Here is a 72,089-nt window from a genome sequence, read left to right as displayed (position 1 = left end):
TCTTCTATATCAGTCAACCATATTGTCCTGTATATCATGGTCCTGACACTCTTTCTCTCTATTCCCGACTTCTCAATACCTCTCAACCTCCTGTGAGCCTTTCTTACACTTCCCAGCTTGGAGAATATGCCCACCTCTCTCTTAGCTCTTGAAGTTTCCTCTACTGGTTTGCCCTGCCTCCTTAATGGAGATGCACACTCCATTCCTGCTTTGAGTCTTCATTACAGGCCTTGTACCTTTCTCCTCAATTAGACCTACTGACCCCCACTGCAGTAAGTCAGCCTCCCTCCCATAGTTTACCTTTTGCCTACCCATATGTCCATTAATATCCCTCTTCTCTATCATTTAGAATTCAGGTTGACTACAAGTATCAGAAAACTCAAAATAACACAAAAGAAAAGTTGTCCTTATATTGGTAGTCCAATACTGAAACAGTGGCTGCACCCATCATCAGCAAACCTGACTCCTAACTTCCTACTCCACCACCTTAAGATGTGGCTTTTGCTTCTATGGTCCTTTATAAATTGCTGGAGGTCCAATCATCATTCCAAAATACCATCAAAGAGGTCAGAAATAAGGAGTTAGTTTCTGTACCTTCCTTTAAAAACTGCTTCCCAGAATTTAGTGCCCTGGCCACATGTAATTGCAAGAAAGATTGAAAATGCAGCTTTTTACATAAATAGTTATAAGTCCAGCTAATATTTGAGGATCTCTTAATTTGAAAGAAAAAAAATGAATAGTAGCTAGATAATAAGTAGTCTCTGCCATATCTCCTCCAAAAAAAAAAACATAATAAGCTTGTTAAAGGAGGGACATTAGTTAATTCATCTTTACATCTCATTACATTTGATTCAATATTTATACAACCAATCTAGGTCTATTACCTGCCAATTTCTATGCTAAATACTAAGGATACAGAGAACAGGTGTTGCAACGAAGCACATCTATGAGCAGGTCGTGACCATGAGAATGGAGGGGCACCAGTGCTCAGCGGAGGACCCCACCCACTTTGGTTGGCACAGAGAGAAGATGACACATGAGATGATCCTGTTCCATGTTCAGAAAAAGCAAATTTAACTGAATAATCAAGGAAAAATGGATCAAACTGTGCCATGGTGAATGGAATTGAGAATAATCGATGCTTTTAGGTACAACCTGGACACAGGAGATTGTAGACATGATCCAAAATGATGGAGATGTGCAAAAGTGCCAGAGGGCCAACACCTTTGACCGGCACCCTTTCCTAGAGTGGTCTTTACCTCCACCTCTCAAGTCAGGTAAGTGTGCCCAGCTGGGACCTGAGAGGTGGTCACCAACAGACAGGGTCAGTCTTCACCTAAGGAAAGCATTTTCCCATAGGCCTCTTGGAAAGTATTTCCACATGAAACTGAGAAGGAATCTGAAGATAATCTAAGTCAGACAACTAGGGAAAAAGACTTTCAAATTCCTTTTCTAAGATGTACAATTTGGCAGCATCAGGTCCACATTCCTTCCTTAGGCTGGAGCGTCTTAGTGTAGAGGAGGCAGATGGATCTTAGATAGTTTGGATCCTAAATGTCTCCCCAGTTCCACACAGTGAAGGCTTAACCCCCATGTGGAGCTGACAGAGGTACAGTCCCTTGGGTAGGCAGGACATGAGCGGGAGGGGTCTAGAGCACTGGGTGTGCCCTGGAAAGAGAGGGGCCTGGGCCCTTGCTCTCTGTCTTGCCCTTCCTGTCCATGAGGTGAGTTGTTTTGTTGTACCCAACACTGTCACCATGAGGTGCTGCCCCACCATAGGCCCAAAGCAAAAGGGCCGAATGGTCCTGGACTGGAACCTCTAGAACTGTGAATGGAAACAGATCTTTCCTCTTTATAAGTTGATTATCTGAAGTCTCTGTTTTTGTGATGGAAAGCTAACGTAGCAGGATTGAGGAGCCATAGCACCCTTAGAGCCGTATTTTTTTGGTATATAGATTCTGAAATATTATTCAGCCATAAAGGAGTGAAATTCTGTCATTTGTCCCAGTGTGAATGTGACTAAAGAACATTATGTTCAGAGAGATAAGCCAGACACAGAAAGAAAAATACTGCATGTTCTTGCTCATCTGTGGGACTTAACAGTTAATTTTATAGAAATTGTAGACTACAAGTCACTAGAGGTTAGGAAGGGGGACCAGACAGAAATTGAATAATGAGCATCAAAATACAGTTAAAAGGGAGGAAAGAGTTCCAGCCTTCCATACAGCACAGTAGGTCATCTATAGTTCACAATAATTTCATTATGTATCTCATAATGAACTAGAAGAGTCCAAAGTTTCCTAGCACAAAGAAATGATAAACGTTCAAAAAGATGAAGATGCTAATTACTTTGACTTGATGATTACACGTTGTATACATGTTACATTGTCACAGTGCCCCGTAAGAATATATAATTTTGTGTTGATCATGTGTCAGTTGTTTTTAACATGTTTTGAAAACCCATGTTCCTGTGTCATTCTGCTGCCAGCTCATGAAGGGAATGTCTTCAAATGTATTTTATCTAAAACCTGTCTACCAAAGAATTAAGTCAAATTTATATAGTAACAATATCAAAAAAGATCATGCATCAGACCAAATATAGTAAGAAATGTAAGACACAACACTCTTGAAGAGTCTGTAATCAAGTTGAGAATAAAGAACATGTTTTTATAAAGTATATAGTAATAAATGGGAGCTTTGGCAACAGAAGATAACCCAATAGTGAGAAGGCATAGACTTGGGAATCCAACAATTCTGCTAGAAATAATGGTTGGGATTCTTGAACATGAACAAGTTATTTGGCATCTCAAAGTCTAATGTTTTTTATTTGTAAAATAATAATACCTATAATAAATACATATTATTATTTATATATTATTACTTATATAAATATAAATAATAATACCTAATAATACCAGATATTTGTTATAACATTTTCGTAATTTAATAGGTTCTTTAGCACTATAAAGCTCCTCCTTCTTCATTTCATATGAGAATTGAATCCTGCTTTATCTAATAGCATCACAATCCCTTTTTATTTTTAATTTGCATGTTTTATCTCTTTTCATTCCTTTATTTTGGCCTTTATTAGTGTGTTTGTAAAAGGTCTATTCTGCATATAGTTAGATTTCCTTTTATGAGTCAATTTGAAAAACCTCAAAACTTCTAAATTTAAGAGCACTGACTGTTATTGATATGACTAATAGGTTTGGTTCTAATTGTGTCAGATTCAAAAATTTCAAAATTTTGGTTCTAATTCAAAAATTCAAAATTCAAAAATTTTGGTTCTAATTATGTCAGATTTAAAAATTTCATTTGAAATTACTGTGTATAATAATGTTTACTATGTTTATATGATTTTTTTCTTTTCTTTTATTAAAGTGTATGCAGGACTTTTTGTTTGGGTTTTTATTGTTTTGTTTGTTGTAGTATTTTTTTATGATTAGGAAAATTTCTACCTTTTCGCCAGTGTTTATCTATCTATAAACTACTACCTCTAAAAATGTTGATTTTTTTTTTCTCTTACCTAATCTTTTACGATCTGATATGCTGGTTTCAAAAGAATCTTCTGACTCCCTCATTACTTATACAAGAGCTGGTAAATTACTCAAATTTTGAGTTGCATTATTTCTACTTCATTGTATTCTGTGAGATTTACACATTATTTTACCCAGGACTTCACTTGCATTATTTTAGATCTAGTACTACATAATGTGAAATATTGCTCTTAAGTACTTTTAACAAAGTGTTCTGGGTCGTTTCTTGGTTCAATGAAACTTATTCTCGTAGATAGTGAAGGAAGGGCTCCTGTGTGCTGCATTTAGTGACTTCTTGCAAACTTAATCATTCATTCTACAACTCTTTGGTATTTAAAGCGCAGCTGCACTGTAACCAGTTAATAAAAGATGCTGGTTACAGTTCTTTCCTAAAGCCTATTTAAAATGCTACTCCACCTTTTCCTTGTTTGTTTGTTTTTTTATGCTATTTCTAAGAAGTCCAACGCTAGTTGTATTTTCTCAACTTCATGAATCATTTCATCTGTTTTCTAGAGGTCCTTATCTTCAGATGTGATAACTTCAGTATGTTTCAGAATTGATCATTATAAATCCACTTCCCATGGCTCAGATGTGAATTGAAGGCCTTGTTCCAGAAAGTTTGTTAAACTTATGGACTTAAAAATTAGTTCCATCCCACTATTTTTTTTTTTTTTTACTTCTCAGGAACTTTGATGCATGCCAGGTTTGGAACTTCCTCACCTGTCTTCTGCTTTGGACACTTTCTTTTCACTTCTTTCATTTTGTCACTGTCATTTTCTTGCTTTCCTTCACTGTCTCCTATTAAGTTTGCATTTGAAGCTTTTCTCCATTGTCTACATCATAATTTAATCTGTTTCTTGTATTCTTTTGGTTTTTTCATATATCTTTCTTGTCTTTCTTGATTTCTACAGATCTTTTTGTACTTGTCTATCTTTTTTTTATTTCTACTCTTATTTTTTGTAGTTCTGATTATATATATAATATATATAATTCCCAAATTTCTGTTTCAGAATATTGAATTTAGTCTGACAGGTTGTGGCACCATGTTTTCAGGTTTGTAGTTAATTTGGGAAAGTGTTTGGTTTTCTTTTTCTGACTTTTACAGTAATTTGGTATTAATACACTCGGTCCTTTTCCACTCATGTTCATTTTATAGACAGGCCTTAGTTTGAAAGCACCCTCTTGCATCTGTAGTGCCTCTTCTGTGTGCTTTTCTTTGTGGATAGTGGCGGAGATGGGAAGAGGAAGAAGAAGAGTCAAGTTTTGCTTTTCTTTTAATTTTCACGAGGTCTTTACTTTTTCTTCCTTCCCTCCCTTCTTTCCTTTCTCCACCATATTTCCATCTAATACCTCCCTTTCTCCATAGATCTGCTTTTTTGTCAGAAGGTTTGTTCTCCAGGGCTGGCACTTTTGCTTTACTTGCAAGCCTTCTCCTGAAGTTTACGTCGTGTTTCACCAATCCCAGCTGCACTCAGTGTCTTAGCACTTAGCATTGGACTTTCTCTTTCTAGGAATGATTTCGTCCAGGTCTTACTCAGTCTTGCTGGCCTTGCTCATCTCCTGTTTCTCACAGAGCTCCACCTCTGTGCCCTCGACACCACCGACTGATGACTTCCCATCATGGCTCCCACATTTAACGATATGGAAAAATGACTTGATCACTAGAAAGCTCCACATTTCAGTTAAAAATATCTTGCTGCACAGTGCTCAGTGCTGGCCCATGACAGGAACTTGCTTATAGAAGTAAAAGCTGAAAGAAAGGCTGAAACTCTAGACAGAGCTTCTAGGGCCATCGAGGTACCCCAGTAACCTCCCTCCCCTCAGAGGAATCGGCAGCTTTTTCCATGCAATAACAGAGACGCACAAAGAACCAAATACCCTGAGTCTTATTCTCCCTAAACTTAAACCTCCAAAGCCTCTTTGTCTGCCCACCCAGGCGCACATAAGTGCTCAACAGGAGAGGGAAGCGCTGTTGCCTCCGTGTTTTGCTGTGCCTCATTAGTGTTGTGCTCTACCAGAATGGACAGGTAGACTGTGTGGTCAAGGGCAGCAACACGGTCTACGACATCATTCTCTAAGGCACAGAGCCAGTCATGGGGTCAATATGGTTCCCAACATTTGACAAAACACTATTGGATCCATGTAGCTGATGAGAAATGTCAACTTATTTCCCAGGTCTGGACCTGGCCAATAAGATGCCTTCTCCTAGAACCCTGAAGACTCATCTACCTGTTCAGATGCTACCACCGTCCTTCTGGAGAGAGAATTCAAAAGTAAGGTTTGCTACTCTAAGTAGAAACAAGCAAAGACAGCCAAAGGAAACTGATCAGAGAACTACCTAAAACATGGTGGCTGTAGGCCATGATACCATACCCTCCACTCTGGATCCACCTGTCTTTTGTAATACTATTTCTAGAAATATACTGGAAAATTGTTCTGATTGACAACTAAGCCACCTTCCAAGGCAGTGGTCAATGAAACAAAGCAGGCGTTTCCTGAGGAAGGTTGGTATCTTAGTTTGGGTCCTCCAACAAGCACAGGGTACAGGGGGAGCTAGATATGCAAATATCTATTTGGGGGAAAACCTGCGGGGAGAAAGTGGAGACAAAGGAGCATGCAGAGCCATCAGATCACGATGCAGGCCTGATCCGGTGGGGCAAGTAAGGAGATCTGGGGACATTCGCAATGAAGCCCTGAGCAAAATGCAGCCACAGCAATGCAGATTCCCCAACCAAAGCCAACCATCAGAGAGCCCTGATCGCCTAGATAGCCCTGTCATGCTCTCTCTTTAGCTAAGAGCAGCCTTTTAGAAATGTGGCCTTTCAAGGAATATGGTGGCAAATTCAGAGTGATGCAGCTGAGTCTGTCAATTATATTCTCCACTGTCAAAATCTGAAGTCCATACTCATGTTCATTATCTGGCGGTTCCAATTAGATAATGTCCACTTTGGTGTTCAAAAACTATTTCTCTTCCTTTCAGGATGAGAAATCTGATTTTGTTAGCATCTAAAAACTTGGCCCACACTTAAAAAGAACATATCTCATGAAGCAAGCTTCCAGATGGTATTATGCCGCTATGTCTTCCTTTACAAATATTTTTGACACTTCCTAATTCAAATTCTACAAATGCAGTGTACATTGACTACATTAGTGTTTTCTTTTGATATGTGCTCCACCAGTGAAACTTGAAATCAATGTAATATGGAATATAAAACAAATACCAAATTAAAATTTCCAATAGAAAGTACAATCACGTGGCAGAATCAGATGCTCATATTAACTGGACTAGAATATCTCCTTATGGGCAAGATCCTAGGGAAACCCAATTACCTAAGAGTTGCAAACAAAGTGAGTTGATGTTAGGTTTCTCACTGCCAAGATAACCACAAGCTTTTGCACTTTCTATATGAACTCAATTAGAAACCCTAAGAGTTATGTCTGTTTAGCTATAGCACTGTCCTTGGTGCCATGTCCATATACAACATGCAATTTTGTTTTCTGGGTTTCTAGGACTCACCAATTTTTTATCTTGACCATCTCCTCTCTCCCTAAAGTACAATACTACTGAACAGCTGTTCATATTCAGAAATGCTCTCCCATTCCTGTGAGGGGGAAAGGGGGGGGCAAGACAAAATAGTATAGACAGCCATAAGACTATGCTCAGGAATTCTATCCCATTCCTGAGATTACACCCAAGATACTTTGACTTGTGAAAATTTTTTGTTTTGTTGCCACAGATACTTCCATTCATGACATGCTAATTTTGCTGCTCAAAAACCAGAATAATTACCAGATATTGTAGGCTTAGTGTCAGAAGATACACTAGTCCTTGGTTAGTCACCATACTAATACCTTCTTTTTGTAAACTCAGGGCTTATAAATAATATAGAAATATCAATGGCATTATCTCTTTTTTATCCACTAAGATTTGTGGATTAGTTGAGTAGGAAATGACTTTAGAGAACTTAGTACAAGGTTTTCATTTTAGGATGATATAATAGGGTGAAGACTGATTGCACAAAGATATCTGCATCTATTAAACAGTACCTGGGAATGTTATTATTGCAAAATGGACCTTGTAGGTGTGATAAAATTAAGGATCTTAAGACGGTATAATTATCCTGGATTATCTAGGCTCTAGATATCACCATGAAGAACTTTATAATACAGGAGAAAGCTGATCAAAGGAGGAAATAGGAAATGTGACAAATAAAGAAGTTAAGAGTGACCCAGGAGGGCTTCAGGAGGCAAAAAATGCAGTCACACTCCAGAAGTCAAACATAAGGAAATGAATTTTTCCCTAGAGCTAACAAAAGGAACCAGCTTTGCTTACACCTTGACTTTATCCCAGTGAAATCTTACCTCCATATCTATAAAAGAATAAATCTGCATTGTTTTAAGGCACTGAATTTGTGGTGAGTTGTTTCAGCAGCAATTCAAAACTAATACAGGTCAACAAACTCTTGGAAATTGATTTAACATTGGACTACACATCCGTATCTAGCCCAAGACTCATACTGTTAGTTACTCAGGCCTTGAAAGCAAGAGCCAACATAAAAATTAAGAAATAGCTAAGAAAATATATTGATACATGGCTTTGTAGTTACCTCAATTTTTTTGGTTTCTTAATTATGTTCATAAATATTGGATGGAAATCCAACAGCAAAAAATGGGCCAGAAAAATATTTATGACAGGACTAAGAGAATAATACGTGAAATGCAGTTGGGAATGTAAGAGAGAGAGAGAGAGAGAGAGAGAGAGAGAGAGAGAGAGAGAGAGAGAGAGAGAGAGAGAGAGAGAAAGAGAAATTCACCAAGAGGAAACTATAACTGAGTATTAGTTGTGTTGGACACAAATTCTGTTGATAAAGTGATATGCTGGGCAAAAGTGCTTAAGAAAATACTGAGCTTGTATCAGTTAGCTTTGAAGTACTGTAATGAAATACCTGACACAGTTACTTGTGAAGTAAAAGGAGGACTATTTTGGCTTGAAGGTCAAATACAAGACCAGGCAGCCCACTTAGTTAGACCTCCAGTGAGGGCAATTTATGGCAAAAGTGCATATCAGAGTGAGTTTTCACATCAGAGAGAGAGAGAGAGAGAGAGAGAGAGAGAGAGAGAGAGAGAGAGAGAGAGAGAGAGAGAGAAGACACAGGGTCCTACAATCCCCTGTGAGAATACACCTCCAATGACCTAAGACCTTCCTCTCACAAGGCTCAGTCTCTTGAAAGTCCATAGCACTTCCAGTAATTCTGCCCTAAATCCTGACTCTTTACATATGGACCTTTGTGGGGACACTGCCCAACCTCACAGTGCTCTTCCTCCCCAACCCCACTGACAGCAGCAGAGGCTGGAACAGGAGCCAAGGTGGCTAGGGCAGGAGGGGGACAGCAAGACAAGAAGCCAAGAGGTCACTTTTTCCTTTCCAGGACATACCATTGCCTTTTCTTTGAGAATCAGCATCACAGACATCACTAAAGGAAGAGTTGGCACTGTCCTTAGAGGGCCTCAATCTTATCCAGGAATAAAAACATAGCAATGATAATTTATCTATAAGCCTGGGATTCGTCTTGTAGGAATGGGATGATAAGCTCATTGCTTTAGCTCCTTCCACTTTATAATTTAGATTTCTTGTTTATCAAGATCCAAGGAGAACCTCTCCTTCACATGTTATGACCCTCAAGTTCAAATACTGAAATTCCAACCCTCAAAGTAATGGTTTTAAGAATGGGGGTGCTTTCGTAGATGATTAGGTCCTTAGGTCCTAAGATTAGGACTCTTATAAAACATGGTCATCTGTGAGGAAGCAAGACCTGACCAGGCAATCTAACCTCTAGAATTGTGAGAAATAACTTTCTAGTTGTTATATGACACCCAGTCTGTGGTATTTCGTTAGAGCATCCTGAATGGATGAATCCAAGTTAAGTTTGGATGAGTGCAGTATTTATGTGCAAACCAGGATAATTCTAGAACTTTTTTTTTTTAAAAAAGAGGTACTCAGTAGTAATATAAAGACTACCAGCCACAAATCAGAACGATTTCGAGGCAGACTGGAAGAGATGATCACTTTGTAGAAAACATATGTACGTTCTATTTCTCCAATAGGATAATCCAAGATTCTCAAAACAGCTTTCTAAAAACAACAACCTCAGCACTAAATGGTGATGATTTTCTATCTTGCTTACTCTCTGCCTCTCTCTCCCTTTTCTGGATGATTCCAGATTATCTATGTAGCCAGAAATGCCAAGGACTGTCTGGTGTCCTACTATCATTTCTCAAGAATGAATTCAATGGTGCCTGACCCTGGTACATGGGAGGAATACATCGAAACATTCAAAGATGGGAAAGGTAAGTGGAAGGAAACTGTGGGATCCTATTTTCTCACTCACTCAGCTTTTGACATCAGAAAAGAAGAGTCTTCGCTGAATTGATTCTGTCAAGGTCCTGCAAGGAAGTAGATGTCAAGAATGAGGTCTCCCAGGAGATGTCAGCAAATAGACTATTCACAGTGCTGTGGGCAGAGTTGGGGAAATCAGCAAGAACCAGTGAAGAATTCCTGAAGCAGCCACAGTTCCCTGCAGATAGGAGAGGTGCCCTTCCCAGGAGCTGAGGCCTTCAGTGGAGGGAGCAATCAACAAAGTGAGTAAACTAGGAGGCATCCGTGAAATAAATGTATTGTTCTTTCTTTTCTCCTGCTTGCCAAAGCCTCCCAACGCTTCTTGAGGTAAAGTCCACCTGTAATTCTGGTGACAGCTTGGGCAGGCCAACTTGCAAAGTGCTTGGCAATGTAGACAAAGACGCAAGGTAAAGGAGGGTTCACCCAGCAATCTTCTCTCCCTCCCATTCACCATCACTGAACACAAAGATGCCCAAAGAGCAGGTCATTAGAGACGCTTTAAAATAAAAGCCTTTTTTTTTTTTTCAAAATCAGCATGCTGGAAACGATATTTATTGATCTAGACAACTGGTGGTGATGCAAGGAAAGGATTTTTATTCCCCGGCCACAGACAATGTTTTATGGAAAACTAAGTTCAACTAAGTTTCCCGGGAAATATAACCTGGGGAATTCAGAATATTTTTCACAATCTTCCAAAATACTTTCAAAGGACAAGTTTTCTGTTTTGTGCAATAAGAATCCTTCTGCTCAGTATTGTTGTATTTTGGTTGTATTTAGTAACTGTCCTCTTTTATTTGATAAGTCAGGCTCATTTGGTGAGTTTCATATTGACATTCTCTCTCCTCCTCAGTGCTGTGGGGCTCCTGGTATGACCACGTCAAGTGATGGTGGGATGTGAAGGACCAGCACCGCATCCTCTACCTCTTCTATGAGGACATGAAGGAGGTGAGGGGCATATGATCCCATCATGTCCTCCAGGTTCCTGGGATGTGGGGGCACTGGAATGTGGACTTACCAACAGAAGAACCTCTCCATGGCACTCTTTCAAGCTAGGTTTTCTCCTAAGCTCTAAACACATTTTTTGTCTTCAGAATTACCTTGACTTTTGTTCACACTTCCCAGAAGATCCTTCTTCCTCTGGAAATAGCCTGTGCCTTCTCGACAGATCACCTTGTTGAGTCCTGATCATAGGAGCCATGTTTCTTTACCTACAAAATCATACCATCTCTATCTCATGAGATCATTGTGAAGATTTGTGCAATCTTAATGATCAAGTGTGCATAGTTCTGTTCAAGATATCGACTTCCTTCTCTCTCCTACGCCCTCATCACTACTTGAGGCCTAGTCTGTAGGATTAGTGTCACACATGAGGACAGTGAACTGATAACTGTGGATGAGTGGATAGCAGATTCAACCCTTGTGAGTCTGGATTAATGTCCTTGAATTACAAAACTACCACCTATGACCATGCTAAGATGTTCTCTAAAATTGAATCTAAAGCTATAACTCCTTTTTTGCAACTTTTTTAATCAGAAAAAAGCAAGGTATAAACATGTTCATTTCTTGGTAAATTGGATATTCCTTCTACTCATCCTTTTATTAATCTTCTATTAAACTCATAGACAATTTGCTGCCAATTCTTATATCCCAGAGACTAGAGTTGATTATCATACTGACCAACACTATCTGTTGCTCACTATACCTTCCCTGATCTCCTCCAGAAGATGACATTTCTCCTTCTCTTGAGGTCTCCTGGTGCTCTCTCTGGGTGCAAGAAGCACATTCCTTCTTCACCAGAACCTCAATTGGTCATTTTATACCCAATTTCCTTCTTGCAGGGTAATTTCCTTGATGATAGAAATAGTCCCAATCTTCTGTTACTGCACATCTGGGGTAGTACAGTGCCTTTCACTAGTAACACTGGAGAATATTTGTTGAATATGTTTGAATGAATCCCTTAACACATCTCTTTAGAAATGCAGTTAATCTAAACAGAATATCATCCCTATGGAAGACCCCAAAATATTTGTTTTGTGTAATTGTTCTACATACAGGACCCAAAGAGAGAAACTGAGAAGATACTGAAGTTCCTAGAGAAAGATGTAACGGAGGAAGTTCTGAATAAAATCATCTATCATACCTCATTTGATGTCATGAAGCAAAACCCAATGGCCAACTATACTACTCTACCCAGCAGCATCAGGGACCACTCCATCTCCCCTTTTATGAGGAAAGGTAGTTGAGACATATGTCCTAAGATGCCAAGTGAAACCCTGTAATTCTCATGTCTACTTGATTTTTCCATTAGTGTTTGCTGCTGCATTGCTTATTCTTGCCAGAAGCACCACTGTACAACTTGGGTGGACACTCAATTCTCCCTGGACTCCTGCAGCAGTCACTGAGATTTTGCCTTGTTTCAGGGATGCCTGGTGACTGGAAGAACTATTTCACTGTGGCCCAAAATGAAGAATTTGACAAGGACTACCAGAAGAAGATGGCAGGGAGCACTCTGACTTTTCGCACAGAGATCTGAGAGCTGCTGGTGGGGGAGGTGGGGTGCTTCCCCAGACGTTATTAATAGATTGTACCCATTTAAGCCCCATGATACTTAAAAGCATTCTTCCTCCCATCCTAAGTCATTCCACGCTATCTGTAGATCCTGTACTACTATAATCATACTTCATTAAAACACAGTCAAATCCTGGGTAGAAAGTTTTAAATTAGTTACATGGTCATTGGTGCGGACTCCTGCCTCATGAAAATATACTCTGTACTAAGGCAAAATAAATACAACTTCACTCCATCACTTGTCTACAGCTATCTGGTTTCTCAAAGACAAAACAAAAGAGATAAACAAATAAGAACAGAATTTCCGCTCAAGAGGAATTTAAAAATAAAGCAAAGGGAATGAGAAGTACCAGGGAGAATGTGAAGAACTATTGTTTTATTCTAAACATTTGTCTTAGTCCACTTTGTGATGCCATAACTGACATGGATGATTTATAAAGAACAGAGATTTGTTTCTGAAAATTGTGAAGCGTAGGGATTTCAAAGTTGAAAGGTTCACATCTGGCAAGGACTTTCTTGATGCATCATTCCATGGTGGAAAGTGTGATGGTAAGAAAAGATCAGGGGTGGGGGCTTACCCTTTCATTAGGAACTCACTCCCCCCCCCAATTCACTCCTCTGGTGATGCCCTTAATGACCTCATCACCTCTTATGAGGATCTTCCTCTCGACAGTGTTGTGATGGAGATTGAGTATCTAACACAAGGTTGAGGGACATATTAAAAATAGTGATGGTCAAAAATAAGAAAAATGATGACACAACTCTAATATTAGACCATGAGATACAGAGGATAACATGAAGAGTGAAATCCAGTGAGGTGATGTTGAAACGGTCTAAAGACCAAAGAGAAAGGCCACTGCTTGGCATTGGAGCAAATGCTGAAAAACTGAGGATAATCAAGAACCTGAGCCAACCTCTGTGACCAAAGTAAGACTGGAAAGCAGAAAGAGATTTGATATTTCAGATGAACTTCTTAGAAAAAAAAGAACTATAAATTCACCTAGGAAAAATAAAATGAAATATCCAGTCCCTTATACATTTTCAGAAAGATTTGAATCTTATATCTCTGGGGGAAAATGTCACTTTTCATACTTCTTGAATAGAAGGCTTCTAGCAAAATTGTCCTTACAGTCAAGTTAATCATAAAATCATGTTCATTTTTCTCCTTTTCATTAAAACCTATGTCTGCCATCATTTGCACAAGGTATTCAAACATCTGCATTATTTTTATAGAATGTTAGCAAAATGCATTTTGTGTGAGGGGTGATTTCCTATACCACTAAACAAATGATAAAGAAAATTTTCTCCATCCAAGAACAAATGAAGCCCTATCTGTGTTCTTTCCTCTTTCCACTTTCTAAGGAAAGCAGATCATTAACCACATGACAAAAAATCCAGTGCTGTGGTCCTTATGCAGTGTGGACCAGCGTGAACGCCTTCAGTTCACATACCAGGAACTTCCTGAAACTTCCCACAGAAAGCACATAATCCTTCCCTTCTCAATGTCATGTGGGCTGGTCATATAAGAGGTATTAAAATATAAGCAATATGTCTGGAGTTTTCAAAACTAGGCAAAACCTACCTTACTTTTTTGAAAATTGTAAAAATTTTTTTACTTTTATTTTTGTAAAAATGAATTCCACTCTCCTAGTTCTCAAAAATTTCAATTAAAGTATTTCTGAACTTCTTTCTTTAAAGCTCTGTTATGCCCTTCTTATAATAGTCTAGGTACTACAAAGAATATTATCTGGCTTCCATGTTGCACTCCTGTAATCCCAGTGATTTGGGAGCCTGAGGCATGAGGATTGAGAGTTCAAGGTCAGCTTCAGTATCTTAATGAGATTCTCAGCAATTTAGTAAAACCCTGTATAAAAATACAAAAAAAAGGGACTGGGTATGTAACTAAGTGGTCAAGCGTATCTTGGTTAATCTCTAGTACCAACAGAAAAGAATAATTAGTGGTTTAATTTAATTTTTAAATATCTGTGGTCCCAACCCTATAGAATAACGATGATAGAGGCAAAGAACATCCACATAGCCTTGCTAACCTAACATGCTCAACGTTCATGGGTACTTTCAAAAACACCTTTATTCTAATGAGACACACACACACACACACACACACACACACACACACACACCTAAATGAATCAGTCATGGAAGATCAAATTGTAAATAGTTATGGAAAAATTACTTTGTAACTATTCACTTACAATAAGTTTGATCAAAGAATTAGAAATAGAATTAGGAGATCCAGAAATATTTCACTATTCAACAATCTCACTTTTTGGATGAGAAAACAAAGAGAGAGAGAGAGAGAGAGAGAGAGAGAGAGAGAGACAGACACTATGTTGGATGCAGTGGAATAAGGATTCCCCCAGTCTCTAGCTAGTGTTCCATTCCCTCCTCACTATAAAACCATAGATTTGGGCTGGGGATGTGGCTTAAGCAGTAATGTGCTTGCCTGGCATGCGCCGGTTGCTGGGTTTGATCCTCAGCACCACATAAAAATAAAATAAAGATGTTGTGTTCACTGAAAACTAAAAAATAAATATTAAAAAAATTTCTCTCTCTCTCTCTCTCTCTCTCTCTCTCTCTCTCTAAAAAAAAAAAACACACCATAGATTAAAAATTCCTTAAGCTTAGAAGGCTGAAGCAGAAAGATTGCAAGTTCAAAGACAGCGTCATCAACTTAGCAAGGCCCGGAACAACTTATTAAGATCCTGTCTCAAAATAAAAATAAAATAAAATAAAAATGGTTGGAGATTTTTCTCAGTGGTTAAGTACCCCTGGATTTAATCCCTAGTACCAAAAAAAAGTACCTTCTCTTCAGACAACATTTTTTAGTTCTTTGATTCTACTTAGCACTTAGAAGAGCACTACCACAATTTAACTGCTCTTTGGATCCTTTCTTATCATGTAACAAATCCTGAAACCTAGCAAGCTGGCTTTATTCCATGATTAATCCTTGAATTTCCCTGACTCCCAAACCCACCTTGGCTTCCATTTAATTAACTATAAAGTCTCTTCATTAAAATCATCAACCATTTCATATTTCATCTTCATCATAACCAAAGCAAAAAGAAGGGTCCTTGTTTTTTCTGAGTATCTTGGTATCCCTCTTGGAAACCTCTTCTTCCTGGGAAATCTACCTGTGCACTGGGCTGCATCTGGCCTTGTACCGGCATTGCCTCATGTTAGCCAACATTCTTGTTTTTTTCTTTATTTAAACAGCCATTTTATAAATTAATATGTATATAATGTAATTTCGTATGTATACATTACAAAGCATGTTTTTAACAGGTATATACTCTATTTTTTTGTTGTTGTTAGATATACATGATAGTAGAGCATATTTTGACATATTATACCTACATGGAGTACGACTCATTCCAACTAGGCTCTCGTTCTTGTGGTTGTCCATAATGTGGCATGACACTGGTAGTGTATTTGTTGAACTCATGGAAGTGTTTCTATACCAACCACCCACACACCCTGAAAAGCAGAAGTCTTGGATTGCATAAATGTCCATCTGCCTTGAGTGAACATCACTGATTCGCCTCATCTGAGCCTTACATAAAGAGACAAAATGATAAAAATATATTCAGAACATGGTTCCTTCTCCTCTGCCCCAGGGAGGCAGTGTGGCTCAAGCTGCATTTCTGGTGCCATCTAACTGGGACTTCTCCTGAGAGGTGAACAGACGTTCTCCAGATCCATATTTATGAAGGTAGAAGTCCTGGTTTAGGATCACCTGGAAGTCCCCAAATCTAGATGCTCTAAGAACTTTTCAATCTCTTTCCCAAAGAGCACTGAGGAGAGACCTCCTTCAAATAGGAGACTGTCACCAGAGAGGGGGTTGCATCTGTGTGAGGCTGATGAGGGGGAAACACCCAACTGTCCAGGAAAGATGAGGGTCCAGGTTACCGGATCTCCTGAGCTCCTGAGGCGGGAGCTCCTCCTCCACTCAGCTCCCCAGGGGACAACCCCTTGGGAAATGGTCTACATTACATAGGAGTAGGGAGGTGGACACAGAAGGGACCCATGGTCAATGTGGGTCATGCTGGCAAGAACTCTAGAGTAAAGACAAGGTGATGTTTTCAAGTCATTAGCAGGAACATGGCCTCCATCCAGAAGAGGAAGGGAATCAAGAAGAGTTTGGAGTACTTAGCTCTCCATGCATCAGGTCATCCCCAGTGAATCACTGAATTGTGAAATGTCATGGGGAACAAGTTTCCAAGGAGAAGTCACAGATGGCACCCCCCAGAGTGATCAGGCCCATATCCAGAGTTTCAGAGAAAAAACTGAACTGACTAACTAGCGCTTGGCCTGCCAAAGCTGAAAATTCCAGAGTCCATCATGTCTTTAACCAGGGGCCACTGTCTGCCTCACTCAACTCTGAGGTGATGAAGAACATCCCCAACCACCAGGTGTGAGCAACAAGGAATAATGAATAGAGCAGGTGAGGGGACAGCAGGCCAGTTCGCCTCCCTCCAGAGGGTTTGTGAACAGTGGGCTGTCCCTGCGGGAAGCCACCATGAGATGCATGAGGACCTTCAGAGCATACAAGCCATCGAGGGGGACCAACTGGGGACTTACAGCTGCAATCCTTGCTATCAAGATCGTCCTTTGCAAGTGGACTCCCCCTCCATCTGCCAAAAGGTCCCCAAGCATCACCAGAGATGGCATGACCCTTTAGGAACTGAGCAACCTGCCTGCCCCTACCTTTATCCTGTTTTGGTGAAGAATTTTCTGTCAAAAATCTCTGATGTTTTCTGATATAAATAAATCAAGCGTGGGCTCCCTTCTTTGTTAGAAGATAAACCCGTGTGGTCAGCTTGGCCCATGGCTGCCCTCACTCTGAAACTACTTTTCTGTGACCGGTGGTCATCTCATAGGAGTACTACTTAGCTTTGATTCCTCAGCCAGCCCATGCTTCTGGAGGGAACTATTCCCTATTCCTGCGCCCTGGCAGGATGTGGGCGAAACGTTCAGATGACCTTCCCAGCAGCCCACACATTTATGAGCCCAGGACTCCTCTCCAGGCCTCAGGGAGGAGGAAGGTGGAATTGTTGGGACATCAGGTCACAGTCTGCTTGTAATCCTGGAGGAAACTGCAATCGGCCACAGGCTCTTTATGAGGCGCTTTCTCACAGCTTCAGAAAGCCACGGCAAACTCTGGAGCTGGGCTCCCAGAAGCAGACCTGGCAGTGAGAGTTGGGTGCAAGTTCTTCCAGGAGAGAATCATCAGGGAGTAGGGAGACCAAATGGAAGCCAAGCAGGATGTGGGCTCCATATGTGAGACTGACCTGCCAGCCCAGAGTCGTGAATTCCTCCCTGCCTTTTGCCATCCAAGCTGGGAGAACCAGAGGTGATTTCCACTTGCTATTCAGGATAGCAGTTTCCTTGAGTGCTCTTGTTGTGGAGGTCCAATATTTTAAATACTATGGCATAAAGTTTAAAATTATTAAATACTATGGCACAAAGGCAAAGTGTCTCATGTTAATAAATGGGAAGGAAGAGTATAAACACAATATATAGAGAGTGGAGAGTACACAAACATACACAATGACAGTCCTCAATTGTGTTAACTGATCATGTATCTCAGGGGAATTGGTTCTAGGATTCCTCCATGAATACCTGAGTCCATGGATGTTCAATTCTCTTACATCAAATGCTGCAGTATTTGCCTATAAACTACATACTCCTGTATGCTTTAAGTCAACTCTAGTGACAGTGCACTGTAAATGATTGGCAAACTGTATGGTCTATGGAATAATGACAAAAAATAGTCAGTACATATTCAGTATAGACACAATTTTCAGTCTACATTTGTTTAATCTGAAGATGCAGAAACTGTGGACATGGAGGGCCAACTGTATCTACTTTCACTACCCATTTCATATTCTTTTTTTGTTTCCATCAAAAGCTCAGCAGATCTTTACCTGGTGTGTGGAAAGGGACCTAAACATTCATCCCAAAGAGTCTTAAGTCTGAATTGAAGTGTTATAATTCCCATTGGTGTCCACAGGTCATGACAATACTATGAGAATTCCATTCTAATTCATGTTTGCAGAGTATAATGATACTAAGAAAAAATATAAGAGATCTCCTGTGTCCTAGACTTGCTCTTCCTTGCCTCCATCGTAGTCTGTGGGGCCATGGGCATTTAGGGCAATACATCATGTACGGTACTTGCAGCATCAGGGCCTGCCCAATCCAATCTCATATGTACCTCTTCCACTCAATGTCGGTGCTGCACTGCACATGCCACCTAATAACTTGGGGGGCCAGATTATAGCAGGTTGTGAGGGCAGCTGAGGTCACATGGTAACCTGGTGGCCCATAGTTAAATGTTCAGTCTCTATGAAAGTCTGGTAGCAGGCTAAGACGTATCTCTAAAATGGAGATAGTTTTCTGAGGGTGATTACAGTGATTTGCTCAAAAATCCTGAAGGCCTGAGTGATGATTCACCTAGAGCCCTGCCTGAGGCTCTTCACAGCATCAATATCACAAGCACCATCAAAGCACCATTGTATCTGGTGGATCGTGTGGCAAGGCAGACTACACATACCGTTCTGGGCCTCACTCAACACAGAAGCTTTGTGGTCAACAATATAGGGACTGTGCTCTGTCAACATGCACCTCACTGGAAGAGCATCAGTGCTGCTCTCCATGTCGCAGTCCTCTGGTCAATGGTCTCTGTGTGGTGCTAAGTAAGGCCAGGCAGCATCTGCTCTAGAGCTGCATTGCCAAGACCATGGTTCCCGAGTGGCTGCAACAGCAGGAGGACCGTGCAACCTGAGGTCTGTGTCTGTGCACCTGAATGTTGATCCCTCACTTCAGATTGACACACCTGATGCACTCAGTGACAGAGATAAGGTTGAGTAGGCAGTCACACCAAGACTCCACAGCCCACATTTCAGAGCCCAGAGTTTTCTCCCACCAGGTGATATCGAAACTTTGAGTGGCTACATGTTACTCTATTGAAGCCACAGACAAGGCTTATTATTCCTCCTGCTCCTACAAAACCAAATTTTAATTGTCCTCAAAAAAAGATGCAGAAACCGGCCGAGGGTGAAGGGCCTATGACCAAAGAAGAATTTGCAAAGATGAAGCAATAACTGGAAGCTGAGTATCTTGCTTTCTTTAAGAAGACTATGTCCTCTCATGAAGTATTTCTTCAGTAGCTTTCTTCTCATTCTGTTCTCAGTAAATCACAACTTTCATGTTTTCCTAGAATATGATCAGGATCTAAGTGTTCAGTGAAAAAAAAGAGATGTTTGGTGGCTTTTTAAAAAGTGTAGTGAAAAGTGCTGATGAAGTTCTTTTTCCTGCAGTTAAGGAGGTGGATGACTTCTTGGAGCAAGAGAACTTTCTTATTTACTATTCCCACAGGATCAAGGATTCCTGTTCTAAAGCAGACAGAATGACCAGATCTCATACAAATATTGCTGATGAGTATATTCACACTGCAGCCAGCTTGCACAGCCTGGCTTTAGGTAAACCCACGATCATCAAAAAATACCTATTGAAGTTGCTGAACAATTTTGAAAACCTTAGGAATGTGGAGGATAGAGTCTTATCAGATGAAGATTTAAAATTGACAGAGCTTCTCCAATATTAAATGCTCATAGAGGCTGCAAAGGGTCTCTTATACAGAGGCACCAAAGGCTTCATCAACTAGAGAACTCAAACAAAGCTCTGGATAAGGCCCAATTAAAAAGCAAAGATGTCAAGTTGGCTGAGGAACACCAGCAGAAATGCTATGAGAAATTAGAACAGCTTTCTGAATCTGCAAAAGAAGAGCTTATAAATTTCAAACAGAAGACAGTGGCAGAATTTAGAAAGAACTTAATTGAGGTGTCTGAACTGAAAATAAAGCATGCTGGAAACTCTGTCTCCTCTTGCAAAACTGCATTGAGTTGAGTTGTTCAAAAACAACTAATCTACCTTTTCTCTGAAGGAAACAAATGTGAAAACTGCATCACTTAAATCATTACTGTAAAGTATGATTAGCTATGACTTTAAAATTATGTGAATAAATATTCTGATTTCTAAAAATCTTAACACTTAACCATGTTGGTTTAAAAATATATATATTTTTTAATTTTTTAAAATGTTTATTCTTAAGTTTTGGGTGGACACATTATCTTTATTTTACATTTATGTGGTGCTGAGAATCGAACCCTGTGCCCTGTTCATGCTAGGCAAGCACTCTACCACTGAGCCACAACCCCAGCCTTTAATTTTTTTTATATTTATTTTTGATTTGTAGTTGGACACAATATCTTTATTTCATTTATTTATTCTTATGTGGTGCTGAGGAGAGATCCCAGGGCTGGGCGAGCACATGCTGGGCGAGCCCTCTACCACTGAGCCACAATCCCAGCCCCTAAAGACATTTTTTTGCATGTTACTTGGACATAAGTAATCTTTTCCTTATGCATTTAATACCTCAAAATGGGCAGAATCTAAATACTGGATTCTCATGTAGTTTGTCTTCAGTCACTTAAGAAAAGGTGTAGAAGACACGTGCCTTCTGGCAATGAGTAGGCACAAGCACCAGGCCCATGTCCGTTTCCCTAGTTCATGTGCCCATGTCCCCACACACTGATTATGTCAGAGGTTCCCGTTCAACAAATAAGAACAGGTACTTGTTACAGTTAGAAGATATTCCATTCCTTCATTAGATGTTTCTTTTTTATTTTCTCCTTGTTACTCTCATGGTTCTTGAGTCACCTCAAGTTTTGTATAATAACAAAGGCTAGAAATATACAATAAAATAATACAGCATACTTCAAAAAATATATGGACTGGTATAACTCACCAAAATAAAAAATATGATGCCTTGAAAATCTCAAGAGCTCTACTCAGCATTTTTCCTCTATTGTTTTGCCTGTAAGAGAGCAGCAAATGACCCTTTACCTTAGAAGGGATACCTCAACAGGTCTCATATCACCAGACACTTAGCACTGTCCTGAATTTTTTAGCAGGAAGATCTGGATTTTGATCAGAATTTTTTCCTACCTTCTCACATGGAACTATCTTAAAATGTATGATGTAGTATCTTTTCACTAGGTCCAACCAACAAAATGGACCAGCATAACATCATGTGGAAGGGAAAGGGGATCAAGATTTCTGCAGACTAGTGAAAACTAAGGACTAGAGAGTTGATATACCCTTGAGGAAGGACAAAGAATGTGAATTTATGGCCTTGCCAGAAAACAGCAAACTCTTTCTGGTGGACCTAATTGACAGGAAATGGATAAAAATAAAATTCTCAAATCAATAACTGCATACCATGTGCCAAGGATGTGTTAAGCAATGAAACCAAATCTGGTATAGTAGCTGCAATTGAAGATAATACCTAGTTAAACTTAGAATAATTCATTGTAATTTTCTAAGATGCATCTGTTTTTTCCTATTTATTTATTTATTTATATATGTCAGCAAAATTCATTACAATTCTTATTACACTTATAGAGCACAATTTTTCATATCTCTGGTTGTATATAAAGGATCCATCTGCTTTGTGCACAGGGTAAACAGGAAAGTTGAATGAGGATGTGGAAATTGCCATCCTTACATTTCCCAAGTCCTTGATGGTGGCACTACTCTCCAGTCCCTTCAGGAATGTGGTACTGTTTTTGGCTTGTGACTTTTTTCTAGGAAGGGACAGTTCTACTGTATGACACTTACCATTTTGCATCATAATAGCCCTAAATCCATAGGAAAGGAAATCACTGTTGATGATTATGACTGTGCCAGTTATACATGCCTGATCCAGGAAAACAGCCACAGAATGAGTTTGTGAACATAGAAAAGCACTAGGAGAGAGAACCGAGGTAAAACTCCACTGATCACTCGACCTCCGCATGCCTAACAGGTAGACCTCACTGATGTTTAGTCTTCTAGGATTAATTTTAGTTCAGAGTCCATGTGTTCAGTAGTCTCCAAAATTTCTGATTATTTCCTTTTTCTCATTGCATTTAACCTGATAAAAGACCATAGGTTCCTTTGAGGAAGACTGGGAGAAACACTAACAATATCGATGTTGGCAGTGTACAGGGCCCTTTCCCTTCCATTCAAAATATTATGAATCTGTGAACAAACTGAAGCCTAGGAAGTGATTGGGGGACAACAGATTTATAATCCTATGATTCAGGTTAGACATTTGCTCACTTGACCTAGAACTTTCCTGCTTACACAGAACATGAATTTAGCAGTCCTATCTATTTAATTTCTGGGAACACCTTGATCAAGTAACCAACACCACAGTCCTGCATGAGGCAGACTCTTCTGATTGTTGCTTTGACTCATTACCTTACAGTCAGTGTCTGCCACTTGGCTCCTGCAATCCTGGTATCCAGTCACTCTCACTGAATTCAGAATTCCTGATTCAGTGGCCGCAGTTCCCACTATACTGACTCGTGTACAGAGAAGAGCAGCCACCAAGTCCTCAAGAAGGCCAGGGCTCTCCTCACTTATTTGTTTCTCACAGTTATCAGGAAAAGTATGTCTCCAAAATGGGTGACAAGATCTTAAGTGACAGATCCACTCTGACATTGAAATCTCCTAAGTCTTACAATCCATATGTCTACACTAAATCAAGACTGGTCCGACACTTCTAGCTCATTCACTGTGAGCCATTTCTCAAGCCATGTTTCAGCCAACCATATAAACTTTGAAACCCTTTTCTAAGTCCCCAGGCTCTAAAATTAACTGCACTTAGTAAACTCATATCAATAAACTCAGCCAGATCCAACTGTGTGTTCCCCTCCTTGTTATCCCATCTCTTTAATATTTGCTTCACATGTAAACTCCAATTATCTTGTATAAACTGGAAAACTCAAATTGTTCTTATGGGGTATGGTTCACCTCTTCATGGGTCACATGCTGCACTTAACCTGGGGCCTTCTGGTTTCAGACTCTAATTATAGGATTAGAACCATGAGGAATGATGGGGTAGGTCCTGAGTAGAGGATCACTCCTTTGCCATACAACTGGCTGGTGTGGGGATGGAGCTATTATTTTTCCTTAGGTAATGCAAGGTTAACTCCTCAGATGATTTTGAAGAAGTTGCTTCTACTGGAAAAGACTATCATTGGAATTTAGGGATTCATTTTCTCTAAGTTCTTCAGTCTTTACTTATCTTCCCAATTCAACTGATTTCTTCCAAATGAATGTCCTTACATTAAGAGTAGACATCCTGTGAAGATGGTGATTCAGTGTGAGTTGTATTTTTTTTTTAAAGACAGAGTGAGAGAGAGAGAAGGAGAGAGAGAGAGAAAAATTTTTTTTATATTTATTTTTTAGTTATTGGCAGACACAACATCTTTGTATGTGGTGCTGAGGATCGAACCCAGGCCGCACGCATGCCAGGCGAGCGTGCTACCGCTTGAGCCACATCCCCAGCCCGTGAGTTGTAATTAAATTACCTAAAGGATAAGATTCTGGGTTTGATTTTTAATGAAAATAAACTCTGCAGTTATGGGAGATAAAAATCTCTCTCAGGACAGAAAAGCTTTCAGATAGATTTGTGTGGCCCTCAGCCCTTGGCCCAACATTTTCTTTCCCCACTTTGTTCTGCAACATTAGGAGCAATGTTATTATATTTATTAATTTAGACCAGAATATTTGCAAGTACCATCTATGTAATCACCCAGATTCTTGCTTTTTGTGTTTGATTAGGAATTTAGAAAGGGGATTTTTTTTATACCTCTTTAGTCAGATCATGTCATGGACTATCATGCTCTCTTTACTACTGAAAAGAGAATCGTTAACGTTTTTAAATCAATATATTAGAGAGTTGATTTTCAAAAACATAGAAGCAATTCAGAAAATTCACTCAAGATTTGTTCTTCCAGAACTACTCTCTAGAGAAACAGAAACCATGGTACAAACATACGAATGTGAATGTAATATATATTTATTATAACCAAGTGACTCATACAATCATGAAAGCCGCAAGTCCAAAATATACAGAGCTAACATCTCAGTATGTCCAAAAACCATAGGACTGCTGCAAGAGTCCCATTTCCAAGGCCATCAGGGAGTGCTGTAGTGCAGTTCAGTGGCAGAGAACTTGCTTAGCATGCACAAGACCTACTGTCGACGCCCAACTTTGTAAAAAGAAAAAAAAATGGTGGTGGGGGAGTGAAATAGAAGAATACTCTTCTAATCAGATAAGGTTTAGCCTTTTGTTGTATTTAGGCCATTAACTAATTAGATAAGGTCCAATACAAACCATTTTACTCAGTCTAAATGTTAATCACATCCAAAAATGTCCTAATGAAAATATATAAAATCATGTTTGACCAAATATTTGGGGATCCCATGACCCAGCCAAGTTGATATAAAAAATAGACCATCATAAGGAGCTAGAATCCAAGTTGTGCATTCTTAACATCTCACTCTCTAGCAAGCTCCATGTTCATCACATCCAGTAATGGCCACCTGTCCATAATGTTTTGCCTGCTGTTTTTCTCTTTCCCATTATCATTTCTGCTTCAGTAGCATGTATCCCTTGCCTGGGATCCTATAGCTGCCTTGTAATTTCCCTCCTATTCTCCACAGTGGTTTCCCCAGCCAATTTGGTGGTCTTCCAGCATACTTTCCTTTAAAGGAAGCTCCATATATGCCATTTTGCTACACAAAACACTTTGCAAGTTATTGGCTATCAGACTACTCATATGCTCCTTGAAACAGGATTAGAAAAGTTACCACAGTATTATGGCCATTATATTATTTAGGAGTCCAAATAGATTTTGTTCATCAATATATTTTATGTCAGAAATCCCATGAGACCTTTTTTTAAGACACAGGAACACATACTACTTATTCCATCATTTCATTGATCATCAAAATAATGGCATCATCACATATAATATAGCTCTGAAGAACCCAGGGCACATTCCTTAAAGAGTGAGTGCGAAAAAGAAAAATGCCAACTTATTATTATGAACATTACTTTGACCTTGTGGGACTCCTGATAGGGTTTCAATTATCACCAGTATTTTTTTTTTAAAAAGAGAGTGAGAGAGGAGAGGGAGAGATAGAAAGAATTTTTTTAATATTTATTTTTTAGTTCTCGGTGGACACAACATCTTTGTTGGTATGTGGTGCTGAGGATAGAACCCGGGCCGCACGCATGCCAGGTGAGCGCGCTACCGCTTGAGCCACATCCCGTGCCCAATTATCACTACTATTTCAAAAGCATACTTGGGAAAGTGCTGCTCTACATTGAAATCAAACAAGAATGGTCTCCATTAATCAAATAGATCTCCACCTTCCCAACCCCTTAACTTTATTCCTCTGTCTTGATCCTTTCTGACAATCTATATGCTATCTTGGAAGATATATTCTCTGAATTAAGTCATGTAAGTTGCATATAAGTGGATGAAACTTGAGATCATATATTAAGTAAATTTAGCCTAATTCAGAATGTCAAGTTTTATGTTTTCTCTTATATATGAAAGTTAGAAAAAATGCAAAAGAGGGGAAAAAGTAGTGAGGGAATTGTTAGTCAATGTTTTCTAATTGTGACCAAAATAACTGAAAAGAACAACGTAGAGGAGAGAAAGTTTTTTGAGCTCAAGTTTTATAGGTTTATTCCATGTATAAATTGCTTTGGGCCCCAAATGAGGTAGGTATCATGGAGAAAAGGTGTGGTGGAAGACCACAGCTACCTTCATTGCATTCAGAAGGCAAAGAGAGGAAAAGCTGAAAGGGTCAGGGCATGCCCTAGTGACCCACCAACCATGATAAACCTGCCTACAGTTACCACCAAGTCAGTCCATTCAGAATAGGATGAACCAATTAGGTTACAGCCCTCATGATACAATCATTTTATCTTGAATATTCTTGCATTATCACAGGTGCTTTTGAGGGACAATTCATGTCCAAATCATAACATTGTATCCCTGGTCCCCCAAAGTTCACATCTCTCTCAAAACACACACACAAAAATGAGTTTACTCACTCTCCAAGAGTCTCATAGTCTTAACAGTTTACCATTGTTCCAAAAGTCCATGTCCAAAGTCTTCTCTGAGACTCAAGGAAAACTCTTGAGTGTGAGTCATTGTAAAGATCAAAAAAATTTATTGTTAATTCACAATAAGTGGGGACTAGGAAGAAAATACAGGTACTTTTGATTAGGCAGAGGGGAGTGAAGAGGGGTGAGGGTATGGGGGTAGGAAGGATAGTAGAATCAATCAGATATTATTGCCATATGTGCATATATGATTATACAATCAGTGTGATTCTACAACATGTTCCATGAGGAAGTTACACTCCATTTATATATGTGTCCAAAATGCATCCTACTGTCATGTATAACTAATTAGAACAAATTTAAAATTACATAACCTTAAAAAGATAAATAAATAAATAGTAAAAAGGTTAAATATATCCAATGTACAGAAGCAAAGAGTAAATCTTCCATTCCAAAATGGACAAATACAGACAGAGACAAAAGAGATGGGACTAAAACATGACCAAAACTCAGCCAAACAAATAAGCCTTATATCTCCACCTCTGGCATCTGGGAAACTTGGTGGTAAGATGTGATTTCCTAAGGATCTGGACAGCCCCGCCTCTTTAGTCTTCCTAGTTGCAGTGCACACATGTTCTCAATAGTCTGAGTCTCTGCACAGGCAGAAGATCTTTCCAGTGGTAAGTTCATATTACAGGCATCTCTTGGTTCCTGGGATCTTCATTTCAGCTTTGTTGTTATGATCACAACTTCATGCATCACCCCTTCATGGTCAACCAACAGGGACTTGGATCCTGCTACACTTTGCCTGGCCTCCCAGTGATTCCATTGAAATCTTGGTGGAAGCTTCCATGGTCCTTACCTTGAGCATTCTGTATTTCAGCATAAGTGACACCCTGTAGATGATGTCAATGTCTGCTACAAGTTGGGGCAGTACCAAGGGCCCCTGTAATCACAACAGCAGTATCTTAGGTCCTGCGTGGCTGAGCAGTGTGAAACAATTTCCTAGGCCCCCTGGTGAAAGCAGGCTGCCACCAAGATCTTTTCTCAAATGATTATTTTCCTCCACATTATCCAGTAGGCAATGTGTGCTGTCTTGCAAATTCCTGAGGTGCCCTCAGCCATCTTTCCTATTGTGCCTGTACAAAGTGCTTAACATCTCTGTAGTGGTCATAATCTCCTTAACAATCACATTTTTCTTGAGCACAGATTTACATGCACTTGTCTAGTCAAGCTTAAGTTTCTAAAATCCTTCAGATATGATTTCTGGCCCCACGTTTTCACAGCAAACCTGGCTAAAAGCTGGGGACAATATCCACACCACTGATTGAATTCTTTGCTGCCTTGAAATTTCCTCAAGAAGATGTCTATGTCTTTATATAGAGTCTCACATGAAGTCTCAGAACGTGGGCAGGATGTAACAACTTCTTTGACACAATGTAACATGAATGGACTCTAGTCAAATGTCCAAGGGAATCATTATTTCCCTCTGAAACCTCATGAGCAGTTTTTATCTCTGCATTCTAGTATTCAGAGCTCCCACCAGAATTTCCCATTAAGCTCTATTTACAACATTCTAAAGCCTTTCTAGCTTGCAGCTCCAGATATTTAAAAATTCTCCCCCAAACAAGCTCCAAAGGATTCTGAATCATATGGTCAGGTTAGCCACTGCTTCTTAGTGCCAATTTTCATGTTAACAAATTTTGCATTTTTCTGTCAAAAAGACCTTGGAAGTGGGAAAGTTTACTTTTGTTCACAGTTCCATAGATTTAATCCATGTTCAGCTGAGTCCATTGCTCTGGGCCCAAAGTGAGGCAGAACATTATGGCAGGAGAATTTCATGGAGAACACTGCTACATTCATGGCAGCTAGGAATGAGAGATAGGAAAGGGCAAAAGGGTCACAGGGAAGATCAATCTATATTTCCAGGACACATCCCTACTGACCCACCTTCTCCAGCCATGTCCCACCTGCCTACAGTTACCACCCTGTCCCTTCAAACTTGGGTGAACTGGTCAAGTTACTACTCCTGCAATCCAATTCTTTTACTTCTGAATATTCCTGAATGCATATAGCAGCTTTGGGGGCACACCTCATATGTAACTCATAACAAGGGAAAATTTCATGAAAATAGAAGGGAGACCAGTAGAGTACAGGAATGGTCCACAGGGAGTTTTGAAAGGAGTGAAAGGGGAAGTACTGAAAAATGACACTGACCAAATCAAATTGTTACATTGCATGCATATATAACCATGTCATACAAATCCCATTATTAGGTAGAATTTAATATAGCCATAAAAATATGAAAAAATAGACAAATAAATTAAAAAATGAGTCCTAACCCCAAGATTATCTTAACTAATAAAATGCTGAAGTGCTTACCAACTTGAAAAAATAAATAAAATATGCCTTCTTAGAAGGAAAACAATGTCATTTCCTTTGTGCAAGTTTTCAAGATGAATCACTGTGTGTGTGTGTATATATGTGTGTGTGCACATGTGCACATGCACGTCTTTTCTCAGAATTTTAAAAAGCTTCCTTCATAGTGCTTATATATTCTTCCTTCTATTATTGCTCTTTATGCATTTATCTTGTTCCTTTCTGGTTCATATATACTGTGTTTACCTTTCCAAAACCAATTCCCCCTTTATTATCAATTTACAAACCCACCTTTCCTTGCCAAAGTGTGAACACATGACCCAAAGCAGTCCAGCCATATTCTCTGCTCTAGAATTTCAATTATGAGCAGAGACAAAATGTATTTGGTGCTCACTCAATTTGACAGAAGTGATTTGAAGAGAGATTGTCCCATTAGATACAGTTTCCTAAATTTCTGTAGCTGCCTCATTTTCTGTCCTGATTCTTTTCTCTGTTTTGAGAACTATACCGTATCCTTCCTATTAAGTATATTTGTTCCTTATTTAACTATGATCATTTCCTGTTTCTTACAGTCAAGGAATTCTAATAACTATTTGCCTCAATACACATATGCAATATAAATATAAACCCACACAAATGCAAGTTCCATGACAGCAGGGCACATGTGATCTTAGCAATTTTCTAAAATTCTGCCAACACCAACCCACCACACACACATACCACATAACCACACAAAGAAGTCAATAATAACTTGAAAAAGTTAAATTCCATGAAATATTTATTATCACAAGTTTCCTAATTTAATGACATCATCTCTTTGCTAGTGATGGCAAATGAAAATTACTGAGAACTCAAAACTCTACAAAACCTGAGGCTTTAGACATCATGCTACCTGTGGGCAATTCCAACTCCAGTTCCACCTTCTTCCATCTAATTCCACCACTACCACCTCAAGTCCCCAATTTCCATTAATACCTCCATCACTTCCAAAATAATTCATGCCTGCTAATAAGCCAAAATGTCATCGACCAACCCTATCTATATCAGTGATGCCAAGAGTGCACTTCCAGAAGCAATTTAAAAAGGCATTCAGCTACCAAAATAGAAGAGCAGCATAAACAAGAAGCTCATTGGGATGACATTGCCCCATCCTGTCTGGTCATATTGCCATGAACTGGAGTGATTCAGGAGGTGTTTCAGAAGCTGATGAAATACAGTGGAAATAATAAAAATCATTGATGATTATAATAAAAATAAATGCAAGTGTCTTTTGCCATATTTGTTGTTTTAAAATGTTTGCTCATTCTAATGTTTTGCTCTATTTTTCACATGATAAATAATCCTTTATCACCTTAAATTATTATTTCTAATAAAATAGGTATTATTTTATTAGAAATAATAGTATATATTTATTATTATATATTTAACAAATATATCATTTAGTATATGTTTCAAAGTAAATGCTTTGTTTTGGCTTCTTTTTCCCTAAAATGATCTAATTTAGTCAAACTCATACTAAGCATGAACATCAGCTAGAGTAGCAGATGCATTTTTTGACATATTTTAATTGTGCACATGATGAATTTTAATGTTAAAAAAAACCACTTTGATCAAAATCTTGAGGGCAGTTATATCTTCTGAGGCTTAGTTGATTTCTTAATGTTCTGAAAGAAGAAACAGTATCTTGACTGTATGAATCACTCAGAATTGTGTATTTAGCTTGTAGTGTTAACCTCTCATAACAGAATCTTGAATTTTAAAAAAATATTTTATTTATTTTAATATTTTAAATACTTACTTATCTTATTTAGACATGTGTCCTATATTCATATATGAATACACAACCAGTAAAATTATACATCATGTACAACCTTAAGAATGGGAAGTTATATTCAGGTTGTGTATTAAGTTATATTCCATATATGTATAATATATTAAATTACACTCTACTCTCAAGTATATATAAAATTAACAAATAAAAAAATAAAGTACTTATTTGAGTATTTAGTATTACTCTTTTTATTTATATACTATATGGTACAGGTTTGCTTGCCTCTGAGAGAAATATATTTCCATGTAAAATAATCTGGATTATACATAGATGCAATTATATAACTGTTAAAAATAACAGTCTTTAAAAAAACGAGCAAAAGACTTGAATAGACATTTCTCCAAATTTATAAAAATGACCATCAGTATTTGAAAACAATTCTCATTGTCTTGAGTATTACATTAAAAAAACATGATTCAAACTACAATAAGATATCACTTCATTGGGCTGGGGATATAGCTCAGTTGGTAGAGTCCCCAGCATCACCAAAAAAAAGATATTACTTATACTCACTAGTAAAAAAAAGGTAATAAGAAGTGTTAGTCAGGATGTAGTGTTAGATGATGCAGCTAAACTGGGCAAATAGCATAAAGAAACTCCTTCAAAAAGTTAAACAACAAATATTTGCTATGGTTTGTACCCAAAAGGTTCATGTGCAAGAATCTTGGTTTCTGGAATTTGTTGGAACATTTAAGTGGTAAACCCTAGTGGAAAGTAATCAGGTCATTGGAATAAACTAATGCTGGTCTCTCAGCATGAGTTACCTTTCAAAAGACATATGTTATGAAGTGAGGCTACCCCACATGCTTGGCTCCTCTGTACTCATAGAGTTCCCTTTCCATTTCTCTGCTATATTGTCATGCAGCCAGAGGACTGATTCCATGCTCTTTGGGCCCTATGGTCACAAGACAGGAACATTATTTCTTTATAAAGTATCCAGCCTTGGTATTTTGTTGTATTAATAGAAAACAGACTAATGCTCCATATGATCCAGAAATTCCACTCCTGGGTATAGAGTCAAAAAAAATTTTAAAAAGCAACCAAAAGGATATGTTCACACAAAACTTCATACACAAATATGCATATAGCAACATTATTCACATTACCATAAGGAGGAAACAATTTCTATCAAGTGGTGAATGTGTTAACAAAATATGAAATATTTATGCAATTGATTATTATTCAGTCATAAAAAGAAATAAATTCCTGATATAGGCTTGTCTGGATGAATCTTGAAAAGATAGTGAAATTGAAATTCCAAGATTTTTATGAAAGAATCTAGTCACAAAAGGCCACTTATTATGTGATTATATTTATATGAAAAATCCAGAATAGGTGAATCTACACTGTCATAAAATAGATTAGTGGTGGCAAGAGCTATGTGGCTGATGGAAGGGCTAGGGAAGATATCTAATAAGCATTGGATTTCTTCTGTGAACACATTAACTGTACATTTTAAATGAATAAATTCCATGGTATGTAAATTAGACCTAAATGAAACATTCACATAAGAAAACAAAAAAGCAACATTAAAGCCTTAAACATGAAGGAGGGGGCAGGACAATACGAAGGAGTGGGCAGTCAGAGATGCAAATAGAGACAGGTTTACTAAAAGTGGTTTAAAGTTCAAGAATTTACTCTTTATTCTATGTACCAGAGTGCAGCTTGCCATTTGTTTTTGTAAATAAATTTTTACTGGAGCACAGCCCACTTACAGCTGCTTTTACACTGCAATGACTGAGTTATATAGGTGCAACCCGACACCCTCTGATCAGAAAATCAAAGTATTTACTACCTGGTCGAGTAGATGAACGTATTCTGACCTCTCCTGTTAAGGTTTGAATTTATCCCCATTAAGTTCTTGTGCTGGAAACTGAAAGCCCACATTCATTTGCTAATGGATTTGGAGATGAGGCCTTTGAGAGGTGAATGAGAGTAGATAAGATTATGAGGGAGGTGCCTCCTTATGGCATTAATGGCTTTATAAAAGGGAGAGACCTGATCCTATAGGCTTGCTCTGTCTCACCATGTGATGCCCCCTGCCATGTTACAGTGCAGCAAGAAGACCCTCACCAGATGCTGGCACCTTGCTCCTGAGCTTTCCAGACTTCAGAACTGTGAGCTGAATAAAATTTCATTCTTTATCCATTGTCCAGTATTGGATATTTTGTTATAGAAACATAAAATGAACTAAAATCCCTTCTATGTACAGGGCAAAGACTTTGAAGATTTTTAGAAAGAAAACTATGATTGCCACTTAGAGATTGAAAAAGTAGAAAAGTAGATGTGAAAAATTAGAAACAGAAAGCACAGGCTTGCCCTGTACCTTATTCCTTCTTCTCACAGGACCCTCAGAACTCTGTCTACTTCTTTCTCTTCTACAGAGCAGTCACCTCTGCTTATACCTCCTGATTCTCTCTCTGGTCAGGACTCCAATGGCCTTTCACTTTAGAATTTCTACCTGTCCCTGAGACTGAACAGGTCACAGGCCACTTTTTGATAAGATTTTTAGAGAGCAGTAACAATTTCTTAGGTTCCCAGATTCCAGAAGTCAACAAAGATCTTACAAAATTCGTATTTCTTTGTGTTTTCAGTGCCTACCACAATGCTGATGATCAACTAATGCTGAATGAGTGAACGATAGTAGTCAATATGCTTTGTTTTTTTCTCTTTTATTTTGAGAGTCTCTTGGGATCATCTTCGTCTTTTTTATGGAATCCCTGGCCTTTCCTTACCTGCTTTCACTTACCTTCTGGATTTCCATAACTGAAACATGGTTCCTGGAACAAATGTCTAAACGAATAGCCCTACCCAGTGGGCCCCATGAACTCTCTGGCAGGAAGTGCAGGGAGTACACTGTCCTCTCACTCTGGCCTGATTTCCACTGCACCCATGCAATCAGTTCCTCCCACTTTGGAAAATGAATTCAGCATGTGTATACTTGTTCCCAAAGGACAGAAATCTAACCCTGACTCTGCACCTAGGTGTAGGCAAAAGTAAACTCATTAATCAGAGTCCTGATAGGGCGATAGGAAACACATCAGTTCTTGAGGAAGAAAGCTATAGCCATGTACGAGCCCTGCTTTGCCAAGATGTGGTCATACTCTTGGTGACTGGTTTCCCATGCTGCCAGTTAATCTTGGGTCAGGGCACACCCAGTTACCCTGAAGGAGGGCCCTCCTTAAAGGCCCTCTCGGAAAAACCAGGATCTGGACCCCAACTTCCTCACCTAGTGACTCACTGCTTGCTGTTAAATACCAACTGTAAGTAATCAGAGAGACAGTCAGACGAAGAATGTATTTGTAGCTTTTCTTTGAGTTAGTCCTAAAGATAAAATGTATTTAAATATTGAATATAAAATATGCTATTAATTTTGAAATGTGGGTGGGATTGTGAGTCACATAAAAGATAAATCTGAATAAATTCCAGATGACCTTTTTTAACAAAAAATTGTTTTCCTTTAAAGTGATAATGAGCTGGGATTGTAGCTCAGTGGTAGGCTACATGCATGAGACCCTGGGTTCAATGCTCAGAACCATAGACACACACACAAATAATACCACTCCATACCCCAAACAATTAAATTATCCTTAACACTTAAAATATGAGACCCAAGGATAAGAGAATAATTTCCCTAGAGGAAAAGGTGAATTATAAATGTTTTAAGGATGTGGCCTGAAGTTCCTTCAGGCTTTTGCAGAGTTTCAAAGATATATGTGATATATGAAAGTACCAGGTGCCTTTGCCTGCAGAAATACAGACTGAAGGTCTAGTCCCAAGGTACAGGACCCAGTGTGCTAGTCTTTTTTCCCATTATTATAACAAAATAATTGAGATAAATTAACTTTAAAAGAGAAAAGGCTATATTGCCTCAGTTTCAGAGCTTTCAATCCATAATCTATTGGGTTGGAGTGAACCAATACATTAATACATTTTATCAGGAGTGTATGGTGGAAGAAACTGCTCATTTCATGATAGCCAGGGAAGAGGGGAAGAGAGAAAGAGAGAGAGAGAGAGAGAGAGAGAGAGAGAGAGAGAGAGAGACCTAAATCTAGTCCCACCTAAGTTTTAATAGCATATCTAAGAAAACTGAGGGCATTGGGCAGTTAGTTGATTTTCTCTTTAAAATAAAAGAGCAAATTGCTATTAAAGAAAGGCAAATTACGCATGCTATCTTATTCTATTTTGTTCTAGTATTACAGAATATTTGAGACTAGCAATTTATAAAGAATAGAGATATATTTTTATGGCTCTGGAGGTATGGAAATCTAAGTTTGAGGGCTCACAACTGGAGAGGACTTTCCTGTTGTGGGATAACATGGCAGAAGGCATCACATGATGTGAGAGAGAAAGAGGGGATGAACTTTACTTTCACAATACACAATAGTGTTGTGATAACAACTTACTGAGACTTCATCACTTCTTAAAGATCGCGCCTCTCAAAACTGTTGCACTGGGGATTACATTTCAAACACATAAACTTTGGGGGACACATTCAAGTAATAGCATTTGTAGGCTACATACTGTATGATTTCACTTATATTTGTATGCATAAAATATTCACAGTAAACGAGTCCAATTGATATACAAAATAAATTAGTGGCTACCTAACGCTGATGAATAGGGGCAATGAAGGGTAACCATTAAATGGTGCAGGGTTTCTGCCACTTCCTCCTGCTACTCCTCCCACTCCCCTTTCTTATTCTCCTCCTATCTTCCTCCTCCTCCTCCTCACTTTGTGTGTTGGTGCTTGGGATGGAACCCAGGCCTTCAAGCATGCTAGGCAAGTGCTATACCACTGAGCTGCACCACCAGCACCAGAGTTTCTTTGTGGGATTACAAAAATGCTCTAAAGTTGATTGTAGTGATGGTTACACTAGTTTTAGTTTTACAACTAAAACTATTTTAAATGGGTGAAGTGAATTAGACCTCAATAAAACTGACTTCTTAAAAAAATAAGAGCTAGTTCATAGCACAGTTTACTTTCAGATAGAATCTGAGAAAGGCTTCAAGTAAAATTTCATTTTAAAGCTGATACTTTTGACTCTATAAAATTTGATTAAGAATATTTTGGATAGGGAGAATAACAGGACTGAAGCAAAGAGGTAGGAAATTATAAGATGACTCCAGGGAACACTAAGTTCAGCCATGGATGGTGTCATATTAAAGAAGACCTTGAATTAATTATGACTTTGGGCCATACAGGATGAGAGGTAACTGCTCTGGACTGAGCTAATTTATATGATGAACACAGTAAAGACCAGAGGAAAGAGACTGGGGAAAAGGAGAGCTGATAGAAGGTTTTGCAATATCCCAGTTCACTGATATGAATGCAGAGGGAGCAACCAGAGCTGTACTTAAAACTATAAATTCTGGGATTTTAAAAACTATGGGTTTATTTTATTTTTAAATTTTGTTTTAATTAGTAATACATTACAGTAGAATGCATTTTGACACATGATACATAAATGGAGTTTAACTTCTCATTTTTCTGATTGCACATGACATACATTTGCACTGGTCATGCAATCATATATGCACATAGGGTAATAATGTCCAATTCATTCTACTTTCATTTCTACACCCATACCCCATCCCTCCTTTCACTTCTATCTGTCTAATCCAAAGTAGCTCTATTTTTCCCTAGAGCCTCCTCCCTTATTGTGAATTAACATCCACATAGCAGAGAAAATATTTGGCTTTTAGTTCTTTGGGATTGGCTTATTTTGCTTAGAATAATATTCTCCAGCTCCATCCATTTATCTGCAAATGCTATAATTTTGTTGTTCTTTAAGATGGAGGAATATTCTATTCTGTATATACACCACAGTTTCTTTATTCATTCATCTGTTGAAGGCCATCTAGGTTGGTTCAATAGTTTAGCTGTTGGAAACTGAGCTGCTATAAACATGGATGTGGCTGTATCATTGTAGTAGGCTGATCTTAAGTCTTTTGGGTATAAACCAAGGAGTGGGATAGCTGGGTCAAATGATGGTTCCATTCCAAGTTTTCTGAGGAATCTCCATACTGCTTTCCCAAATTACACCAATTTGCAGCCCCACCAGCAATGTATGAGTTTACCTTTTCTCCCACATCCTCATCAACTTTATTGATGCTTATATTCTTGATATTGCCATTCTCACTGGAGAGAGATGAAATCTCAATGTAGTTTTGGTTTGCATTTCTGTAATTGCTAGAGATGTTGAATATTTTTTCATATATTTGTTGATCGATTATATTTCTTCTTCTGTGTAGTATGTGTTCAGTTCCTTAGTCTATTTAGTGATTGGGTTATTTGTGGGGTTTTATTGGTGTTAAGCATTTTGAGTTCTTTATATGGTTTATTTCTTATTTGCAGTTGTCCTCAATAAACATGCGATGATAAAAGATATTGTTAGATAGGTCAAGGAATCCAAGGTAATGCTTCAGGTGTGAAAGATGGCAGCCCCATGACCTGGAAGGAAATGGGGCAAGGGAATGAGGTAAGAGAGGGGTGGCATACATGCAGGTGGCTCTGGTATTGCAGACACCTACACAATTGGACATGAGGTATTTGAACTGCAGAGAAAGATCATGAGTTAGCCCTAAGAACTTTGGAGTCAATCAAATGAGGTCGAGTGTTGACAGCACTGGAATAAGAGAATTGGGAAGAAAGTAGAAAAAAATAGATTGCAATTAAACAAACAAAATCCCCTTTGGAAAAGGAGAGGAAAAGTGATGTCTGATGTCAGTACAAGGTCAAAGATGTAAAACTTTGGCAGGACAGGCAGCTAGGTGATTCTCTGGAAGAGTGCAAGGATTTCTAGAGGGGAGGGGGAACCTTACTTAGCACCAGAGGCATACATAATGGAAAAGAATTTCAGCACATGCCAAATAAATTTATAGACAAAGGTTTATTTAGGAAAATAGATACACATTCAAGGGAGAATGGGGGCAATCTCAAGAGAGGTGTCTTTGGGGTAAAGCAAAGAATACACATCCAAAAGAGACTGCAGGCTATCTCCAGAGGGAAATAAGCAATCTATTGGAGTGGGGTATAAATATTTATAGGAGGCCTATGCTAGGGGATGGACTAAAGGTGGAGCCAGGGGACAAGGACATAATTCTGCATAAGTTTTTCCTGTGCTTGACAGTTTCCCTCATTTTACAAGGATGAGTGCCAAGGGCATGTTGTAAAGAATCACAACTATTCCTGAGTGCATTCAGCATTGCAATGGCTCACAGATGTGAGAATCCGTGCACCTTTGAGACTTGGTGTATCTTTCTTTTAATCCTAAATCCTTCTCTCAGTTACACTTAAATTCCAGAAAGAAATCACTAGGTCAGAACAAGGTTGGGACTTGACGGAAGAGTAGCAGTCAGTGAGTATTTAATGCATGGCCAGTCTGATTTTCCAGGTAGCCTAGGTCACTAAAATATAGTCTGTCTTCATAACTGCATGCCTTTTAAAAGATAAGGCAAGGTTAAATAAATGCATATATAAACTCTAGACTTTTGCTGTGTCTTTTCTGCATATAGGTGTTGATGAATACTGTTCAAGGAGAAAGAAAAGGAAAACCAATATTTGTAAGCAGCATGGGCTAGGAAAGATGTTTTCATTATTGTTTTTAAGCTTAAAACAACAATTGGAGGCAATCACCATTTCCTATATTTTTTTTAGGTGTAGATGGACACAACAGAATGCCTTTATTTTTTATGTGGTGCTGAGGATCGTACCCGGGTCCCGCCCGTGCTAAGCAAGCGCTCCACTGCAGAGCCACAATCCTAGCCCCATTTCCTACATTTTATAGATTCAGAAAGGGAACCTTGGGCTAAAGAAATCACCAAAGGAGCAGGAACTTATTTCTAGCTCTTGCAGTTCCCCCATTAATGAACCCAAGTCTATTTACTCACCACTTATAAAAGAGCCCAATGACTTGAGGACAAATTATTGGGGCAAGGAAAAAGATTTACTTGGTAAGCTAGCAAAACTGAAAATAATGGACTAGCATCCTGTAAACCCGCTCTTCACACAGGTTTTAAGCCCCCTTTATGTTTAGCTAAAAGGAAAAGAAGGGGATTCAGGTTAGGAAATGATGATAAAACTGGGTGGCTGGTGATCTGTTGATTTGGCACATCATGGCATCATCAGTAATGAAGCGGGAGGAGAGAGTCAGATAAATCAATTTGGGCTGCTAGTTTAAATGATTAACAAGGGCTGGGTGCTCAGGCAGACACAGACCCTGCCTAGAAAGGAGAGGACCTGGAGGCCATGCGACTGTTTTCTCTGAAGCATAGCCTGGGTACACCCCATGCCCTGCCCATTGTGGATCCTCTGCCAGTCTGAGAGCCCTGGGGGGAGGAGCAGAGCCATGCAGTGCTGGCTTCTGCTGAAGAACTGTGGGCACCCACAGGTGCAGTCACTGGGAGGTCATAGGAAACAAGGAGGGGTGTGCTTGCTGCCATACATTCCTCCAGACAGCCTTGAGTTTTCAGCTCAAGACAGCTGATTGCAGAGCAGTCAAGGCCACAGTTAAGTGAACGCTGAACAATGAAAGGCGATTCTTTGTCGGGCAGGTGGCAGCGGGGTTTTCTCCTATGCAGCCAGACTCTTTCAGTAATGACTGCAGTGTACCACACCAACAGGAGAGCCTCCCCAAGTGCCTCTACCTGCTGAAGGCCATTCAGCGGCAGCACAGAGGAAATTTGAGCCTCTGTGATTGCCATAGCCAGGGAACACCACCCTTTTCCTTGGAATGTGATTCCTGGGCCTACTGACCCTTGCTCAGGTCTCAAGGCTGCTGACTCTCCTGGAGCTTGAAGGTAAGAATATGGCTCAAAAGAAATGCTGTACTTACCTCATTGTACTTTTTCATCTTGTGCCATGTAGGTGTTACCAAATAGGTTAACTCAGCCAGGTCCTAAGGAAACTGAAAACAATGGCATGAAAGGTGTGTGTGATAGGTACCAGTCAAACTGTTCAATCTAGAATTCAGGTGATTACTCCCTAAACTTTCTCCCTGAAATCTTCTCTCCTCTAACAGTGCTTCTACAGCTAGCAAGGATCTGAGGGAAGGTGAAAAGGGCCTGGAATCCCTTCCATGGCACGGCCCTCTGCTCCCCAGCACTACCCAGCTCTCTCCACACTCCTGCTGAGCCTCCTTTCCTGAGCTTCAGTCAGGCCCCAGCACTACCCAGCTCTCTCCACACTCCTGCTGAGCCTCCTTTCCTGAGCTTCAGTCAGGTTCCACCGCGCCCTGTGACTGCCTCCACACAGTAGGGCCATGGGGATGAGAGCACATTAGACAGCCCCATCTTTAACTTCCCTAGTCCCAGACAGCTGTTTTTCTCAGCACCCTGCATACTGTGGCCTGTTGAGCTCCAGGTACCTTCCATACACAGATGCTGACTTATGATGGGGTTATATCTTGATAAGTCTATCATAAACTGAAAATGTGATAGATGATAATGCATTGATAGAACCTACCTCCCACCCATCCTAGCTCAGCCACACAGCACACTGTGGAGTGTAGCTGATTCCTCTTGTGATCATGGGGTGGCTGGGACTTGTGGCTCTTTGCCATTGTCCAGCATCAGGAGAGGATTTTACCACACACTGTAATCCTGGGAAATTATTCACATTCGAAATTCAAAGTAAGATTCCTACTGAATGCATATGGCCATTTCACCATATAAAGTCATAATTCATAAGTCGAATGCAGTTAAGAACTAAGTGCCTCTTGACTCCCATGCTCTCCTCGCACACCTCAGCCCTCAGCACCTGCCTCACTCACGGTTTTCTCAGCAGGGTTGGACAATGTGTTGACCAGGCCAGAGCTCTGGACCCACCTTCACACCTGCCTAAGGGTTCCAGATACAGAGGACCCACAGGCAGCTCAGATTCCCCCTCAAACTGAACCTAGCCATGCAAAAACTGCTCCCCTCCAGGGCTCCCACTTGAAACAAATTCTCTGACTCCCCAGCTACCCGCATCAGAAATCTGTTCACAAGCTTGACTTTCCCCGGCCGCCCCTTCCCCTCACATTTAATCATTAAGGGACATTGATTCTACCTCCCAAAGGTCTCTTAAGTCTGCTGACTTCTTCTTGTCCCCTCTGCCACAGTACTCAGCAAAGATACGATCACCAACTCCATCTGAATTGCTGCAGAACTGTCCCACTGGGCTCCAGTCCAGTCCTCCCAGTCCCCCACCCATTGTGACCTTTCTAAAGTGCAACATGTCACCTTGGGCAGTCTCCAGCTTCCCCCTATTTGGTGACCTCCTATTGCCCTTAGAATAAAAGCATACCTGAAAGGCCCTGGTAACATCATCCATGCTCACTTCTATACACTCCCCACCGTAAAGCTCTAAGCTCTAGAAATTATTTAACATGAAGAAACCTTGCTCCCTTGTTCCTCTGATCCTTTGATAAAGTTTGAATGTGGTGTTTCCCCTAATCCTCACCTCCACCCCCAACTCATGCAGGAGTTTGGTCTCCACACTATGATGTATAATATTAAAAAGGTGGAAACTTTATCTTACTATAGTGTTTAGAGGCAGGGCCTTTGCGAAGTAATCAGATTAGTTCAGGGTTGTTAGGATGGAGTCCCCACAATCAAATTTCAGAGAGGTAGAGAGACCACACAAGGAAATACACACCTACTTCCCCTATGATATGTTACACCCAAGTGGACCTTTGCAAGAGCCTGTCCAGTGTTGTTTGGACTTCAGCCTCCAGAGCTGTAAGCTAAACAAACCTCTTTATAAGTAACCTAACTTAGGTAGTTAATAATAAAAACAGAAGCTGACTAATGCAGCCCTCACCTGCTTCTCTGTCTGATGTGCCAGTCCCTTCCCATGATACTATCTAGCTTTCTATTCTAATACAGTAATGCACAGTTTAATACATGACGATAAAGCCAATAACCTTGTATCTGGCACCCAGGACAGTATATTCTAAAAACCTGCCAACTTAAAGAAGCCCCCATTTTCTCTGTCCTCTAACTTTTTAGAAGTAGCCACTGTCTTGACACTTAAGATAATCACTTTCTTTTTTAAAGTTCTATTTTGTTTCCTTTTTTATTATTGTTTTCCTCTTGTGTAGTGTTGGAGGTTAAACCTGGGGTCTCCTGCAAACTAGACAAGTGTTATACCACTGAACTACATCCTCTGCTCCCTTCTTTAGTTTCTTCAAAGTCTAATCACCTAAGTGAACATTCCTGTGCATGTCTTTTCTTTAATATGTATTTTTAGGTGGTTTTAAAAAATATACTGACTCCTCTTTATTTTTTTCAACTGTCTTGTCATTTATTTGAAGTAAGTTTATTATTGTCCTGTAGACTTTCATGTGGTTTACATTTTTAATTTTTAATTTATTTAAATTGGTGCATTAGAATTATACATAAAAGTGAGATTCATTTTGATAGATTCATATGTGCACATGACATGGTTGGATCAATTTTATTCTGCTGTTACTCCCCTTTCCCATCCCTCCTCCCCTTTCCTAACTTTCCTTCCTCTATTCCACTGTACTCCCTTCTATTTTCATGAGATTCTCCCTTCTTTAATTGCTTATTTTTCTCTATATTTTACATGTAAGAGAGAATTTTTTATCCTTAACTTTCTGAGTCTGGCTTTTTCCCCTCAGCTAGATGTTCTCCAGTTCTACCCATTTACCAGCAAATGATATAATGTCATTTTCATTTATGGTGAAGTAAAACTCAATTGTATTTATGTGTGTGTGTGTGTGTGTGTGTATGTGTGTGTGTGTGTGTGTGTGTGTGTGTGTGTGTGTGTGTGTGTGAATAGACGGATGGATGGATAGATAGATAGATCACTTTTTCTTTATCCATTCATCTATTGACAGGTACCTGACTGGTTCCATAACTTGGCTTGTAAAGTGTGCTGCTATACACATTTGTATGGAGGTATTGCTATAACATGCTGATCTTACTTATTTTAAGTAGAGTAGCTTGGTCATAGAGTGAGTCCATTCCCAGCCTTTTGAGGATTCTCCATACTAATTTCCAAAGTGGTTGTACTCATTCACAGTCCCGTCTACAATATATAACTATACTTTTTTCCTCACAACCTCAACAGCATGTATTATTATTTATATTTTTGATGATTATCATTCTAATTGGACTGTAGCTTTGATTTGCATTTCCTTAAATACTAAGGATATTGAACATTATTTTCATATAGTTTTTGTCCATTTGCATTTCTTCTTTTGAAAAATATCTTTTAATTAATTATTTGTCTATTGATTGGGTTGTTTGATTTGGGTTTTGGTGTTTTTTTGAGTTCTACCTATATTCTGCATAATAAACTCCTGTTGGAAGAGTAGCTAGCAAAGATTTTCTCCTCTCTTTGTGTTCTTAATTGTTTCCTCTGTTGTGCAGAAGTTTTTTTAAATCTGAAGCAATTCCATTTATTTATTATTGGTCTTATATATTGACTTACATTTTCATTTCATTGTCGTGATATATTTTAATATTAATTTCCTTTAAACCGATATTTGCTTACTGATTTGGGTTCCATGTATGTGGTAGGACCACTTCATAGGTCATGTGTCTTCTACTGAGAGGCACACACTGTCCAATTGTCTTTAATTTCGTGATGTAAACTGTGCTATGGGGTTTCTCTCTCTGGGAGGGCAAGGCCATTTGAAAGCTAGGTTTGGCCAAGCTGGGCTGCCAGTTCCCCCACCCACTCTATGGAATCATGGAACCAGCTTCTGTTATTGAATTTCCAACAATCATTTACTATTACATTTTCTGTAAGGACCCTTTAATCTCCAAAGTTCTGTCACTCACATTATGCAAGAACTGAGAACTAATTTATACAGGCATTTAGCCTAACACATGACAAATCAAAGTGTTTGATACGTGCTGGGTTTTGACTATTATCATCTCATTAATAGTAGTATTAATAAATATCTCCTGAAATCCCAAGAGTAACAGTGGCCCACTACTTCTGTCTTCCTCCTTTTGTGCTTTTAAAAGCCTTATTTTTAATGCAACTTTTTTCAAAACAACAACAACAAATGCAAAGATGAACAAAGACTTTGAAAAGACATTTCTACAAAGAAATAAACACTTAGCTCATGAGAATACGTACAACGTCATTAGTCATTAGGGATATGCAAATCAAAACCACAATGAAATACAACCTCATCCTCATCAGGACAGCTATTTTTAAAAACCCAGAAAACATCTTGTGTTGGTGATAATATAGAGAAATTGGAGCCTGTGTACTGCATGTGAGAACGTGAAATGATATAGCCACTGTGGAACATGGTGCAATAGGTTTTTCCCAAAATTAAACATATAATGTTTAATTTGGAGAATTACATTTCTATGTATTTACCCCAAAGTATGAATAATGGGAACTCAAAGAGATATTTATATACCCATCTTCATAGCAGCATCAATCACAATAATCAAAAGGTAGAAACAACCCAAGCTTCCATAGATGAATTAATGATAATCAAATACAGCACATGAGCAAAGAATATCATTCAACTTCAAAAAGGAAGGAAGTCCTGCAACATTACACAACATGGATTAATCATAAAACTATTAAGCTAAGTTAAACAGGCCACTCACAAAAAGGCAAATACTATATGATTTTACTTAAGTAAAACAACTAGTGTTTGTGGAAACAGAACAAAGAATGGTGGTTTTCAGTGGCTGAAGAATGGAGAATGAGGAGTTAGTGATGAATGAGTACAGTATTTCTATTTAAGAAAAAGAAAATGTTCAAGAGGTGGGTAGTAGTGATGAGTGCACAACAATGTGAAAGTAATTAATGCTACTGAATTATACAATTAAAAATAGTTAAAATGCTCAATTTCATGTTATGTGTATTTTACCACCAGTTTTTTTTAAAAAGAGAGAGAGAGAATTTTAATCTTTTATTTTTTAGTTTTCAGCAGGCACAACATCCTTGTATTTGGTGCTGAGGATCGAACCCGGGCTGCACGCATGCCAGGCGAGCGGGATACTGCTTGAGCCACATCTCCAGCCCCACCACCAGTTTTTTTAAAGAAAGCTATTTTCTTTTCCCGTAAGGACTCTCCACCGCAAGATACTATGGCCCCAACCTCGAATTTGAAGAAACAGTCACAACTGAAAGAGGTGGCAGGGATCCCCCTGCAGAGTACCACTGTAGACAACTGGAGCCAGATCCAGAACTTTGAGGCCAACCGGACGATCTTCTCATCTGTACTTACCCTAAAGCAGGTGATTGTGGGGTAGGGCAACAGCAGAGACCTCACCCTGCTAAGTCAGTATGCCCCAGGACAGAAGTCGCGCTCCTTGCTGTTCTAGGAGGGGGCTTAGGCTTGGATGCCTGGCATCCCTGGATTCTCGGAAGGGGCTGCAGCATATCAGTGCTGGAGGCCCCACCTGCTGCGCTCCGCCATGCCCTGCTCTTGGGTGTTTGTGAGCTTTTCCTTTGCTGCTCCACGCCAAGTATAGACCCAAAGTCTGTCCCGCATGGACGTCCATCTCTCATGGCAAACAGGATCCTGGACCCAGAGGAGGTTGAAGCCAACAACAGACTCCATGTCCCTTCATCCTTTCCCTCAGCAGCTTCAAGAAGATTATCTAAACGTTTTCTGCTTCTTGCCTTTCTCTTCTGACTCTCAGGAACAACATGGATTCAGGAAATTGTGGACATGATTGAACAGGATGCAGATGTGGAGAAGTGCCAGCGAGCCATCATCCAACACCGCCACCCTTTCATTGAGTGGGCTCGGCCTCCCCAGCCCTCCGGTGAGTCCCTCTGGTGAGTTCCAGAGAGTTCACAGATACACACACACACACACACACACACACACAGAGAGAGAGAGAGAGAGAGAGAGAGAGAGAGAGAGAGAGAGAGACAGAGACAGAGACAGAGACAGAGACAGAGACAGAGACAGAGACAGACACTTCCCAAAGCTGAGCATTACAGAGATCCATGTAATAGAAACTTGGGAACACAAATAAATAAAGCTATGAAAATGAAGCAGTGTAACTCTAGCATGGAGATCTGGAGTTCTTAGAAAACTGTTGATGGTGATCTGATAAACCTTTCCACTGCCTTAAGAAATGAAGTTCCTGGTCTGATTGATATGCATAAGAACTTGTAACCTTGTCCAGGTGTATCTGCAAGCCAAGATACCCTTGAGGTCCTTCTGGATCTAAGTTCCTATGTAGGTGACACTGGCTTTGCAATTCAATGCCTTATGTTCTCCATCTCTTAATTATCTGTGGAGTGCCAACTCCATACACAGGCTAACCTCTGTTTGCCTAACTGGGATTCATTCCATGTGCCATCAAGATCTTCCATTTTTCTTTGTCTCTGATTATGACTCCACAGCAGGGTAAATCTAGACAACTGGGGTTCAAATCCTGGCTATGTCACTTATACCATGACTTTTAGCAAGTTATTTAACCTTTCTCTATAATTTACTCAGCTACAAAATAGCCACAGAATAGCACCTACCTCAATTAGTTGTGAGGACTAAGTGAGTTAATATATGTAAAAAGCTTGAAACAGTGCCTGTCAAGGTATCTCATGGTAAAGTATTGTTGACAGCTACCTCTCCAGGATAAATCACTTGCCCCAGGGTGCCATTTGGTCCTTGGACCAACCAAGCCCAAATTTTTATCTTGTTTCTACATCCTGCCCCCCCCCCCCCCCCCCCGTCAACATTGTTTAATCTCTGACAATTGGGAGATTAAAAAGAGAGAAAATCCTGAGCAAGATTTCTAATGAGGTTTCTTGCCAGTGAGGAGCACAATGTCCCATCACTAAGTCAGAAAAAAACAAGACAGAGCCTCCCTCAGGTCATCCCAGCAGCTGTAGGATTTTGAAGAAGCCAGGTAACCAGTCCCCAGTTTGGCATGTCATATGGAAGCCAAGACGGTTCTTTATGAATCAAGGTGCCCTGAGTCCAAGGAGGAACAAACAGTCTCAGGTTTTCTTTCTTCCCAGCCACTGACAGAGGGGTACTCAGTGGAGACTCATCCATGCCGTGGTTATTCCAGGATAGACAGTCTCTGCCCACAGAGGTGAGGTGTGCCCCTAGAGGAGGAGGGTAGTGAATGACACCGACTCATGCACGTGAGTCCAGGGTCAAAACCTCTGGAGTGGATGGGCACCACTGGGCCATGAACAAGCTAGTCCATCTCCTTCCTAGGGCCCTTGCACCCTCTGACCAAATCCCAGGTACAAAGACATTCCACACCAAAAGCATAGAGTCCAACAGGAATACATTTGGAAAGACTGAGAAAATGTGCACACATGTGGGTGTGTGAACTACATATAGGTAAAATCTAGGAGTAGCCCACTCAGTTCCACACTCACTACAGGCCCCGGACTGCTCATCAGACATCTTGCATCCACTGGCCCTCAATAAGTCATGGTTCCATGGAAGAGAAAAATGCAGACAATACGTACACCACAATCAGTGGGTGAGTCAGAGGTGAGTACGGAGTGCTCTGGGCAGAATGAGAGGAGCATGGCCAAACTGCACTCCTGGAGGGACCAGAATGATCAGCTGTCACTGTCCTTGTTGACTCTTGCCTCTCTCTTCTGCCAGACCCCAAGCTCCTTGAAGGCAAGAACTATTTAACTATTAGCTACTTAACGTTGTACCCCCTGGGGCTATTTCCACAACGCAAGCTGAACTACTTCTCTCATAAAGACACAGGATATATGTATGGCTCAAATCCCAGGGCTAGGACCTCAGTGCAGATGATGAGGGCCAAAAATGACTGACTCCATGGGTCCCCTGCTCCCTGCCAGTTAGATGAAAATGGGTTCCATGGCCTCAATAGGGATGAAAGCAGGAGGGAAGACTCATGTCCTCTACACAGGGAGCCTGGAGCAGGGGGACCCATGTGGACAGACGGGCAGAGTTAGAGCAGGAGACCAGAAAGGAGCTGAGGAAAGGCAAGGCAAGTTAGAAAATCCTTACTGAGAAGTATGAATTTAATGGCCTCCAAAAGTGGCTTTCCAATTTTCTTTTTAATACCAGAATGCTCTCTTATTTAAAGAAAAAAATGTTGGTACTGCATGATCCAGCAATGTCACTTTTAGGCAGATATCCAAAAGAATTGAAAACAGGGACTCAAACAGAGTTTATAGCAGCATGAGTCACAATAACAAGAGAAGCAAGCACAAAGAAAATGTAGTATATACATACGACGAAACACAATTCTGACGTATGCTGTAACATGAAGAACACTGAAGACGTGTTAAGTGAAATAAGCCAAATGAAAAAGAGCAAATACTGTGATTCCACTTATATGAATACTTAAAGTAGTCAAATACAAAGAGACCGAAATCAGAATTGTGGTTGCCAGAGACTTGGAGAAGAATTGTGGAGTTAGTGTGAAAGGGCACAGAGATTCAGTTTGGGAAAATAAAAAAGTTCAGGAAATACATAGTCATACAACAATGCAAACATGCTTAAAGTTGCTGAAATGTATACTTAGAAATGGTGTAGATGGGGCTTGGAGTATAGCTTAGTGGTAGAACATGTGCTTAGCATGCCCGAGTCCTGGGTTCAGTCCAAGGCACACACACAAAAAGGTTAAGATGGTTGTTATGTGAAACTGTGATACCAATTTCTTAAAACCTCATTGGAGATTCCCATAAATAAAGTTGAGATGATCAGAATGTTAGTGTAAATGCTAATGCTAAAGTGAAAGTTTGGGGAGAAAATGTGAAGAGCTGTGGAGATGAGAGATCATGCCAAGCTTCCAAGAAGAACTCTTTCTCAATGGGAGTGGCTCAAAAGCAGCCGTGATTTGAAAGCACTAGGTCTGCATGCTTCAAGGTGTCCACACACGGATGTCAGCTCCAGACCGGGCCCTCCCTGTTGAAGGGCTCAGTTCTCATGCTCTTTCCTGGGATCTAGCAGAGAGACTCCCTCCTCCTCAGGGCCAGTAGAACAGCCATTCCCATAACACTTAAAGACTGCCCAGGAGCCTGGTTGACAGGGTGGAGGGAAGTTGGCATCCAGAACACTCCCAGCACCACACTTTTTAGAAGGCAAAATAGAGTTTACAGGTGTGCCCAGAACAAAGGACAAGAGGCACAGAGAGGCCTCTTCTCCACAGTTTCCTTCCCGATGAGGCCCAGCCTTGAAAAACAGGCACTGAGAGAAGAGGCCTAGCTCCTCAGTCAGCTGAGGGCACTTTGATTACAGGCTTAGAACAGAGACCTGACCCCCTGCCAGCACTCACACCAGCCAGCAAGATGGGAGTTTGTGTGGAAGCCACTTCTAAGTGTAGCTCCCTGCTGCACATTTAAAGTGACATGTTATTTTATGTCATTTCTTATTTCTTTATTTTATAAATACCCTCCCTCAGCAATCAGCATTCTTGACCCTTCATGCAGAGGGATCTTCACCCATCATATACAAGTGGTCCAAGTTCAACTGTGTCACCTAAGCACATCGATTCACTCCAGATCTTTGGAGCAATTTTGATTTTCAGCACTGACTCCTTTGGCTCTCCATGGCAATTTACCTGAGCCTCTGATTGCTACACTAGAGTTGACACTCCTTAGAAAGAAGACGTTTGCTTTATTTGTTGTCTTTTCCCCATAACCTCAGTTCAACACAATATCGCATACAGCAAATACCCAATAATGGTATAAACGAAAGAGTAGAATTCATGACTTACATGCCAGGAAATGTCTATGGTTTTAGAGTTGGAAAAAGTGATTGGCATAGGCCAGTCACATATGGTTGGCTCTAGCTGGCTGGAAGGTGAGAGCCCTGCTCTCTGGTCCTGGTGGGCTCCATCTCAACACGATACAATGGTCCATCTCCTTATCTTTGAAGTAATGAAGTAGCTTAAGTTGAAGCTCCCTTATAGCCATCATGTTGTCATTCTTCAAAATGAAAGTAATATCAGTAAATGACTATGAAATCCCAAAAGAAAGCCAAGAAACCAACAGAGAGATAAGTGCATAATGAAACATTCTGGACAGAGCCTGAGACACAAGGTCCCCTCACTGTGCTTACACCATACAGATGTATCCTCTTGAATTATTTTAAAGGTGTGGAAAAAGCCAATGTGATGCCTGCTCCACGGATACTAAGGACTCACCTTCCTACTCAGTTGTTGCCATCATCGTTCTGGGAAAACAACTGAAAGGTAGGATAAGTTCAGCCACCTGGTGGCAGGAGGAGAGGAAGCCCACCCAGAGTGAGGCCTCCGGACCCCAGGTCAGAACTTCCTCCTCCACATCTTTACCTCTCCTCTACTTCTGAAGGGTTGGCAGCTTCTCAACAGTAAGGGAAAATGCAAGGTTCTATGTTCAGTGGACAGTTTCCACAAGGGCACTCCCGCAGACAGTTTCCACAAGGGCACTCCCGTGGACAGTTTCCAAGAGACCTGGAGGCAGAAGCTGTACTGAATTTCTACAGAGAATAGACATGGGGAGGCATGAGGATCCACTGCTCTGAAGAGCAAGGATTGCTATGAAGGAAAGAGTGAGAACAGGGGCCACAGGCTGGGCCATGGGGAGAGGGAAAGGGGAATAATAAAAAGCCTTGCAGATTGTTCAAAAGGGAAAGTTGATGAACAGAGGGAGCCATGAGTGCTCTTGAGGAGGCCCTTGGCCACAGCCCTGCGCTCCTTGTTTTACTCATTCTGGGACTTTATTTATCATGGACATCAGTGCGTGTTGAATTTCTGTCACCGCATAGGGCAGTAAAACATGTCTTCTGATCTGCAAAAGATGAGAACTGTGTACCAAGGGGAGGCAAGAGCACAGACTGAATACGGGGAACTGCTTTCTCAGCAGTGGAAACAGATGGGAATGACTAAGAGGGCAATCTCAGGATGACAGGAGTGCAGGGGGAAGACTCACATCAAATGACATGGCTTCCTTTTGGAAAACCTGGGTGAGGAGTGAGAACTTCTGTTTCCAGGATGATGTTTTGTATACAAAAACATTTGTATACCACCCATGAATGCTGCAGGACATAGCAGAATTCCCTTTTTAAATGCATAACTGAGATGGGTTTAAAAGTAAGGAAAGTCCCTAAGTTCTAAAAATGAAGAGGGAAATAAAACTCAGAGAAGTAAATTAGGCCTGGATCTGTCTGGGGAAATTTGGTGACCTGGATAATCCAGCAACTTAAATTTTGATGGCTGCAAATGCACAAGGCCAAAGCCAAGGATATCAGGAACCAGAGGAATAAGGAGTATAACTGGGATACTGAAAGGTCGAATCCTCAATGGTGGGTGGAGACGGTGAAGGAGAACCCAGGGAGCCTGTCTTGAGCCTGCTCTTAGCTCCCCTGAGAATGTGTGCCCACTGTCCTCCTCTCTCAAAACTTGGGGTTCAAATTGGCCTTCCTCATGCTGTTCAAGAAAATACAATAAGTCAAATCGGCATATAGTAACTGTCAGTGTTCCCAGGATCCCTGGCAGGCACATGGTCTGGAAGAATACAGTTTCTGCCCAGGCCCCACAAGATACCCACCTGAGCTCACCATCCCACATTACAAAACACAGAATTAGCCAAGATACTGAGATTGAGATAGAGGTGATAGATAGATAGATAGACAGACAGACAGACAGATAACAAGCAGCAGAGTTAGACCTCAAGAACTTTACTTAACAATTTATCACCTATAGAAATAAAAGAAGAGGTCTGGGAAGTACTAGGGTGTTTTCCTAACATACAAAGTTCTGGTTTCATTTACAGCACTGGAAAGAAAAAAAGAGAGAGAGACAAAGAAAGAAGAAAAAAGGGAAGGAGGAAGGAAGGAAGAATAGGTTGTATAAAGAAATGAAAGATTGAATCAAAATTAAAATACAGGAATAACATATAATTAGAAACAGAACTATTAAAGAAATATATGTCAGTTATTGAAATTTAAAACCCCCAAATAGGCTAATATGCAGTATAAATACCGACGAATACCAAATTCATGAACTTGGAGAGGGGATGAAGTCTTGTGACTAGAGGTCAGAAATATGAGAAGAGATTCACAAGCTGGCAAGAAACAGTGAAGTGAAAGACAACTGAGGTTTAAAAGCTTAAGAATTCAGGTGTTTCTTTTTTTAATATTTTAAGAAACGTGTTCATTGGTGGAGAAGACGGATATAGGACTTAGGCAACAGTGGCAGAGTAACCAACTTGGAAAGCAGGGCTTCTCAATCTCAGCCCTTGTTTTATAATTTTGTTTTGTTTTTGCTTAAAAGACAAATGGGATTTGTTCAAAGTGATGTGGTAAGTAATGCAGACACAGAAATGACCGTCATGAAGAGTGTTTTGTGCTCACAGTTCCCTAGAAACAGAAGGTACCGCATGCCACATAGAGCCATATAGGGAAGCACCAGGTCAGTCAGGATGCAGAAAGATGAGATAAAAATATGTACAAGAGCCATTATTGTGGTTTCTGCAGGATGGGGACAGGAGATGCAAGGTAGGCAGGCTTCGAGCTGGGTGGTTTGAACAATTTCAGCAGACTCTGGGGCATAGGACTGCGTCTGATTGTCTGGTACCTGCCCTGTGTTGAGTGGGCAGGTGGACAGTGGTTCAGAGTATGGGAGCTTCATAAAGGAGGAGGTGAAACTGTGGGCTCTGGATTGGTTGGCTGCATATTTACTAGACCTAGGAATGAGCTACTCCTAGAAAGGATACTCCCTCTAAAAACAGAAAGGTTCCAAAATGTCCAAGTATCAGAATAGAGAACATAAAAGATAGTTTAATATGAATAAATAAAGCACTACTGATATTTTGAGCCAGATAATTCTTTCATGTGGGTGGAAGCAGAAGATCTCTCCTATGTATTTTTTATTAATTTTAAAAATTTATATATGACAGCAGAATGCACTACAATTCATATTACACATATAGAGCACGATTTTAGATATCTTTGGTTGTATACAAAGTATGTTCAAACCAATTTTTGTCTTCATACCTGCACTTTGGATAATGATGACCATCACATTTCACCATCATTTCTAACTCCATGCACCCTCCCTTTCCCTCCCACCCCTCTGCCCTATCTTGAGTTTGCCTATTCCTCCTATGCTCCCCCTCCCTACCCCACTATGAGTCAGCCTCCTTATATCAGAGAAAACATTCGGCATTTGTTTTTTTGGGATTTAACATTATCTCCTCCAACTCTATCCACTGACCTGCAAATGCCATGATTTTATTCTCTTTTATTGCTGAGAAAATTCCATGGTGTATAAGTGCCACATTTTTTTCATCCATTCAACTACTGAAGGGCATCTAGGTTGGTTCCACAATTTAGCTACTGTGAGTTGTGCTGCTATAAACATTGATGTGGCTATGTCCCTGTAATATGCTGTTTTTAAGTCCTTTGGGTATAGGCTAAGGAGAGGAATAGTTAGGTCAAATGGTGGTTTCATTCCCAGATTTCCAAGGAATCTCCATACTGCTTTCCTTATTGGCTATACCAATTTGCAGTCCCACCAGCAGTGTATGAGTGTGCCTTTTCCCCCACATCCTCACCAACACTTATTGTTGTTTGTCTTCATAATAGCTGCCATTCTGATTGGCGTGACATGAAATCTTAGTTTTGTCTCCTGTGTATGGTAGAGTATTGTTCAGCATTCCTGACCTTTACTCACTAGATGCCAGCATCACTGTCCCAGTGTCACAACTAAAAATGTCTCTGGTGATTGATAAATGTCTCTGGTGGAAAATATCATCCCTGATTATGAACCACTGTTTTACGGTGAAAATCAGCAAGCACTGAAATAACTGTTCATGGGTCCTGGGTGGATAGTTGAGAGGGCACTTTGGGGCTGATACAATAAATGTGAATTTACCTACCTCTCTCATTTTATAATAATGAGACAAAAGTTGGTTAAATGAAAAATTGTGAAGAGGAAGGTTTGAATTTGAGGTCAAAGTGACACATAAAGGGGTGCTTTGTAGGGGCAGAGCTGAAGCGACTAAAGATAGAAATAATAAATTGGAGAGGCCAGAAGGAAGACAGTAACTCTTTTCTTGTTCCACAGTCCACACCCTAACCACGAAGCTATCCTGTTTCACCAGGAAACCAAGATGAGTTTGTCAGAGGCTCATCCACATGCATGTGGCATTTTTTAGTCACACGACAGGTCATCCTTTCTAAAGGAGGATTTAGCCCCCTGCCACCAGTGGGGATCAGGTTAGCTAATTAAAGTCTTAATAGGACCAGGTTGAAAACAGAGTATAATTGGCAAAGATACACGGAGAGTGGTGAGAGATTACAAAGCCACACTGCCAGCTCCGAAGTGCTAAACAGGTGTGTGTAGACAGCCTCAGGAAGACTCAACCCAGGTGGACTTTGTGAAAATCCATTTCTATACCATTTTTCACCCATCTGTCTCCTTACCCTAAAGTTCCTTTATGTAGCTCGAAATGCCAAAGACTGTATGGTTTCCTACTACCATTTCCAAAGGATGAATCAAGTGCTACCTGACCCTGGAACCTGGGAAGAGTATTTTGAAACCTTCATTGATGGAAAAGGTAAAAGAAAATGCTTCGTGTACCTGTATCCCCATTCTAGTGAGACGGATTCAAGAGAATCAGACATGACATTTGATTCTCTACAACTTTGCCTCTTTAGGTAAGTCCTGCCCTGGATGGGGACCAGGCAGAGCAGCTTGGCTGCTTTTCCACTATAGACCCACAGCCCTCAGTAAATATCTCCCACCTGATTAGAAAGTCGGTGTTCTGGGCCACAGGTTCTGTTGAGGCAACCTCATTCCAGAGGGATTGCGATCTCAGTGAGGGTACCATGTTTGTGCATCCTCAACAGGAAGACACTTTGGGTAGCATGTTTGGACAAATAACCCCAAGCCCGACCCAGTCCACATGACCATCAAAATCAAACAGATCAGGACTCTTAGGAGGTATCTGATGCAGAGTCTGTCCCATTTACACTTCAAATCAACAAAAACCCTGACCCTCAGAAGGTTCTGTGCCATTTCTATGTAGGCTGCTCTTTGTGTCTGTTACAGTGGGTTGGGGCTCCTGGTTTGACCATGTGAAAGGATGGTGGCAGAAGAAAGACACACATCAGGTTCTCTTCCTCTTCTACGAGGACATAAAGAAGGTGAGTAAAGAGACACAGACCCAGGAACAGAGAAACTTGAAGCTGTTCAGGGCTGTACTTCTGAGAAAGAATCACGGCTTTCTGAAACTCATCCATCCCATTCAATGTCACCCTCACCACAGGACCCAAAACATGAGATTCAGAAAGTGGCACAGTTCATGGTAAAGAGCTTGGATGAAACGGTGCTGGATAAAATTGTCCAAGAGACATCATTTGAGAAAATGAAGGAGAATCTCATGACAAATCGTTCTACAGTTCCCAAATCCATCCTGGACCAGTCCATTTCCCCCTTCATGAGAAAAGGTTTGTGGGGCCTTGTCACAAATGCTGAGCCTGCCTGGTAACATTGCCAAGATGATACTGGGTTTCACTAATTCCAAAGCCATGAACTGACTATTCATGATACCTGGTTCTAATAAGGCTAGGCACTTGAACCTGTTGTAGTAGACAAAGCTCTGCAAATAGCAAAGGAAATGCAACCTTGTAAATGAATAAAGGCAGGAGCAACTATTGATCCAGAATTCACAGAGACTCCTGGACCTACCTAATGATCTGGGACTTAAGCAGCAGGAGGTCACAACTCTTTGCTCTATGAATCCACCACTTAAAAGGCTCAGCTACTGTCTACATTAGGTATATCTTCTGTCATGACCCATTTCCTCTCTCTCTGCCCATTGTAACTTTAACTTACATTATAGTTTCTACTGAAATTATTTCATTGCCCTTTCCATCTAAAAGAATACTCAATGCTTCTGAAACAAATCAAATGATTCCATTTCTTTTCAAATAGCTGATGGTGATTTTGCAAATAGCCCTTCTTTAGGCCCTTACATATCTACCTTTCTATACACACTCTTCCTTTTGTCTCATACAAACACAGAGATATGTATACCATATGTAGTTATCCTATACAAATTTGCCCACCAGAATATGAAACATCTCTTCAGGGCAACGCATATAGATCCAAGCCCCTCACTGCTTTTAGAAGTCCTCTGTAATATCAAAGTGGCATAATAAACATTCATAATTCACCCATCTGTTTTTCTAGTGATAGGGAAGTTATCATTGCCTTCAGTTTTCATCTTTATGAATAATGTTACAATGAAAATTTTTGGGCATAGTCGTTATTTCCTGATACTTTTCTGTCACATAATTTTTCAGAAGAGACATTGGTGGAACAAAGAACATTTTCTAATATGAAATTATTTTAATCACTGCTTAGTGAAAAATAGTATCTCCTTCTAACTATTTTCAAATTCTTTTATGTTGATATATAATCTAAATACAAAAATGCTCAGATCTTAAGCATACAGTTTAACATACTTTTTAAATATATGTAGCCATACAACCAGCACCCCAATCAAGATATCATTTTCATAACTCCAGAAGGGACCCTCTCATACCCTGTTTTTATCAATATGTACCTGCAGAGACAAGTGCTATTCTAATCTCTATCCTGTAGATTGGTTTTACTTATTCTTGATGTCATACATATGGAATCACACAGTACACATTTTTATGTCTGGGGCCTTTGGTCATATAACATCTAGAGATTTCTCCATGTGGTGTATTTCCATAGTGCATTTGTTTTTATGACTCTGTAGTGCCACTGTGTGACTCTACTGTAGGTGGGCTGGGTCATTCTGGGTCACCAGCTTTTGGCACCAGTCATGATTAGATTTAGAAGCCCATCCTCCTGCACTGACCCTCAGAGGGCTGCTTCCCATAGCAGGTAGCTGCAGAGGGAACGGAGTTCATTGAGGGGTAACTGGGTGAGTCAGGCTACTGACAGCCAAGCCTAATGTGGGTGCTCCACTCATTAACTTGGGTCCACTCAGTCTGTCCATAAGAGAATGACAACTCCTATCTGGTTTCCATCTTCTAGGAACTGTGGGGGATTGGAAAAACCACTTCACTGTGGCCCAGAATGAAAAGTTTGATGAAATATATAGGGAGAAGATGAAAGGAGTCACTATAAACTTCTGCATGGAACTCTGAGGAGGTAGTAAATAAAAAGTTGGAAGACAAGAACACAAACGCTGTCTTCAATCCTCAGCCACAGCCAGATGCATCTCTGAAAGCACATTGGAAATGTTTATGATTGTGGTACAAACCATTTCTGTAATTATGAACCATATGTCACAGCTTTGCAAAAAGGATCATGTCTAATGCCTATTTTCTCCTCTATTTTTTCCATACTAAGAATAAGACATCTTAATAAACTAGGTAAAAATATAACACTTAAATACTACAAGGATTTTTATAATCCCCATTCTTTTGGGAAGTGTATCCATTTTCTAGGGTGCAATATAACAATATCTTGAGAACAAATACACAAATATTACATAAAATATATACTAACAACATGAAATTCTGATGTCTGCTCTGACCACTTGGGGGACACTGGTCTGGGCTCAATCCGGAGGTTCTTCCTGGTCACAATGGGAAGAGAAATAATGGGAAGGGATACAACCCTAGTGCTGCCAGAACTGAGAAAATATATTCTGAGCACCCTGATTGTAAGCAGAGAATGAAAGGAAAGGCCAGAGAGTGAATGTCAGAAGTCTAAAATATGATGAAGAGGGACAAGGTGCTAGGCCATATAGGAAAAAGCAGGAGGGTGTTGTTCGGGAGCCCAAATGAGATCCTGGTAAAGGCAGAAAGTAGGGGAAGTGACTGATGTCAGCAGTGTCAGCCCGGGTGTGGTGCTCAACATGGAGACAACTGAGGCTCAGCTTCACTGCCATACACTCTGGGGAATAGTTCCTGACCAAGTTAGGTGTCCTTTGGACTCAATTCCCATATTTTCCCCTATTGCTTATCTGTAGGTCCCACTACATTGTAAATCTCTTGGGGTTTGGTTCCATATCTTAGTCACCATTTTACTCCCAGTGCCTAATGCATACAGCACAGGCCAATACAAACTTGTTGCATGAGCGAATGAAAGCATAGAATACAGGAAGGAAGGCATATTTCAAATTACTAATTCCAAACGTTGACCCTTTTCTTTTAGACCCAAATCAGAGGGTGCGCTAAGCCAAATAAAATACTGATTTCTTTTCATTACTGCTCAATTTAGGACCTGAACTTTCCCCCAAAGTCCCATGTGTTAAAGACTTGGATTCCAGTGTGTTCCTATTGTGTGGTGATGAACCCCCAGAGGAAAAGCTTAGTGGGACTTTTCCAGGTCATTGGAAATATGCCCTCAAGGAGGATAGTGGAACCCAGGCTCTTCTTCCTGTATTACTTCTTAGCCATGGGATGAGCAATTTATCTCTGCCCTGCATTTGCACCACGCTGCCTCCATACCAGAAGCCTAAAAGTAATATGTTTAACCAATCATGGACTAAAACTTCAAAAGTTTGAATCAAAGTAAGTGATTGTATCAGGAATTGTTTCAGTAATGGAAAGCTGACTAACACAATCACCATGTTCTGCCAATTCTAAATGATATCAATGGTAAAATACCCCTCTCTGGAAAAAAAAAAGAATCTTCCATTGGCCCAACTTTTAAACAATTGTTTATGTTGATTCCATACAGTTAAAAACACTTAGCTTTAAACATATGTAAGTTTCAAATTAACATGTTTGTTACGTTAAAAAATCATCTGTATCTTCACTGGATTATATTTTTCTGTTATTTGGTTCTATGTCTTATTCACCTCTGTATGCAAACTGATTCATAGATTCACCTGGTAAAACCTTCCATAATAAACAGATGCTATAAGAATTCATAACAAGAAAGAAAGCCTGCACTACAAAGCATACACAATGAAATATTTCATGAAGCAAAAATTAAAAATAAAAACCAGCATAGAGATGCATTACACTAGAAGAAAAATCAAATGACAACCAAGTCTGAATTACACTTCAGAAATAAATCAGAATGGCAGGAAATAGAAACCATCTCCCTGTAAGGATAAAAGTCAGTGAAGAAAGTAGAGAAGAGAGGCAGTTCAACACCGACACACATTTATTCAGTGAAAACCTGCAGATGGGGGCCCAGTGGAGACTGAGACCGACCTTCCACTGCAGCCTAGGGCAGACATAAGGGCGGGAGGGAGTGTGGGAATTTTTGTGGTTGGGCCATGGCTAGGAGGGTTGTCAGGGAAGGGTCCTTTGGGGTCACCTGTATTCTTTGAGGTGATCACTGTTTCATGTTGAACCAGGTGTTTTCAGAATTCCAATCTCAGAAATTTCCTTTTTCTGTATGATGGTAAATTATTGTTTGAGATTTCTTTGTACGATGATAGAGTATTTCTGGGGTTTAATGTCAGGCTAAGTCAGAATAACAGTGAGGTGACTCTTATTCTATGATGGGGGATGTATTTCAAATGGTGTTGCCTGTGTCAAGTTCTATCTAACATTCCTGCCTTTTTAAAAAATTTATGGAAAAGAAGTGAAGGGAGGGGTGAAGGAGAAGGGGCAGTGACGTCTCTTATAGTCCTTCCTGCTGAGGGAGGGCATTGATGGAGGACTCCTGTAGGCATTGAGAGTGAGCAGTTCTCTTGTTACTCAGCAGATCACGTGATTAGCAGTGGCATTAATGGTCCTGTGTGAAAAGGAGATGAAGAGCTGAAACAGGGAGGGCCCCATAGCAAGGTCAATCATGATACAGGGAATTGGGAAGAAGACAAAAGGGGCATCCAAGAGAACATAGCCAGGGGAGAAAGCACCTCATATCTCATGAGGAGGAGTACTGATCAACTTGGTGCCTGTTCTCTTAATTTTAATGCCATTCCTCACTAGACGTGTTAGTGTCGAAGCAGCAGGTTTCTTGTAGGAAGGAACAGATGCCTCCTTTGTCTGTGGTTAATAAATCTAGATCTCCTCTGTTTTGGAGGACAGTTGGAGCCAACAAATCTCTTTGGTCTTCAAGTATAAATAGTTGGGTTGAGATTTCTCTGAGGCTAGCTGCCGTTTCTTTAGATAGTACTGCAAAACTGATGGGTGGAGACTCCTCCTCCTGCCACTCCTGTGCCCACTGCTGCAGTTATGCCCACGCGTATCAGGAGAGGAGCAGAAGGGAGAGCTCATTTCCCTCTGGGTAGGGTGTGTACTGGATTGGGATGGGTCCCTTCTCAGTGAAACGTAGGAGGACTGGTGTGAGAAAGGCTGGGGTGCGAGTTTCCCTACAGTCAGTGGGTAAACAGGTGTGTTTTTCACAGAGGAGGAAGGTTCCCTGATGAGCGTTAAGGCAACAGAAACTTGTGTTAGTTGGAGGCTATTAAGGTTCCATGTCCACCCCTGGTAAGAGGCAAAGGTGGTGGCCATGTGTGCAGCCCCAAGAGGCTGGGGATCAATCTTGGTGTTCAAAAGATAAGACTTTTCAATTAAAATCTGGTGTTTGGAGGTTTGAGAATACTTGTCCAGGTAGAGGAAGGAGCATTCAGTGTTCTACATGGTAGGGCTTAGGGTTTATGTTTATTAGAGGCACATGGTTAGTGGACCTCTACCTTGGCAGAATAAGAACTGGTTTTGGTTATAGGTAAACTCCAAAGAGCACAGGGAATGAACGCTCTTTTCAGTTTGCTTGTGGGCCCCTTTTAGGTACTGTGTTCACAGTGGGATTGGGGAAAGGAAAGGTATGATTACACAAAGAAAGAGAAGGGAAGGCTGCTGGGATTTTCTCTTCTGTGCATAGGATACAGAGGAGAGTCTGAGAAACAGGGGTTCAGTAAGGGTGCCCATCTGACCTGTCATGGGGATAGTAATGTGTGAGGCAAGGTATTTGGCAGTCCTATATCAAAAGGAACATGTCGTATGGCTGATTTCCTGAATTCTGTTCTGTCTTCTCCGTACATGTGAGGAAATCCTTGGTGTTTGCCCCTGTGGTCAGAGGGGCTGGCTGGGCTACAGAGTTGGGGCTCGTGGGGGTAAACAAATCCAGCAGGGGAAACTGGATGTGTTCGTGGAATTTACCAGAAGGTCAACAGAGGTTTTAATAAGTGCAGGCATGTAATGAGGTATTAAGGCTATACAAAAAGGAGGCAGAAAGAGAAGAAGGAAAGCTGAAGATGTGAGAAGTCCCAATAAGCTCCTTTAAGCCATGGTTGATGCATGGATTTGAAAATTTAAGCTGGAGTATTCAGGGGTTCTGGGAATAGATACCAAGCAATGTACTGGGTAGTGAGGATAATAAATTGGCAAAAGTTGGGACAGAAAAAGATGAGAAATAAAGAGACATAAGTTTATAAGGCATAAACTTGGACCTATGGTCTCTGAGTATCTGGGGGAAGTGTATAGGAGTGGGGCTTGTGAAAAAGCAAGAGTATTTTATACAACCAGGAGGGCTGTGGGGGATGTGCGTTGTTCGGGGGGATGAGTGAGCTGCTACCTTTTTCAGCTTGAAATTGAGTATCCAGTGTGGGAATGATTTCAGCTTGGCTGCTGCAGGTGGTGTCAGGACTACCTGATATGAACCTGCCCATTTTGGGTTAAGAGAGTGTGCTCTCCACATCAGGTCTCCTGGCCGTAGTTTTAATGGAGTCTCAGAATAGTCAGTAGGTTTAGGAAGGAATTGTTCTGCATGCTAGCTATCTGCTTAGGAGTTGCCTCAGGTGTAAGGCTGGCCAAGTATCAGGAATAGGAGGGGCTGAAGGAAGAGGAAAACCCTGGAGCACAAAGGGACAGCCATGGAGGACCTTGAAAGGGCTTAGACTGCGGGGTTTTCAGGAAGGACTCCTAAATGGAGGAGCCAAGGGAGGAGCTTGGTCCAGGTAAGCTCAGTTCTAAGCATTAGTTTGCTCAGGTGCAGTTTTAGGAGGGTATTTGTGTGTTCTACCTTTCTCGGGGATTGGGAGCAGTGTGGGATAGAGAGACAGTTGTGTACAATCCAAAATGTGAGTACTCAAGGCAGATTAGGTTTCCCATAGAAAGGCTGACAGGAGAGGAACTGACCCCTTCCCCAGAACTGGTTTCCTACCATAACATTTTATAATTTCATTTTATGACCAGGTCCAGTTTTGCCGCCATAAGTAGGTAAAAGGGGGGCAAATATCCTGAATGTACTTAGGAATTGAAAGCCAAAAACATAGATTCTGTTGGGGACTGAAGGAGAACAGTTTTTTGGTGATCTATTAAAAACCAGCCATTTTTTAAGGGGAGTCCCAGGTTAGAAACACTTTATATTTGGAGGCAGAATAAGATGGAGTAGGGAAGAGAAAATAGGGAGTAGGGAGGGGTGTGATGGGGACTTCTTTAGGCTTCGAGTAAGAACAGAGGTGACCAGTGGGGAAGGGTCTTGTCAGCAGCCGGCTTTGCTGCTGCATCAGCGAATGCACTGCTTTTGGCTCTGAGGTGGTTCATGCTTGGTGTCCTTTGCAACGGATGACTGCTTCAGCCATTCATTTTGCAGCCTTAGGTAGGTATGAGAGTCAAGAATGTGAAAGGTGCACTTGGAGTTGGTATATATGTTTACTCTCTGTCCCTGAGCAAAAGTGCGTTCATTGGTTAAAGCTATTAACTCAGCCTGTTGGCAGACGGTATGGGGAGGTAAGGCCCCTGACTGTGTAATCTAGTCTTTGGATATTGTGGCATATCCTGTAATAGGATGAGGATTTATGAAGGAACTTCCATCAGTAAACCATGAAGGGACATTGAGTAATATCTAAATTATGGGAAAAGGGGGAGAACATGGTATCTAGAAGTCAAGGCATGAGTGAGAGGGAAGGGAGTCTGAGTTGTTATCTGAGAGGAGTGGTAGGAGGGAGCCTGGGTTATGGGTTGACAGTGTTGGAAAGATCAGTGGATTGTCTACAGAGGAAGCATGTATTTTTGGAGTCTGAATTGGTGGGAGGGGGTGGGACAGAGAGATGGCTGTTTAGTTCCTTTAGGTTGTGAGAGGAGGAGATAGTAGTGTGTGCATATAGAGTTAATTTGTTGGCCTCTGAGTCTAAAAGGACTGCAGATCCAAGCACCTTGGAAAAGGGGGCCATCCTTGAATCACTGCATCTAACTGTTTCGAGAGATCATCCACTGACTTGGGGGAATTTCCAAAGATCTGACAGGAGCCCCAGGGCTACAATCTGGGCTGTGGAGACACAGAGAAAAAAATGGCTGTTCTGAGTCTGGAAGTCCAAAGTGGGGGACTTCAAGAGGGCCTGCTTTAGCTTTTGGAAGGGAGTGTTAATGAGAAGAGAAGGGTCGAGTGGTTCAGAAAGGTCACTGTGAGAAGCAGATAGAAGGGGCTTAGCAATGAGGCCAAAGGTAGGAACCCAGATGGGGAATAACCGGCTGGCTCCAGGAAAGAGAGAAAACCACATTTGCCAGTAGAGAGCAGGAGGTGCTGAATGAGTTGTTTACAGGCAGTGGGTGCTGCAGTCTGGCTGGGCACAAATAACCGGGAGGTCCAGCCACTTGTAGAGTCAAGCAAGAATGGACTTTATTTTCCAACTCATGCCAACGCCACCCATGCGACCCTCAACCAACCGACTGTTTGTCTAAGGGTGCTGTGTTGTCTGCCAATGCTAACAATAGAGGTGAATGAATCTTAGAGGGGACCAGAAAATTCTGGTAGCGCTGAAAGATTTTCCCCATGTCCAATAAGAAAGAGATGGGTTCACCAGATACTGATAGCATTACCCAGATCATGGATTGAGTGATAGTGGTCGGGGTAATAAATCCAGCGGCCATCACTCCTCTGTTGATCGGCTGTCCACTATCAGGTAGAGGATGCTTGCCAACCTGGGGTTTGTGTCTGTGGACCTTTGGGAATTGGAAGTGATCATAGGAGAGAGAAGAGTCTCACTGAGTGCATTCCAATTTCCGGTGTCCCCTTTGGTGACAGAGAAGGCATGGCCCAGGCGGAGGTTTAGAGTGAGGGCATGCATTTGCCCAGGGTCCCTGTTGGTCATATTTGAATCATGGTGCACAGGACCTTTGTTTATAAGGTCTTTGGGGACCTTGTGTGAGTGCATCTGCCAGCATTTGGTATGTGGCTTGATCTTTGTTGAGTTTTTGTGTTTTTAATTCCTCTTCTCTATTGTTGTAGACCTTAAAGTCCAGCTTTACAAGTTCACCTTGAAGGATCTGTGGTCCATTCTCCAGTTTTGTAGCTTTTTTATCATAACCTGTGGCAGACTGGAGATAAAATGTAAATGAAGACAGAGTCTGCCATCTTCTGAGTCAGGTTCTTTCTGAATTGGGAGAGAAAGAGGGCAAGGTGTCCATCATTGCCTTGAGTTATTTCATTAATCTTTTCCTAGGTGACCGCCTTAGGACAGCCTTCCCATGCTGCCTGGATGTAGGTAACTGGATGACCTAACTTCAGGATTTCAGCAGAATTGATCTGATAGCTAGGATTTGTGCTGGGAGCTTATGTGGTACCAATGGGGTTATTGAAAGGATTTGGGCAGTGTAGGGTGTCTGCATGGGCCCCAGCTGCTGACGATATGTTAGCCTTATCCTCAGAGGAAAGACAGGAGGAAAGGATGACATAGATGTCATGCCACGTGACAGAGGTCATAGGACTGGGTAATGTGTAGGAATTCCTTTCAAAATGCGATGGGATCTGAAACAAAACAGCCTAACATTCTTCTATCTATTGTCCATCTAAGAGGACATGGACACATAATGCCTTGTACTCCTACTATCTCATGAAGGGGAGGACCTTGAAGGGAGCAGTGGTTTCCATTGGGAGAAGCCCATGGTAGTGATTGTGTGGCATGGAAGGAAGCAGTGGGTGAGAATGGGAATGAGAGAGAGCTGACTCTGAGGCTGAGAGGGGGGCGGTCCATCTGCAGGGTCAAAATCAGCACTGAGGGAGAGGCAGAGGGAGTGGAAGAAGGGGAAGAAGGGGAGTTACGGATAATGGAGGGGGTTTCATCTAGAAGAAGAAAGTGAAAGGCAGAGTAGTTTGGGCAGAGAGAAGGTCTGGAGAAATCCCAGAAGACCTGAACTTTGGGCACCTTGGACCATTTGCCATTGTGGTGAAGCAAGTTTTCAAGATCTCTTAGAATTCGGAAGCCAAATTCAAAGCCATTTTCAAGCTGGTGACTATTATTTGCCATCTTGTACTGGGGACAGGCAGAATTGCAGAAGAATATGAGTCTTTTAGGTTTCACTGTGTCTTTGAGACCTAGGGTCTGGAGATGTGTGAGAAGGCACCCCAATGAGTTATTTCATGGAGGTTTTGATGTGATCTGTCCCCTGATGAACAAGATGGATTGAAGAGGGCCCCAAAGGACTCCAGGAGAGAGAGAAGCCAAAACCATGAGGTATCCACAAAATAATCTGGTTTCTCCAAGGTTGTTCCAGGAATGACCTATGGAACCACTGGCAATCAATGGACATTCCCAAGGAAAGCAAGCCATTGGCACCAGTGGTGGCAGGGTTTTTCTCCCACCCAGAACTGTGGTTTGTCATAGGAACAGTCAGAGGAACAGTGTCTGCAGAGAGAAAACCACAGCAGGGCTTCCAGGAGTCTAGAGGAATGGAGTGGGGTGGTATCACTCACCCAATAGGCGATGATGGCGGGTGGTGGATGTAAAGTCCAGCCATGTGAGCGGTTCCTACTGGAGCCCCTGGAGGGAGAGAAGGGAGAATGAGAGGGAAAATAGAGAGGCCAGGTGGAGGTAAAGTGGAGCCAGCTGTGGTGGGAACTTGAACACCCTCCAGGTTTGGCACCAAACAGAAAGAAGAAGTGAAGAGAATAGAGAGAGGAGAGGAGGCTCAGCAGTAACAGGGTTATCTGGGACACACCTGTGGAGACCGAGACCCAGCTTTCCTTTACAGCCTCAGTTAGATACAGGGGCATGAGAGAATGGGGACATTTTTGGTTAGGCCATTTAAAGTGTAAGAGAAGGGTCCTTTTGTTTGCCACCTTTATTCTATGAGGTGGTCACTATTGTCACTATTTCATGTTGAACCAAGATTTCTGTTCCAGATAGCAATTACTCTTCTTTTCTAAAAAAAAAAAAAAATATTTGTTCTCTTTAGATATACATGAGAAGAGCATATATTTTTACGTATTGATATAAACATGGAGTATATCTTATTCTATTTATGATACCAGACTTGTGGTTGTCATTGATGTGGAGATTCATTGTGGTGTATTCATATATGTACATAACAAAGTTGTGTCAGATTCATTCCACTGTATTTCCTATTCCTATCATCCCTCCCTTCCTTTCCTTTCAACAGATTAATGGATAAAGAAAAGTGGTGTATCTGCACAATGGAATATTACACAGCCATAAAAAATGACTTCATGATTGCTGCTGGTTCAATGGAATGATCTGGAGACTTACATGCTGATTCAAGAAAGCCAATGTCAAAACACCAAAGTTCAAATATTCTGTTTGATATGTGGATGCTAACACACAACAAGGAAGATGGGAAAAATAGAAGTTCAATGGATTAGACAAAGGGAATTTCCTTTCTTTGTATAATGATGAGGTATTATTTTGAGTTTCTTTGCATGATGACAGAGTATTTTCTGGGGTTTAAGGTCAGGTTAATTAAAAGTGACCATGAGGTGACTCTTATTCTAAGATGGGGAATACATTTCAAAATGATATTGCCTCTGTCAGGTTCTACCTAACATTCCCTATAATAACATTGAATGTAAATAGTCTAAACTCTTCAATGAAAAGACATAGATTAGCAGATTGGATTTAAGAACAAGCCCCAAAATATGTTGTTTGCAGGGGACTCATCTTCCAGGAAAAGATACCCACAGACTGAAGATAAAAGTATGGGAAAAGATATATTATGCAAACTGTATCTGCAAACAAGTAGGGGTAGCCATTCTCATTCAGATAAATAAATTTCAGGACAAAATTAATCATAAGAGACAAAGAAGCCATAAAAGAAGAATGAAATTATGGCATTTTCCAGTAAATGAATGGAAATGAAGAATATCATGCTAAGTGAAATAAGCCAGTCCCAACAACCCAAAGGTTGAATGATTTCTCAGACACATGGATGCTAACCCACAACAAAGGAGGGTAGGGAGGGAAAGAAGAGAAGTCCATTACATTAGATAAAGGGGAATAAAAAGAAGGGAGGGGTATGGGAATAGAAAAGACAGTAGAATGAACTGGACATATTGTTCCTTTGCTCATATATGAATACACAGCAGTGTAAGGACATATTATGTACAATCACAAGGGTGGGATCCTAATTGGAATGAATTTTACTCCATGTATGTATGATATGTCAAAATACACTCTACAGTCTGCATGTTTAAAAATAATAAATAAAAAAATTAGCTAGGATTTTAAAAAAGACAACAAATGTCACTTTATACTGGTGAAGGGAATTATACAACACCAGGACATGATGATTGTAAATATTTATGCCCTAAACAATGGTGCATCTACATAGAGAAAACACTCTCTTCTCAACATTAAAAATCAAATAAACCCAAATACAATAATACTGGGTGACTTCAACACACCTCTCTCACCACCAGATAGATCATCCAGACATAAACTAACATGCTTCAGATCTAAAAGTACTGTTAACCAAATGGACCAAACAGACATCTATAGAATATTTCACCCATCAATGATTGAATTAATATTCTTCTCTGCAGTGCATGGAACATTTTCCAAAATAGATTGTATTTCAAATCACACAAAAAAAATCTTAGTAAATATAAAAAGATAGAGAATGGAGCAAAATTAGAAATCAATGACAAGATAAAAAACAGAAATCATTATAATGCCTGGAAATTAAATAATATACTTGCAAATGGTGAATGGATAGCAGAAGTAATCAGGGGAAAAATAGAAAAAAATTGCAAACAAATGATAGAACATATCAAAATCTCTGGAAAAGTATAAAGATAGTTCTAAGAGAAAAATTTATAACGCTAAGTTTATACATCAAAAAGAAAGAAATATATAATACTGAAGAAATAATCTAAAATTATGTATCAAGGTCCTAGAGAAAGGAGAATAAATCATCAGCAAATTCAGTAGAAAACAGAAAATAATTAAAATCAGAGCCAAAATCAGTAAAATAGAGAATAAAAAATACAAAGAATTAATGAAATGAAGAATTAGTTTTTTGGAAGGATAAACAAGATTGATAAACCCTGAGCCAAATTAACCAAAAGAAAGCAGACTCAAATAAACATAATTAGAGATGAAAAAGAAAATATCATCATAGATACCAATAAAATCCAGTGGATCATCAGAAACTATTTTGAAAATTTATGATTATTGGAGAAAATATTCTAGAAATTCTTGAAGATATTGACAAACTCCTAGAGACATATCAAATACAAAATTTGAACCATAAGGATAAAGAAAATCTAAACAGATTAGTACCAAGTAATGAAATTGAAGCAGGTCTCCAAAGCTTTCCAACAAATAAAGCCCAGGACTGGATGCATCCTCAACCAAGTTCTGCCAGACACATAAAAAAGAATTAATACCATTCCACCTCAAATTATTTCATGAAATTAAAAATAAGGAAACACTGCGAACATTATCCTACAAATACTGTATCACCCTGATACCAAATCCAAACAAAGACACATCAAGGAAAAAAATTTCAAGCCAATATCCTTCATGAACATAGATGCAAAAATGTTAGTAAAACATTAACAAACTGCATTACCCCCCAAAAAAAAATTGTAAAAAATTCTGTACAACAATCAAGTGAGTTTTCATTTCAGGGTGGTTCAATATATGCAAGTCAACAAGTGTAATTCATCACATAAATAAAATTAAGTACAAGAATCACATGAGTATCCCAATAGATGCAGAAAAAGCATTGGACAAACACCCATTTGTGTTGAAAATACTAGAAAGACTAGGGATAGAAGAAACTTACGTCATCATTGTAAAGACTATATATGACTAACCCCAGATCACCATCATATGGAGAAAAAATTGAGAGCATTTTCTCTAAAATTGGGAACAAGGCAAGGATGCCCACTTTCACCACTCCTATTCAACTCAGTCCTTGAAACTATGCAAAGCAATCAGACAAGTCAAGAAAATTAAGGCAATACAAATAAGAAGAGCTCAAGTTATCTCTGTTTGCTGATGAATGATTTGATATTTAGAAACTTCAACAGAAGACTTCTAGCTCTGATAAACAAATTTAGTAAAGTGTAGCAGGATCCAAGATCAGCATATATAAATCAATCACTTTCCTATACTCCAATAACAAACCTACTGAAAATATAATTAGGATAACTACTCCACTAACAATAACCTCAAATGAAATAAAATACTTTGGGATTAATCTAACAAACTATATTAAGGACCTCTATAATGAAAACTATAGAACACTGAAGAAATAATTGAAGAAGAGCTTAGAAGATGAAAAGACCTTCCATGTTCTTTATAGGCAAAATGAATATTATTAAAATGACATAAATCAAAAGCACTATAGAGATTCAAAGAAATTCCCATCAAAATATCTAAGACATTCTTAACAGAATTAGAAAAATATTCTAAAATTTATTTAGAAAAATAAGAGGCCCAGAATAGTCAAAACAATCCTGAACAAAAAAGTGATGTGGGTAGCATCACAATACCAGACCTCCAAATATCCTTCAGAGCTATAGTAACAAAAATAGCATGATACTGGCACCAAAACAGGCATGAAGACCTATGGAACAGAAGACACAGAGATCAACCCACATCACTACAATTATCTGATACTAAACAAATGTGCCAAAACATTTGTTGGAGAAAAGAGACTTCTAAGAAAATGGTAGGGAGAAAACTGGAACTCCATATGTAAAAAAATGAAACAATACAGGTCAAGACCTGTATTGCTCACCTGTCTTTAAGTCAACTCAATGTGGATCAAAGATCTAGGAATTACACCAGAAACTCTGCAAGTACTAGAACAAAACATAGGCTCAACATTCCAACATGTTGGCACAAGGACCAATTTCCTTAACAAGACTCCAAAAGCACAAGTAATAAAATAAAAGATCAAGAAGTGGAATATCATCAAATTAAAATGCTTCTGCACAGCAAATAAGCAATCCACACATTTTCCCTTTCCTTTGCCTAGGATAAAAACTGCCTTCCCGCGTGGATCTGAGCTCGTACTTCCCATGTCCACAACTGCCAGGAGCCCACAGAGCTGTGTGAAGTCCTGGGTGAGGCCAGCAGCTCAAGGGCAGGTCTGCTCCACACTGCTCTCCTTTCTCATGGGTGGGAGAATGGGTCATAACTAGTAACAATTCCTCTACAACCTTTCTAGATGGATTCTTAAGAGATCCCACCACAAGGTCACTCATTCTGGTTTAATCCAACTATCTGCAAGTGGGAAGATGTTGTGTGTATTGAATTTCTTCTCAGGTGACTGGTCAGCTGTGGGATCCACAGAATGGCTGCCATTCCAAGCATGGGCTTCTCTCCACAATTTGGATCTAAACTGCTTGACCACCTTTCAATGACCCCACTGCTACGGATGCATTTTAATTTGATCTATTTCTTTCCAGCTATTGTTAAGGGGTGAACATTTGTGCTTTTCCTCTCCTTCTCTGTTTTCCTCTCCCCCAATCCCCATCCTGGGCTGGACTGAGGATTAGGGAATTCAAGACTGATGGGAGTTTGAGAAGAGCAGACTTTGAAGTTTGTACTCCGATGTCAGCCCCTTGAATCAGAGCTGCTGTTCAGGATTTAAACACTCTCAAGTCTCTCCTGATTTAATAAATACTTACTGTTCCTCTTTTAAGTAGCTGATGACAGGTACCTTCTCTTAATCTTCATCATTCATTTTACTGTGGTCCACAGAAGCCCATTGCAAGTGTTATTTTCAAAGTCTCTGAGGTCCTAATGGCCACTAAAGCCATGAATGGGTTTAAGTCCATATCTTTCTTGATTTGTCTGCATCCTTTGAAATGGTCTCCTCCCTCAACTTCTCTGATAATAAACATGCCAGATTGTTTCTCCTACCTCTATAGCAGTATTTTCTCATTTACTCTCATCTTCTTCTACAGGAATTTTTAAATTCTTCTCTTTGCTTTTGTTGTTGCTGCTTCTTTGTTTTATTGTTGTTGTTGTTGTTTCTGTTCACTCTTTGAGACATCCATTAAATGACTCCAACTCTTTTTATACACTTAGATATGTATCTTCAGGCTCAATCTTATTCTTGAGCATATTAAACTACTATTTGGATTCCTGTTAGCATCTCAAATTCAACTCATCTAAAACAGAACTCATCACTTTGGACTATAAAATGTATTTTGCTTGGTTTCCTATTTTATCAAATACACCATCAGTTTCCAAGGCAAAACATCTTCCTCTCTTTTCCACAGTACATCACCAATACTTTTACCTCCTTAATATTTCATAAACCCTCCTGCTTCCTTCTATTCAAACTGAGTGGTGCCTAGTTGTTATCATAGCCAGCATCGATTTCCTCTTCATTCTTCCTAATTGAATAGAATTCTAGAGTTCACCTTTCTCCACAAACCTTTTGTACCTCAGAGGAAATGGAACTCAACCCCAGTTCCAGGAATTAGCCTGACTGCTTCAGAATAAATTCACTCTTCTGAGCAGTTGTCAGGGTAGGAACAGGCATTGACTATCCTTTAGACAGTAAGGGCTGAGAACAGGCAAGCTGAGAATTCAGACCTGTAGAACATTTCTCACTCTCCTGGGATGACTTCAAGAAATCATCATATCACTTCCTCTGAAAGTCTAAATTGCAATTTTAGATAGGAAGGTGTCACAACAATTGCCAAAACAAGGAATAAGGTGCATTTATTGGGTAAATACCTATTATGTACAAAGCACTGTGGGGGGGGGCTAGTCCACATTGAAAGAAACATCAAAGAGGACAGTCATTGCTTTCAGGATCCCAAGTGCCACTTACCTTGGGAATTTCTTGATATTATTAGGAATTATCATATTCCTCAAATGAAACCAAGATTTTTTAAATACCTAGACAGGCATGGTGGCACACACCTGTAATCCCAGCAACTCAGGAGGCTGAGGCAGGAGGACAGTCCTGTCCCAAATTAAAATATAAAATGCACTTCAGGTGTAGCTCAGTGGTTAAGTGCCCTTAGGTTTAACCCCTAGGAAAAAATAATAAAAAAATATACAGAAATATTACAAGTATGTAGTTTGTTTTATACTAAAATTATATGTGCATTATTAGAACAATAAATTTCTCTATACTACTAAAGGCAAACTGTGATCAAAGAGGCCAATAGTATTTTAAAGAAACAAGTCCCATGCTCCTACCATTAGGAGTTCCAAAATATTAAAAGTTGGAGTTCATGTATTTCCTTCATTTTGAGCCAGGACACAGGAATGTACTTGGTCTTAGTTGAAAAATACCCAAAACACTGCATGTGCAATTCTTGCTCTCCTAGGTC

General features: G+C 40.1%; 1 protein-coding gene, 1 long non-coding RNA gene and 1 pseudogene across 3 annotated transcripts; 2 read left to right on the top strand and 1 right to left on the bottom strand.

Annotated features, from left to right (window-relative positions):
- Window positions 1-19,559: 19,559 nt before the first annotated feature.
- Window positions 19,560-20,466, top strand: LOC144374775 (sorting nexin-5 pseudogene; annotated as a pseudogene).
- Window positions 20,467-36,118: 15,652 nt separating this feature from the next.
- LOC144374774 (uncharacterized) lies at window positions 36,119-41,411 on the bottom strand. 2 transcript variants are annotated; one of them, XR_013434081.1, is made up of 3 exons: window positions 41,347-41,411; window positions 39,545-39,616; window positions 36,119-37,161 (listed from the first exon to the last, which is right to left on the bottom strand). It is a non-coding gene; the product is annotated as an uncharacterized LOC144374774 (long non-coding RNA). The 2 variants fall into 2 exon arrangements; XR_013434080.1 differs by lacking the exon at window positions 41,347-41,411 and adding an exon at window positions 40,759-40,840.
- LOC144374773 (sulfotransferase 1C2-like) lies at window positions 39,351-57,022 on the top strand. The gene is made up of 8 exons (XM_078037512.1): window positions 39,351-39,509; window positions 44,760-44,930; window positions 45,339-45,477; window positions 49,750-49,918; window positions 54,069-54,195; window positions 54,690-54,784; window positions 54,907-55,087; window positions 56,670-57,022. Exons 3-8 carry the CDS (start codon window positions 45,368-45,370, stop codon window positions 56,780-56,782), a joined length of 795 nt encoding a protein of 264 aa, XP_077893638.1. The 5' UTR covers window positions 39,351-39,509; window positions 44,760-44,930; window positions 45,339-45,367; the 3' UTR covers window positions 56,783-57,022.
- Window positions 57,023-72,089: the final 15,067 nt, after the last annotated feature.

The sequence above is a fragment of the Ictidomys tridecemlineatus genome, unplaced genomic scaffold (genome assembly GCF_052094955.1).
Source record: "Ictidomys tridecemlineatus isolate mIctTri1 unplaced genomic scaffold, mIctTri1.hap1 Scaffold_873, whole genome shotgun sequence".
Lineage (NCBI taxonomy): Eukaryota > Metazoa > Chordata > Mammalia > Rodentia > Sciuridae > Ictidomys > Ictidomys tridecemlineatus.
Note: the sequence above shows the minus strand (reverse complement) of the source record. Positions and strands in the feature narration are given on the sequence as shown.

Excerpts from the sequence above, each read along its gene's own strand:
- LOC144374773 (XM_078037512.1), top strand. The coding sequence starts at position 45,368 with ATGATTGAACAGGATGCAGATGTGGAGAAGTGCCAGCGAGCCATCATC. Across the intron at positions 49,919-54,068 it reads GTGAGGCCTCCGGACCCCAG|TTCCTTTATGTAGCTCGAAA; the intron begins GTCAGAACTTCC and ends CTTACCCTAAAG. Across the intron at positions 55,088-56,669 it reads TTCCCCCTTCATGAGAAAAG|GAACTGTGGGGGATTGGAAA; the intron begins GTTTGTGGGGCC and ends TCCATCTTCTAG.